Below are 61740 nucleotides of genomic sequence, written 5' to 3' on the forward strand. Positions count from 1 at the left end.
ATGCCTCTCCCTACCTGTGAGTAACACTCACACACACTGAGTGTATCTCCTGTATCCCATTCCTGTGTGACTTACAGTATGTACCTCCATCAGCAGATGCCTCTCCCTACCTGTGGCTTACACTCACACACACTGAGTGTATCTCATGTATCCCATTCCTGTGTGACTTACAGTATGTACCTCCATCAGCAGATGCCTCTCCCTACCTGTGGCTTACACTCACACACTCTGAGTGTCTCTCATCTCATGCATCCCATGATAAACTCCTGCTCAAAACCCTTGAGTGTCTCTCCTGCATCCGATTCCTGTGTGACGTACAGTATGTACCTGTACCTAGTGCCTCACACCCCGAATGCCTCACCCCTGCAGCATCCCACATCTGTGACGTATGTACCCCTACATCCGCAGCTATCTCTCCCTACCTGTTACTTACCCCCTACTCACACTCCCTGGGCGTCCCTGCGGCACTCTCCCCCCTCTACCCCTCTCAGTGACAGGGCGCAGTTGGGGTGTTATTATCTCGCCCCCTCCCAGCTCAGGATAATTCCCTCACGTCCTCCAGCTTCGAAAGATCCAGCAGGGCCAATGGCTAGGAGGCTGCCCCCGGTGCCCGGTCACTGATTGGTCCCCTTCCTCTGCTGATTGCCCTGGAAACCCTAAACAGGGGAGAGGAGGGGAGAGGAGGATGCTCTGGGCGGGCGGGGGAGAGGGGGGAGTACATGTAGCCGGCTGCTGCAGCATGATGTGACAGAGCAGCAGCACCGGGAGCTCCGTGTATCACCAGCAGCAGCAGGTGGAGGGCAAAGGCACAGTCACCGGGGGTGGATAGGGGGTACAGGGGGAATTAGAAGAGGGGGAGGTAGGGGGCGCAGTCACTGGGGAGAGCGGGGGGCAGTGGGGCACAGTCACTGGGGAGGGGGGGCAGGTGGTACAGTTACTATGGACTGTAGAGGGCAGGGATACGGGTTTTGCAGGGTGGCACAGTCAATGGGACGTGCAGGGGGCAGTCATAGGGGGCACAGTCAAGGGTGGGGTGTAGGGACTGGGGGGGCATAGTCACTGGGGGGGGGTGCAGGCCCATGTATAGGGGGCATATTCACTGGCGGTAGCAGATGGCAGAGCAGACTGGCATAGACATGTGGAGGGGCAGGGACAGGGAGCAGTTACTGTGGGTGGGTGTGCAGGGGGCACAGAGATTGGGGCACGGAACATGAGCTGTGACAGGAGGATCTGACAATACTTTATACCCCACAGGAGCAGGAGCGGGGCGGCCGGCACTGAGTGCCCCCAGGCAGGACACACCATGGGTAAGGGGGCGCAGGACGGGGAGGGCTGCAGCGCTGTGTGTGTGAAGCCGGAGCCGCGCTATGACTGGGAGGAGATACAGAAACACAACACGAAGAAGGACAAGTGGCTGGTGATAAACCGCAAGGTGTACAACATCAGCGACTGGGTGCGGAGACACCCCGGGGGCCTGCGGGTCATCAGCCACTATGCCGGGGAGGACGCTTCGGTGAGTGCTGATGGGGAGAGCACATTGGGCCGCACAGATGACACTCACTACACGCTGCACACTCTCTCTCTCTCTCTATCTTGTCATCTATTACAAGAGTTTTGGAACAATGAATTCATATTATGGATATGATTAATAAGGATTAGAACATGTGTCAGTCATTGTGTTTCATACCTATACCACACTATGCATAAATTCGGCATACTAATACAATCTCATCCAGGAGCAGTACAGTGCATGTTTGATAGTGGATGTAGTCTGGAAGCCAACAGTCTAAATGCCGACTGCCGGCTTCCAGACTGCTTTATCTCGACTAGGGATGAGTGACAGACGTCTAAGCGCCCGGCACCCTGATCGAGCGGATGGTGGGCGCCGCAGCGAACAGCCGTGCGCGTGGGGGGGGGGGGGTAGGCTTAGGGCTCCCGGGAGGGACTTAGGGTTAGGCACCCTCCCGGGAGGTTAGGGTTAGGCTAGGGGGAGGGAGGGTTAGGGTTAGGCACCCCCCCGGGGGACTTAGGCTTAGGCAGCGGGGAAGGAGGGGTTAGGTTTAGGCACTTAGAGAGGGGGTTAGGGTTAGGCACAGGGGGGGAAGTTGGGGTTAGGCACCCTAAAGGAGGCTTAGGGGGGGGAGGTTAGGTTAGTAAATACTTACCTTTAGGACGATCAGGATTTCCTCCTTTGTCGGGCAGCCGCTGTCGGGAATTGGGTAATACATATCACACCCTGGGATAGACCACTTTTGTTCTGAATGTGACTGGGATGATACTACTAGCTAATAATAAGATAACAATCCCTTGTATAAATACATACATGAATACATCCGGTACATACAATGTGACTGGGATGATACTACTAGCTAATAATAAGACAACAATCCCTTGTATAAGTACATACATGAATACCTCACATGCATTGTGACTGGGATGATACTACTAGCTAATAATAAGACAACAATCCCTTGTATAAATACATACATGAATACATCCGGTACATACAATGTGACTGGGATGATACTACTAGCTAATAATAAGATAACAATCCCTTGTATAAATACATACATGAACACATCCGGTACATACAATGTGACTGGGATGATACTACTAGCTAATAATAAGACAACAATCCCTTGTATAATACATACATGAATACATCCGGTACATACAATGTGACTGGGATGATACTACTAGCTAATAATAACATAACAATCCCTTGTATAAATACATACATGAATACATCCGGTACATACAATGTGACTGGGATGATACTACTAGCTAATAATAAGACAACAATCCCTTGTATAATACATACATGAATACGTCCGGTACATACAATGTGACTGGGATGATACTACTAGCTAATAATAAGACAACAATCCCTTGTATAATACATACATGAATACGTCCGGTACATACAATGTGACTGGGATGATACTACTAGCTAATAATAAGACAACAATCCCTTGTATAAATACATACATGAATACATCCGGTACATACAATGTGACTGGGATGATACTACTAGCTAATAATAAGATAACAATCCCTTGTATAAATACATACATGAATACATCCGGTACATACAATGTGACTGGGATGATACTACTAGCTAATAATAAGATAACAATCCCTTGTATAAATACATACATGAATACATCCGGTACATACAATGTGACTGGGATGATACTACTAGCTAATAATAAGATAACAATCCCTTGTATAAGTACATACATGAATACATCCGGTACATACAATGTGACTGGGATGATACTACTAGCTAATAATAAGATAACAATCCCTTGTATAAGTACATACATGAATACATCCGGTACATACAATGTGACTGGGATGATACTACTAGCTAATAATAAGACAACAATCCCTTGTATAAATACATACATGAATACATCCGGTACATACAATGTGACTGGGATGATACTACTAGCTAATAATAAGACAACAATCCCTTGTATAAGTACATACATGAATACATCCGGTACATACAATGTGACTGGGATGATACTACTAGCTAATAATAAGATAACAATCCCTTGTATAAGTACATACATGAATACATCCGGTACATACAATGTGACTGGGATGATACTACTAGCTAATAATAAGACAACAATCCCTTGTATAATACATACATGAATACATCCGGTACATACAATGTGACTGGGATGATACTACTAGCTAATAATAAGACAACAATCCCTTGTATAAATACATACATGAATACATCCGGTACATACAATGTGACTGGGATGATACTACTAGCTAATAATAAGATAACAATCCCTTGTATAAGTACATACATGAATACATCCGGTACATACAATGTGACTGGGATGATACTACTAGCTAATAATAAGATAACAATCCCTTGTATAATACATACATGAATACATCCGGTACATACAATGTGACTGGGATGATACTACTAGCTAATAATAAGACAACAATCCCTTGTATAAATACATACATGAATACATCCGGTACATGCAATGTGACTGGGATGATACTACTAGCTAATAATAAGATAACAATACCTTGTATAATACATACATGAATACATCCGGTACATACAATGTGACTGGGATGATACTACTAGCTAATAATAAGATAACAATCCCTTGTATAATACATACATGAATACCTCTCATGCAATGTGACTGGGATGATACTACTAGCTAATAATAAGATAACAATCCCTTGTATAAATACATACATGAATACATCCGGTACATACAATGTGACTGGGATGATACTACTAGCTAATAATAAGATGACAATACCTTGTATAATACATACATGAATACATCCGGTACATACAATGTGACTGGGATGATACTACTAGCCAATAATAAGACAACAATCCCTTGTATAATACATACATGAATACATCCGGTACATGCAATGTGACTGGGATGATACTACTAGCTAATAATAACATAACAATCCCTTGTATAATACATACATGAATACATCCGGTACATACATTGTGACTGGGATGATACTACTAGCTAATAATAAGATAACAATCCCTTGTATAATACATACATGAATACATCCGGTACATACAATGTGACTGGGATGATACTACTAGCTAATAATAAGATAACAATCCCTTGTATAAGTACATACATGAATACATCCGGTACATACAATGTGACTGGGATGATACTACTAGCTAATAATAAGATAACAATCCCTTGTATAATACATACATGAATACATCCGGTACATACAATGTGACTGGGATGATACTACTAGCTAATAACAACATAACAATCCCTTGTATAAATACATACATGAATACATCCGGTACATGCAATGTGACAATACATTTGCAAGGCAAACTTCTGAGTCCTTTGCTTAGTATGGGGGGTAGTGTCTGTCTATGACAGTATCATTGTGTGTAGGAGGAAGTTTTGCTGTGAACATAAAAAAAATCATTGTATGAAAATAACCATTTTTATTCAAAGAATAAAGTCAAGTTTTCCGTTAAAAATCCGAAAAGGCTTTTTTTATATCAATGTGTCACAAACGCACAAAAGATGTTACAAGTAGGTAAATATGCATTTTTCAGTGCACTGCCCATTGCTACATAAACTCCCTGGTCCTTTACACGAATGGGGTCAAATATCATAAGACAGATATGAGTAATGTGTTGGCAAAGCCCCTGGTACTGTACAACACGTGTGGCTCTTTTTCTGCATTTTCTGATTCATAGGTTATAGGCACCACAATATTGCCGATACTAGACATTATATTGCTATATATGGAGATCAAATAAGCCCATAAAATACAGCTGTATGATGATGCATTTTGCAAAATGAAATGTATTTTTGGCACAGAAATTACATGCCCAGGATTATAGTGTTCTGAAGGCAGACCAGTGCTGTGTAATTAGTAATGACTAACCATCATTATGGCTGATTACTGTAAAACATTCGAGTTTGTTGGCATTGGCTTTTAAAATTATTATCAGTAGGGAATTTCCCTGCATGCAGATATAATTCTTCAGGTATTTGTGTCAGTGTACAGTGTACTGCGTATGGGAAAACAGAAATTGCACTATATTCTATATTGGTTATCACACATCAGTGCAGATGTTTTATTAGATAACTACCCTGTATATTTATATTGGTAATTTATTTAATATTTATTTATGTTGAATGTGTACACATTTCTCACAGTTTTTATGTATACAATACATTTGACAGTGTTTATTACAGTATATATTAATATAATAATCCCACTCTAATTATATACCCACACACTGCAACAATGGCATCTAAAATTCCTATGTAATAATATGTATTCCCTTCCTCTCTGTGTACTGTATTTCAGGATAAATACATGTATTAATAATATGCCAGTTTGTACATTCATAAATATACGTGAATCTATAGTGCCACGAGGGGTCTCTGCAGACCTGTACTGCCTGTCTATAGGAGTGGTCTAACAGGGGAGTGCTTTGTACTCTGTCTCATTGAGAACAGGGGCTGCAGAGAGCTGCAATCGAGAGGTTACTTTAGTTCACTGTCGTGCAGGCAACTGGCAGTCAGTATCTGGCGGGAAGAAGATTAGAGGAAAGCTTATAAAACCAATAAAATATTTAAATATAGTACATTGTGTATAATCATATTACATAACTGAATACACCAACCTTAAACAAATAACTTAAATATTATAGTACATTGCAGTGTAATCTTCATTCATGTCCTAAATGAGCAAAAACTACTCTCGAGAACACTCATCTACTGTTTAATTAAATATAGAATCCATCAAATATTTATTCTTCTTTCTTGATTCATCGTCTAATTGGAAATAAAACCAATAATCCCTCCCCAAAAATTACCCACCTGCTCACTGTGACTCAGTGATCAAAGGGTGGATTCAAAAACTGGCGGCATTGGAAATGGTCTTTTACTGCTGGCGGTGAAGGAGTCCTGGTAATAGTCACCTTGGGTCTGTAATTTGCAAGCATGCAGGAAGAATATTGGATTTTTTCCCCTTTTATCTGGATATTTTTGGTTGTTTTTTTCCCCATTTTGATCAAGTAATAAGGAAAGAGTATGAATAATGTGGTGAATGAGGGCTTTGGGCAGCCATTTATTTAATGTTCATTTGAAAATTATGTAAGTGTTTTTTTGTATAATGGGCAGAACACGAGGACCCTTGACCATTATATAGAGACCACTGGGGTGAAAAAGCTGCCAGTCCAGAGGTCCCAAACTTGTTAGTTACCCCAGACCACGTAGCCCAAAGGGGACAGGGAGAGCATCTATTTAATATCTCCACCCCCCTCCATAGGGGAACCAGGCCTCCGTTGACCTACTTGGGGACTGTTCTCACTATAGCAAGGGGATCTGACGCCGCATGTGGTCTCTCTGCTTTGTAACAAAATTGTTAAGGATTTGGCAAACTTCCCATTATTTTAGTTATTATTTATTTTTAGAATGTATTTTTTGCATGATGCTCTGTGTGTGGGAAGTGTTCTGACTGATTAATAGTATAGGATGAGAATAGAATTCCCCCAGCTCAGAGCTGGTTCTTGATGGCTGTGCACGGCAAGGAACGCCGATAAATATGCCCCTCCATGCTTCTATCTTATCAAAATCTAAAAATGAAACATCATTTCTGCTATGCTCTGCAGAATGAGGCACACCAGTTTTCTTCATCTGTACTTCAGTGGAATTGCCTGTGCTCCATCCACATGGCAGAAAGCTAGTCACATTTGTGTAAAATGAGGTGCACAATGGACCAGAAGTTGCATTTGCACTGCGGAGCTGGAAAATTGCTCTTTGTGAATCACCTCCTCTATTGTGCTAGCTGTAAATATTTATCTTTACATGTATACTGCCCTAATGCATGCAATTGTCTACTAACGCAAGGAAAATTGTGATTTCATACTGTATATACAGTACTGTGCAAAAGTGTTAGGTATGTGTATGAAAAAATGCTGCAAAGTAAGAATGCTTTCAAAAACAGAAGTATTAATAATAGTTTATGTTTATCAATTAACAAAATGCAAAGTGAATGAACAGAAGATAAATTTAAATCAAATCAATGGCCCTGATTCAGAGCCGGACGCTCTGACCAGAGCGCTCGCTCTGAATCAGGGCCCACCTCCATTAATATGGAGCGTCCTCCTGGACGCTCGTATAGCTGTGGGTCACCACCCACAGCATATACGAGCGTGCAGGATGATGGTCGCGATGGTCTTGACCATCGCGACCATCGCCACTGCAAGCAACAGCCTGCGGTTGAGGTTTTCAACCGCAAGGCCAGGAGTGATTTTGGCTCTATCAGAGCCAAAATCACACCCACTGACATCACTAGTGATGTCAGTGGGGCCGGCTTCAGACGGTAGGCGTTCCCTTGGGAACGCCTCCGTCTGGCAGGCACGCCCACCAAAGGGGGCATGCTGTCAGTCAACATCGACAGCACGCCCCCTTTGATGAGACACTCCGAGCGAAGGAAAGTCCTTCGCTCGGCGCATCTCGCGCATGCTCACGACGGAGCTCCGTCCGTCGTGCGCATGCGCAGTGCAGACCATCGACCCACTTGCGAGTGGACAGCCGCTCGCGAGTGGGTCTGAATGAGGGTCAATATTTGTTGAGACCACCCTTTGCCTTCGAAACAGCATAAATTCTTCTGGGTACGCTTGCACAAAGTCAGGGATTTTGTTAAATTATAGTCAGGTGAATGATTACCCAATCATACCAAACATGTGATAATGATCATCATTTTCATATGTAGGTTGAAACACAGTCATTAACTGAAACAGAAACAGCTGTGTAGGAGGCTTAAAACTGGGTGAGGAACAGAGCCAAACTCTGCTACAAAGGTGAGGTTATGGAAGACAGTTTCATGTCACAGGCCATACACAATGGCAAGACTGAGCATAGTAACAAGACACAAGGTAATTAAACTGCATCAGCAAAGTCTATCCCAGGCAAAGATTTCAAAGCAGACTGGAGTTTCAAGATGTGCTGTTCAAGGTCCTTTGAAGAAGCACAATGAAACGGGCAACGTTGAGGACCGTAGACGCAGAGGTCGGCCAAGGAAATTTGGTGCATCAGAGGAAAGACACATCATGCTTACTTCCCTTCGAAATTGGAAGATGCCCACCAGTTACATCAGCTCAGAACTGGCAGAAACCAGTGGGACCCAGGTACACCCATCTACTGTTTGGAGGAGTCTGGCCAGAAGTTGTCTTCATGGAAGAATTGTGCCCAAAAAGCCATTCCTTCGAGATGGAAACAAGGCCAAGTGACTCAACTATGCACGAAAGCATAGGAACTGGGGTGTAGAAAAATGTCAGCAGGTGCTCTGGACTGATGAGTCAAAATTTTAAATATTTGGATATGTAACAGAAGGCAGTTTGTTCGCTGGAGAGCGGTACAATAATGATTGTCTGCAGGCAACAGTGAAGCATGGTGGAGGTTCCTTGCAAGTTTGGGGCTGCATTTCAACAAATGGAGTGAGGGATCTGGTCAGGATTATTGGTGTCCTCAATGCTGAGAAATACAGGCAGGTACTTATCCATCATGCAAAACCATCAGGGAGGTGTCTGATTGGTCTCAAATTGATTCTGCCACAGGACAACTACCCCAAACATACAGCCAATGTCATTAAGAATGCTCTTCAGCGTAAAGAAGAACAAGGTCCTCTAAGTGATGATATGGCCTCCACAGAGCTCTGATCTCAACATCTTCGAGTCTGTCTGGGATTACATGAAGAGACAGAAAGATTTGAGCAAGTCTAAATCCACAGAAGATCTGTGGTTAGTTCTCCAAGATGTTTGGAACAACATCTCTGTCGAGTTCCTTCAAAAACTGTGTGCAAGTGTACCTAGAAAAATTGATGCTGTTTTGAAGGCAAAGGGTGGTCACACCAAATATTGATTTGATTTAGATTTCTCTTCTGTTCATTCACAATTTCCCTTGAACTCCCCTGCACTCCCAGACAAATGATATCTTGCATAAACTGTCCAATCTGACAAACAATCTGGCCAACGACCTGAATCTTGTTAACGAGATTGGCAGATCTTGCCTGCTGTAGGCAAGATCTGAAGACAAGATGTACAACCCGCAGGGACGCGCATCGGCATCGTGATCGTGAGTGGACACTCTCAATTTGGACATATTTTACACGATTTTTCATTTCAATGCATCAAAATCGGGCAAATCGTCCAAATATCATCTAGTTTGTACGCACCTTTACTATGCAGCATTTTTTCCACACCTGCCTAAAACTTTTGCACAGTACTATATATATATATATATATATATATATACAACATATACTGTATATATATATATATATATACACACACACACATACATATATATATATATATATATATATATACTGTGTATATATAAACTCAGTCCCCTTAACGAAGTCCAATGCAAGTGATGAAAGGCGTTGGGCGTGGCTAACAGTGTATGATGTATTGACGTCACAAACCGATTCCAGTGAAACTGAATCACGGACTTTGTATAAAGACGCTGTTGATCCGCAAAGATAAACTGATGAGTCTAATCTTGAGTCGCTGTGGCCATTTGATATAGGAACACCAAGTATAGTAATATACATCAATTATAATACAGTTAAATGGAAATCAAATGTTATACATTAATGTACTGTCCTTCCCACATATGTTTAATACCTGCTCTAATATAATGTTTATGTCCCACTCAGGATGCTTTCCAAGCTTTTCATCCAGACCTTTCATTTGTGAGAAAGTTTCTTAAGCCCCTCTGTATTGGTGAGCTGGCGGAGAATGAGCCCAGCCAGGACCGGGAGAAAAACGTAAGACTATTTCCAAATATTACCTTTGGTTGTGTATTATGTCGCAGTATACTGGAAGGCAAGATGACGGAAAGAAGAAACCCTTGGCACATACACACATAGAGAAACATGAGAGCCTATGCTTAAGGGAAATACTTTGAAAGACAAATAACTTCAAAGTTCAGTTTATTATACAATGTTTAAACAGCCATTAACCAAAGTGGGTCTTCAAACACATACTGTATTCATCAATCAATGGTTCATGTAACATCATATCCGATGTATGGCGGTATTAGAAAACAAAATCACTTTTAGTTTAGAAATAGAACATTGAGCTAAAAAAATTTGCTCCTGATTTAACCTTTTGCAATACATCCAGTTTTGACTATCTTGTATCTGTAAGGTACACCTTTTAGTAAGTGTATTATTGTGCGTGCCATACTCCTGGTGTAAGGTTACATGATGCTGCTGACAGGGCTGTAGCTAGGGTAGTGCAACCTGTGCCATGGCACAGGGCACCACAGGGCAGGGGGCGCTGTTTGGGCCTGTCAATTTTCTGTTTATTATCATTCTCACTTGTAGCTTCCTCTTATTGTATCCCCAGCATCTCCTGGTCTCCCCATCTTCTCCCTGGTCCTTACCCATGAGGACATGCCCCTTTTTCGGGTGCTTTATATCCTTATTTGAAAAATTAGGGGGGCGCCAATGCTCTTTCTGGCACAGGGCACCAAAAAGCCTAGTTACGGCTCTGGATGCTGAGTCTGATCGCACGCTGCTCAGACCTCTTTAGTGTCTTTTGCTGTAGTCACGTTTGCGACTTTATGACAATGTTAGTTTCTTCCATTGGTGAACAATCCTGCATCTGAAGGTGGACTGAGATGCCCACTTTGAGCGTCATTAGATTCAATTAGTTTAGTTGCACCATTGAAACTTGCACCATCCCCATGTTAGATTGAGATTCTCCATCAGAGTATGGCTTCCAATGGGAGCAATTAAGCTCCGAGTTCGCAACCAGTTCAGCGACACACCCGTGACACTCCCATAACACGCCCATAAGACAGTTCATTTCCCTATGTCTGAATAGCCACCTCCTAGTCACCCAATACATTGTGTGTCTCAATCACTACTGTGCCTATGAGTACGCACGGTGTAACACATGCGGTATGAGTTTTTAGGATGTTCATGTATGCACAGTTGCAAAATATCACTCAACTACATGAACAGTATGCAGTCGGGAAGCCGGCGGACCTAATCCCGACAGCCGGCTTCCCGACTGCTTTATCCCGGCGAGGGTTAAATGACAGGCATCTAAATCTAGACGCCTGTCATTTTACAGATGCCGGCGGCATCCCGATCAAAGTGATGCCGGGTGCGGACAGACGCGGGGGGGGAGGGTTAGGTTTAGGGCTCCCGGGGGGACTTAGGGTTAGACACCCCCTCCCGGGAGGTTAGGGTTAGGCTAGGGGGAGGGAGGGTTAGGTTTAGGCACCCCCCGGGGGTACTTAGGGTTAGGCACCCCCCGGGGGACTTAGGTTTAGGCGGCGGGGAAGGGGGGGTTACGTTTAGGCACTTAGAGGGGGGATTAGGGTTAGGCACTTGGGGGGGAGGTTAGGGTCAGGCATCCAAAAGGGAGGGTTAGGGGGTTAGAAATAGGTTAGTGAATACTTACCTTCGACGATCGGGATTTCCTCCTCTGCCAGGATGCCGCTGTCGGGATTCAAACCGCCAGGCAGGTGTCCGGCGGTAAATCATACCGATTCCCCATGAAATCAGTAGCGTTCTCGCTAGGCTGTTTTAGCGGGGTGCCACGCCCTGCTATTTTCTAAAGGGAAGAATGCACGCTGCGCTTTTGGTGGCGCCACTAAAACTTCATGCCGGTGAATAGAGAGGGGAGAGCTTGAGGGCAGCCCGGCATGTACGTAGGTGTAGGGCACGCCTCCAAGAGTGATGAAAAGGAGGCACCCTCTACTTGTGACCACGACATCCCCTTTTTGAGCGCGCTAGAGTGCCCTTTATACGGTCTGGCACGCTGCCCCCAGCTGGACCTAGAGTGAACACTGATCGGCTTAACTGTCTGCACTGCATTTATTGTGCATTTTTCTTGTAGTGTTTCAAACCGCCTCTTTTTATATTACACAGTTTGTGTGGATCAAAGGTCACAAAATCGGCAATGCATGTTTATTGAAGCATATAATATTCATTACATGTCATCAGTACAACATGCAGTTAACAACTGAACAGTAATTGGTCCTCACACAGTTATGCTCATATCAGTGTAGTTAGTGTATGATCCAAGAACATTAGGACAAATCAGAGAATAGCCAGACTTTCCATATTACCTAACTGTACTGTTCAAATCCTAATAGGAATATCTTGTTTCTCCACTGGTGCGCAGTGGGCGGACTCAAAGTTGGGAGCAAAGCAATAAAAACAAGTAACTTTGCACCTAGACCAGCCATGCTACATGGAGAGCACAGACATTTATTTATGTATTAATTTTACATGCAGGGCAAATACTGGCTGATTTTGCATGTAGCCCACAAATGCTGGATAGCTTTATTTTTACACTGCATTTTAGATTTGCATTTGGACACGCCCCTCACAAATCTAATTCTCTGCATACTTTGCATCTGCCCCACCCGCAGTGCAGCATGGTTTTGCCAACGTGCACAGTAGCTGGCTCTTTCTGCTTTGCTACCAACTCAGGGCCTGATTCAGAGGTGCACGCAGTGTCAATGTTGCACGCAAGCGGCCAATGTTTTATGTTTATGCAGGCGTCCGTGGCGCACCGTGCATGCGTCTTCATGGTTACCGCCCAGAGCGGATTTGGACGCAGTATCTCTGGATTTCAGTGGGCATTCCTGGGAGGTAACCGGGGTCGATAGGAAGAAATAGATGTGTCGCAGGCGTGTCGCTGACAAGGCGCCATGTTCAGATGGAGAAATTGCACCAACCCTATGGCAGAGGTACTGAGAGGGGGACAGGGGCGGGTGCTGTTTACAAATTGGAGGGTCCCGCCGTATGGTCACACTGAGCTGCTGAGGGGGATATTTATTGTTCCCCTTTGCAGCAGCTCAGCCCCTCCCTCAAGGACCTGATTGGCCAGGAGGTGAGTCACATGTCACATCATCATGTGACATGAGTAAGAGACCGAGAAAAAAAAAAAGGACATGCTGGGTGCCACCAATCAGATACCCAGCTCTGTAGTAGTCAGCTCTCGAAGCCCCCTGCAGCGCTCGAGGTGCTCGCGATGCTGCTTCACTGTGCCACACATAGAGCCGTATTAAGTTTGAGCCAAGCCGCAATACTTTTTCGCGTCCCGGACTTTTAGCCTACTTCGCCTGTTTTGTAGGCGGAAAAGTATCGCGTGCGTGCCCGCTTTACCCCGTATTCAATTTGAAAGTACGTGAAAACGGGACCCGGCGAAACTTGAACAGGCGGAAAGTACTGTCAGATTTGGGGAAATCAGCCTGACATGGGGGTATGGAACCCCCCGATTTGGCTTGCTGAAGGTATTTGGTGTTTTTAAACGGGCTCAATAGCTGCTAAATAGCGTTTCTGTATAAGTGGTGAAGAATAGTATTCAGGAGTATTTTTGCAGAAAATAACTTATCCCGGCAAATTTGGGGTACTTAAAAATGGGGGTTGAAGTTGAAGTTGATAAAATTGTGAAAAATCCACCTGCCGCAAGCACCTGCAATCAAAAACACAATTGGGGCATACTTGGGGACCCCCCTAGAGTCCAGTTTGTTAGTTTTTAACTTTGTACCCCAACATATTTTTATTTTGCCCCACTTTTTCAAAGTCATTTTTTGGGGTGTCCTTAAGTGTTTTTTTTTTAATTTTTTGACACAGTTTACCTTTGGAGGACTGTCTGAAGGCTGCACGGGGGTTCCTGCAACGTTGCACCCCAAAACTCCAATTCTGCACTTTTTTCCGCCTGCTATTCATAGGCAAAGCTTTTTCACCTAGTACATTGCATTGAAGTCTTTCAAATTGAATATGGGGTAAAAGCAAAACAGGGGACAATGACGTAATCAACAAAAAAGTATCGCGGATCCGGACTTTTCGCCTCAAATTGAATACGGGCCATAGCCTCTTTTTCAGTGTTTTTTTTTTTTTCTGGGAGGTAGTGTGGCCAGCCCGGATTTGGCCATACATGGACCCCCCATTCTCGATGGCCATTAGAAGAAGCTTCGATGGTGCTGAGATGGACTAGCACTGAAGCTAGTGGGCATCTCAGTAGAAAGATCATTGGTCACCGTATTATCATAAAGGCGCAGACGCAGCAAAAGACGAATGGAGCTTTGCATTGAAAATTATATGGGGAGTGATGAGCAGACCAACTTCAAAATCAGATTGTTTTTAATTGTGAAATGCCATAATAATATCAGTGGGTCCTTCCAGACCTGCTTCCTCATGAAGAGATAGAGAGAGTACACTATACTGTAGATAGATATTTACCAAGTTTCCAAAAAAGTGATTTCCTTTTGTAATGACGCTTCCTACCAATCTATTCTGCAAATGTTAAAAAGTTTATTTAGAAATAATGAGAAGGACGGAGGAATATTCTGCATACAGATTTGAAGCACACTTTTCCTCGTAACTACCAGTACAGCAAGTAATCGCTCTACTGAGCTTCCGGAGTTCCGTAGCCTTTGAAAATTACGGTGCCTAAGCCTAACCTCCCCCTCCCCGCACCCTAAACCTAACACTCCCTCTCCGGTGCCTAAACCTAACCTCACCCTCCCCGCACCCTAAACCTAACACCCCCTCCCCGGTGACTAAACATAACCTCCCCCTCCCTGCACACTAAACCTAACTCTCCCTCCCCGGTGCCTAAACCTAACCTCCCCCTCTCCGCATCCTAAACCTAACCCTCCCCCCTAGTGCTTATCCCTAACCCTCCCTTCAATGCCTAACCCTAACCCTGCACCCTAAATCTCCCCCTAACACCCAATACTTACCTTCGGGATGCCGGCGATTCGGGATTCTGCTGTCAGGATTTTGGCGCCAGTATTCCGGCCCGCCGGCCTCCCACACGCCGGGATGCTGACTACATCCCCATATTACATATAGCATTGCCCTGATCTGATATTGGAGCGTTACGTACATTAGTTCCAGTTCTGTTGGTTGGCTCATCATGGATAAACAGAGTAAATGGAGGCGCTAGTTGTGCCTGCTATTGTGTAATATAACACCTTCTGAGGAAACTGGGATTCTTCTAGCCCGGAGAAACGTGTCAAGGAACATCCTGTTTGTTCATATCAGACTGCCTTATTTACTGGAGTACCAATCGGGTCCCCCCCCCCCCCCCCCCCGCAGGAAGCTTGCCGCGAGTTCCCGCTGCTGTCCTGAACCACACTACAGAGGACACTTACAGTCAGTTATGGAGCACAGAGCCATCTGGCTCTCAGCCATCTAGCATCCACGTTCCTGCTGACGAGCGGTAGAGCCACTACTCTCCAAAGATCCCACCACAGCATCTTTACTTGTGGGCTTCCGGACATAGGAGAGTGAGACGGTAATTATCATCACACTTGTGCTAGCTATACTCCCGCTAATAAGCGGTAGAGTTTTCACTCCTCTATAACTATTGGATTGTATATTTACGGGACAGTTCATTTGTTTTTGTTTGGCCAGCGGCTCCCTCCGGCAGTCACTCCACTAGTACTGGTGCTGTTACATTTTGAGAATCATCTTCACAATAGGAAGATACATTGTTATTTAATTCATGTCAATATCAAGATTTCATTTATTCTTTTAGAACAGTGTTTCCATATGAAAAGGACATTCACATCCATTATCACTTTGGTTATTAAAGCATCTAGTTAAGGACGGTCTGAACTCTGCACAGAGCCAATGTGCTCGTTTTTTTTATATTGTTGTTATTTATTGCATTATTTATTGATATTAAATATCTGTTTTATTATACATTTTATTGTCTATCTTCACAAACAAACACTCCTACATTCCTCTTTTTTTGCTATATCAGTTTTTAGCAGGTAGCAGATCCTGCTTGTTAGGAGCTGCCAGTTTGGAAGCATTGTACTATTGGCTGTTTGGCGCACCTTATTCTTTCCTTTTTGTGTAATATAATCTTGCTTCTCCATTATTGATGCAAGGTTATTGTACAAGGCCTAATAGCACTCTGGTTCCCTGTATTATTAATAACCTTCTGAAGCTGCCTCACTCCTTGACCTCCGCTGTAACACAATCCTGTACTGCACATGAGTGATAACTGATAATGAGGGAACAAACTTATGTATATCCGTAACAGTGACCAACAATAATATACTCTGTGTCAGCCCTCGTCTAAAAACACTCGTCAATACTATTATTTGAAATATGTACATTGCAAGTTCAATATCCATTAAGAACGTAGTAGAATAGAAGCAGAATATTTAAGATGATTTATTTCTATCCTTAAGTGTACATAGTATATGAGATATAAAATTTATATCCATTATATTGTCTTACTAGCTGGGATACCCGGCGTTGTCCGGGTAGAAGACTGGACCCTGAAGTACACCTGCAGCCTTAATTTATTTACATTGTCATTGCCTATTACCCCATTCTAATGATCCTGAAAAGGACCCCACTGTTTGCTAACATGCATGCAAACTTTGGCATAACTACCGTGGGTGCAAGGGGTATGGCTGCTATGTTACCCGAGCTGCCTCTGTGGTCCACCGCTCCTCTTGCACTCAGTCACGCACACAAGGTGGAGAGGTCCAGTCAGGGCCACTGAGGGTGGCCCAGGTGTCAGTGGTGTTGATTTGGTGCCGGCCTGCCAGCTGATTACAGCTGGCTCACAGGCAGGCATACATGGAGAGACAGCACTGCAGGTCGCGAGGCAATCAGAGCTCGTGGACCGGCAGTTAATCAGCAGTGGTGGCTCCAAATTGGCTGCTGGTCCGCAAGCTCTAATTGACTCGCGACTGGCGCCAGATTAAAAAAATGCCGGCGCTGTCTGTCCATGTCTGCAAGTACACCAGGTGAATTTAGCTGGAAGCTTGGCACCAAATCCATACCTCATGGCTGCTGATGGCACACGGGGGGAGGCGAGAGGCTGCTGGAGGGACACGGGGAGGTGAGTTACTGTGAGTTACTTTTGTAAAAATAATGTGTAAGGGGAACTACTTTTGGATGGAATAATGTATTATGTGGCATAATGTTATGTGGCATAATCTGTAAAGAGAATTATTGTGTGGTGTAATGTGTAAGGGGCATTACTGTGTGGTGTAAGGGGTATTACTGTGTGCCATATTGTATAAGCGGCACTACTCTGTGTGACATAATGTTTATAAGGGGTACTACTGTGTGGCATAACCAGAATGGGCTCTCTGTAGCATAACATGAATGGGCTCAGTGTGGGGGCAAATGTATGTGTCTTTCTTTTACCTCTGGGGGGGTTAAGATCTTGCTATGTGGCACACAAAGTTCTAATTATGCCCTTGCATGCAAACACAGAGGGCTGACTAATATATATAGTTACTTTAAAAAAGACTTAAGGGTCTATATACTACAATCCGCATTTGGAATGTAGAATGTAGTGTGATATTACCGACTGAATTCGCATTGCGAATTCAGCCAATATCACAGGGATTTACTAAAAATCCCCTGCAAGGATAGCTTGCGATAAAGCTCAGTCCCTGCAAATCCCCTCCGCACACTTATCACGGTATTTTCGTAAAAAATACTGTGACAAGTGCCAGAGCATGCGCCGACCGGCCGCTGCTAAGTCCCGCCCCTGTCGCTAAGCCCCGCCCCCGAGAAATCCCCCCCCCCCCCGCGCGACCACCCTACCTTAATTACACTTAGCTCCGGTGATCGGTGCCCCGGTCAGCTGACATCCCATCCTGCACTGGGACCCAGTCAGATGATGAGCGGGTCCCAGTGCAGGATGGGAGACCAGCTGACTGGAGGGAGGACATCACCGGAGCACTAATCTCCGGTCCCTGGACTCTAGTAAGTTTTTTTACTTACTAATTTTTTTTTCTTTTTTTTACAGTGTATCAGCGTGTGGTCTGTTTAGACCAAACAGCTGATCACTGGGGCCTTTTAGAGCAGAGCAGGAGTCCGGTAACCGGGGAAGACCTGGATAACGCCTCCAGGTGGCGTTATTATCACAGAGCTTTCCCGGTATTTTTTCACAATTTATTTTTAGTAACTTTGGCCAGATCACATTTCCCATTACAATTATGGGAAATGCGATCTGCTTACTGAAAATAAGTGATAATTAGGGCTTGGAGTAGAATTTTACGAATTCTACTCCAATTGCCCTTTAGTAACTTTAGGTGAAAACACCCTTTTCCACTTTACTTTTTGTAAAAATAATGTTAATCGATAGAGCCCTCACTCTTGATTTGATATGAATTGCATAAGTAATAAAGTTTGACACTTGCATAGACCATGAGGTTAAAAGGATACTTTGTAGCTTTCACACAGGTTTTTAGGCAGACTGCCAATTTCCACTTGAGCCAACCCCGGGAACCTGTGTAATTTAAGAGTGTCCCTATTTTTAGGGATTGTGTGACCGTGTGTGGTCCTGACGAGGTTCAAACCTAGACAAAAACCTAATCCTGGTCAAACTACACCACCATGCCAAATATGGTGCAGCTGGATCCAAAACTCTGGCACTGCATATAGGACAGACAGGCAGACAGACACACTTTCTGGCTTATTATATAGATAAATGGATAAAACTGCTAAATGAGTGTTTTCGTACAAATGAAAGTACTCTAAAAGTGTGTAATATCTAAGTAATACACCAGTAATGTTAATATATATGGGCCTGATTCAGAGATGTACGCAATGGCGATTTTTACGCAGAACGAGCAATTTTTCTGCTATTGCGCATGCGTCAAAGTCGCACTGTGCACGCGCAGCAGTTCTCTTGCCATTCCGCATGCACAGAGAACCCATTTACAAAGTGAGTGACAGGTAGTCAGCTGTTTGGGGGAAGTAACAGGAAGGTGGTTGCAAAAACCAGGTGTGGATTATGGGCGTGCATAAATTAGCCATTGCAATCTCCTATGCAGCATGAAAGCTCCCTTTGCATCAAGAGAGCCGCTGTATTTGAAGACAGGTCAGACCTGCATGGCTGATTGATGTGCGTCGATGTTACCGATATTTACTCTGGTACGCGACGTCGGACGCAGATGAGAAGGCAGCAGTGGGCGTCCCGATGCTCAGGTAAAATTTGGAACTATTAGCATATTTTCACAGCAGCGGTCACAGTATGTTATCCCATAACCTATAGCAACAAGTGTTCCTTGACTTTTATTACACATCATAGCAGCATTGATCATGAATAATGAGGTTCATTATTGAGGCTGACAGTTATATACTTACATTACTCGATTTTCACTTTATATATTGCAGTGCAGTGTTACTGTACTGATGTACTTTGTTTGTTATAAAGGGGAGAAGTACTGCAGTGTAATAAAACCTAATTAAAAGGATATGAGAAGTCATCAAGGACTTAGGTGTTCATATTCAGGAAAGGATAAACTTCTGGAATGGTCAATCTTAATATTTTAGTAACTCTCTGCCCTCTCCTCCTTACCTGGCACAGACGCAGCAGGTGGACGATTTTCGGAAGCTACGTAAGACAGCAGAAGAAATGGGACTCTTCAAGGCCAGTGCGGTGTTTTTCAGCCTCTATCTATCACACATCATAGTCCTGGAGTTCCTCGCTTGGGCCACCCTCTCCTACCTTGGCAGCGGCTGGGTACCCACCATAATCACCATTCTGTTCCTTGCAATTTCTCAGGTTGTTTAGCTCATCTCGAAAATTATTAAGTAACCTATGAAATTAAGTAACCTAATGAAATTCTAAACTTGATGAACTATAGTGTATTATATTGTCACATACTTAGTATTATACCGTAATTGCAACGTTCAGTACCTGCGGACCAATGTGTTTATGGCAAAAACTATTTTCCCTTCAGGCCCAGGCTGGTTGGCTGCAGCATGACTTTGGACATCTGTCTGTCTTTAAAACATCAAAATGGAACCACATTGGCCATAAGTTCGTTATCGGCCACTTGAAGGTGCTGTCATACTTGGAATAATAGCTGGTGGGGAATGAATAAGTAGCACATTGTTTCAATAACATACTCTGATTCAATAACATACAGTATAAAAGATTGTTACATATTGCCCTTCCTTATATTCCGGCAACCCCTGCTGTATGCTATGTGCTCTAATATGGCTAATTGTAAGATCTCAATATAGTTTTATGCATGTTTGCCTGCTCCGCTCTAAAGAGGTTTAGAAAATCCCTCATAGGTGGAACTTCCCTTTTAAATATAGCATAACCTTTTTTTAGAACAATGATCTATATTTATTGTTCATGAATAAATGTATTATACGATGCCACAGAGCTTAAACATGAATTTCTGGCAAGCAGGGAGTTATGGGGGTGAGAACTACTGTATGCACCTAGACTTGGTCTTGCTGTCCAGCTCATATGGGTCCATCTGCCTGCAGGGAGCATCAGCCAACTGGTGGAACCATCGGCATTTTCAGCACCACGCCAAGCCGAACATCTTCAGCAAAGACCCCGATGTAAACATGGTGCACATTTTTGTGCTGGGGGACACACAGCCTGTGGAGGTATGTGCCATATATAATAATTTATGCAGAATTACCAAGTGCAGAGATTGTGCCTTGAAAAGAATATGATGGTGGCATGCTATTGGATATCAGCTGTAGCTAACCAATCAAGTGCAGCCTTTTTAGCCTTACATCCAATCATGTCTTGCCTTTGTCTGTCTAGAACCTCCCTCTTCTTTCAAATGGCTGTATCACAAAGTGTACATATGTATTAAGTATAATGTTGCTGTTCTTTTAGTCTAACAGTGTGCTCCTCCTTTTTATAGTATGGGAAGAAGAAGTTAAAGTACCTGCCCTATAATCACCAACATCAGTATTTTTTTCTGAGTGAGTACTTAGATTATAATGAGAATCAATGTTTCATTGAAGAGCATGGATGAAACTTCATTAGGGTAATAGTATCCAGTGGTGTCACTAGGTGGGTTGCGGGCTGCACCGGGTGACACCATCCAAGGGGGTGACACCAAAATAGCAGAGCTGGGCCCCACAATGTACATCTTGCAACCACAACCTATACTTACCTCCCCGCCAATGTAATAAATCATTGGAAAAATGGCACGTGCACCATTTTCCTGAACACTTGTGCATGGGCAGTAGAGAATCACTGGGAAAATGGTGCCAGTGTCATTTCCTCTGAGTTCTGCGCATGTACAGTAGTTTCTGGTATGGTGCCAAATTGTTCTCGATGTATGTGCCAGTGAATGAGGGGTGCACGGGGACAGCACACGGGTCCCCTCCATGGCGTCCCTCCCCGCGGTGGCACCCGGTGTGGGGAGGGTTGTAGTGTGTGTGGTGAAGCCGTGCGTCTGTAAAAAAAAAAGGGGGCATGGCCTAGTGGGCAGGGGGTGTGGTTTCACATTAGGGGTGTGGCCTCATGGGCCAAACCCGCATTTTAGTTGCTCCGGTGTGCAGTGCCGGCTCACTCGCTGTGTCAGGACATACTTGCCTACCTTTGTTTTTCTCTCCCTGGGAGAAGCCTGAGGAGGAGAAGCAGGAGAGTGGCGACGGGGGGGAGGGGCCTGACTATCTGCGTCATTAAGCCCTCACGGGAAATTGTAACGATTGGCTCAAATTAAAATAGGGTGTGGGGCCAAATTACGTGATTCATAAAAAATTGCGTCATTAAGCTCCACCCCCTACATGGAGACCCGCGCTCGTCGTGGAAAATCTCCCCATTCTCCCCACTTCAGTAGGAAGTGAGCAGGAATGCGGGAGAAATGCCTACTCTACCGGGGATGCGGGTGGTTACCCAAAAAATCGGGAGCCTCCCGCAACTTCCGGGAGAGTAGGCATGCATGTGTCAGGAGCCGAATGCTGCACGTAATGCTAAAGTGTAGCACTTGGCTCCTATCACTGAAGAGGAGTCAGCACTTTGGTCTCACCCCCCGCACCCCCTTGTGACTGCCCCTGATAATATCGGTAGTGAAGGAAAACAAGAGACAATGGATAAAAAATGTATTGTAATAATAAAAGTGAAAACATAAGCTATAAATTAAATGGTTATGTTGAAATTGACTATGGGTATAATACTCAGCATTGATGCCCTCCACTTTAATGTGTCTTTTGTCTCTTGCAGTTGGACCCCCACTTCTGATCCCTGTATACTTCACAGTCCAGATTATAAAGACAATGATAGTTCGCAAAGACTGGCATGTAAGTAACATATAACTGAGTCACTGTCATGCCACAGCTTCCTGGGGCAAATGCAGGATTTTGACAGGGGGGTTTCCAAACGGTATGTAGTCAGGAAGCCGGCGGTTAAAATGCTGACCGCCGGCTTTCTGACAGTGAAATCCCTGCATGGGACTAATGATAGGCGTCTAAATACTGACGCCTATCATTAGCCCCACGCCGAAATCCCGACGCCCAGCATATCGATCGTAGGTAAGCCGGGCGTCGTGAGCGGATAGCCGTGAGGGGGGAAGGTTTGGTTTAGGGTCTCCCACGGGGACTTAGGGAGGGTTAGGTTTAGGGTGCGGGGAGGGGGGTTAGGTTTAGGCACCCCTGGGCGGAGGTTAGGCACCCCTAAGGTAGGGTTAGGGTTGTGGGGGAGAGGGTTAGGGATAGTCTCTATAATTACCTTGTATATATACACACACATTCATATGTCACACATACACACCTACTGTATGTTACACATACATTACACACACACTTACCTGGCAGGCTGGCACCATGTCATTAGGCTCCTCCCCCTAGCATCAAAATGCCGTGATTTGAGGGTTAATCGGGAGGGGGCGGAGCCAAATGATATTATATTGGCTCTGCCTCGTCCTGATTGACCCGCAAATAGCTGAATTTTGCCGTGAGGGGGGCGGGGCTTAAGAAGATAGTGCTTGCTCTCCAGTCTGTCAGGGGAGTTTCGGGGTACTCAGAACCTCCCCCTGCGTGCGCTAGTGGCTCCTGGTATAATCCAGATGCATAAATGACTGTTTTCTCCTGGCCCCAACCTGGCATATATACTACTGCTCTCTCCTGGCGTAAACCTGGCACATATGATACCCTTGCATAGCTAAATGTATCTGGTAATCTGTCTAGCTCTGCAAGATGTGCAAAATACACCTTTTTTTATGTAGCATTTTAGGAGCAAAATGCTCCCAACTCTTTTTTAGGCCCTTAGCATGCACCAAACAGCATACACTATATGGGAAAGAAACATAAATTGATCTACCTATCTCAGTGGTGTATTTTATTGACATTCATCATGTCAACATTCATAATGTAGCAGGTCGACATTGACCACATTGACATTCATCATATTGGCACTGATGAAATGTCGACAAAATGTCCCTGGTGGTCTAGTGGTAACTTAACTCGTACAGCGGCTCCAGCGTTGTCTTGAGGCGGTGACGTCCTCATCACTTTCGGCTCATCATGCGGCGCTTCCGGCAGTGGGTAAATCCCTCACCCCTAAACCTCCCCTTAGTGTCTAACACTAACCTCCCCTCCTGTAGCCTAACCCTAACCTGTCCCTTCTGTAGCTGACACCTAACCCTCCGCTGCTACAGCCTAACCCTAACCGTGCAGTCCCTGCAGAATTTCCACATTCTGCAGATGCTGAAATTATGAATGTGGACATATTTACTACAATCCATCAAAATTACATTGCAGTTTACATGCATGTGCCCAGGATTAAAGTTAGAAAAGGCTTCTGTTTCTCTTAATTTCCTAATAGTGGCACAAGGCAGGATAATAATTGGTTCTGTCACAATGCTCAGGGATGTGAACATTCCAAGGGCCACTTAATCTCTTAAAATTACTCTGCTTAGGTGGCAGTGGTAGGGCCTACTCAGGGCCGTAACTAGGGTTTTGTGACCAGTGCCTTGGCAGGGGGCACCGCAGGGCAGGGGGCACTGTTTGGGCCTGACAATTTTCCTGTTTATTATCATTCTCACTTGTAGCTTCCTCTTCTTTTATCCCCAGCATCTCCTGGCCTCCCCTATCTCTTCCCTGGCCATTCCCCATGAGGCCATGGCCCTTTTTCAGGTGCTCTATCTTAAGTCCCTATTTAAAAATGGGGGGGGCGCCAATGCTCTCTCTGACACAGGGCACCAAAAAGTCTAGTTACGGCTCTGGGCCTACTCATTTTTTTTTTTTTATAGTACTTTATCATTGTTTTCTGTCTTGCAGGATCTAGCTTGGTCAATGACTTATTACTTTCGTTTTTTCATCACCTTTGTTCCTTTCTTCGGAGTGTTGGGATCCATTGCCATTCTTACTGTTGTCAGGTAGGCAGCCACTAGGATCAGCGCACCCTGCCTGATCCCTGTTCATTTACTTATTACAGTGGTCATTGAAGCATGTGCAGCTCTTTCTAATGCACGGCTACAAAATGTGAATAACGCCAGGAAATTATCTCTGCAGTTAAACGTGCAGAACAATTTGATTTTTCTCTGATTTTCTTTGATCCTTCTGAGCAAGTAAGCTCTGTACAACATGTAATTAATGTACATTAGTGTAGAAGTTAAGAATGAACAGTCTCTGATTAACAATTATTGTGACTTTAAATAAGATGGTAAATAGGATATACTTAGTGTGCTGTGTAAAGCATATCGCTCTGTACAACAAAAATGTAGAGACTTACCATGCACAATAGAAGAGTTTGCCTGTAACCAGTGACAGCACCCGATTTGTAGCAGTGGCACGTGTCACTGTCTATTTGTTACTGCAGCTAAGGAACTCATGAAAAGTCTGAGCTCCCTTGCCAGGAGTCACAAACTGTGTGCCCATGTGGAATCCTCACAAACTGTGTGCCCATGTGGGATCCTCACAAACTGTGTGCCCATGTGGGATCCTCACAAACAGTGTGCCCATGTGGGATCCTCACAAACTGTGTGCCCATGTGGGATCCTTACAAACTGTGTACCCATGTAGGATCTTCACAAACTGTGTACCCATGTGGGATCCTTACAAACTGTGTGCCCATGTGGGATCTTCACAAACTGTGTACCCATGTGGGATCCTCACAAACTGTGTGCCCATGTGGGATCCTCACAAACTGTGTGCCCATGTGGGATCCTCACAAACTGTGTGCCCATGTGGGATCTAGTGAGTTCTCAGGTATTTCAGTAGATAGACACACAGAAAAGTGGACCATGCGTGATGCAATTTAATTTTCCAATAAATGATCAATTTGGCAACTTATTTCCAACCACATTGCAGTGTATGGCCAGGATTCCCACTGAGCTACCGACTTGAATCCCTCCCAACTCACACAATATGTGGTTGACCTGAAATCTAAACAACAGGATCAATGTCATATAACCCTCCTAGTGTGTGACCAGGTATACTCTGATGTGGTGGTAACAAACCAGATCTCACAACCAATCAGATGGAACTCTCTACAGCACTCTCTAGAGCTCTTCTGTCAAACACACGTGATGGAGAAATGTCCTGCTGGGAGTACTATTATACTCTGTGAACATTGTCCCCTGTGCTCTACAGGTTTATTGAGTCTCATTGGTTTGTCTGGGTCACACAGATGAATCACCTCCCAATGGAAATTGACCATGAGAAGTACAAAGACTGGCTTGGCAGTCAGGTAAGTGCCTTCTCATTGCAGCTGACCAAGCACATGCATAGGGGTGTGTGGAGAGAATAATTGGTTTTTAAGATCACTTATAATAGTAGTACATGTGTAATGTTAATAATGTAATAAGTACTGTATATTATATATGTAATATTACACTGCCCATGGTAAATTATATGTATATTTGAAGTCACTGAGTTCTGCAATTATACTAAAGCACAAAGGGCTGTATTACAATTCACAAACACCCAACACCTAATATCCGTAATAATTTACGGTAGCAGGTGCCTTATTCCTAACTTGTAAATCGGTGCTTGAAAAGATCTAAAATTTGTTTCTACAGTTGGCCGCGACATGCAACATTGAGCAATCCTTCTTCAATGACTGGTTCAGTGGACACCTTAACTTTCAGATCGAGCATCAGTGAGTATCACGCAAGTATGATATGTTTGCCGTCACTCCCTCAGGCTAGGGAACGTCTGTAAATAATCAATGATAAGGGCTCAGGCACAATAGTTTCTTATGGTTTTGCCCAATTTCTGTTGAGTTGTCTGCAGTGTCCAGTACCTGGAGAACTAATACCACACTCAAATAGGTATCATACTTTAGATGCCTGTAGTATTTTTTTTTCTTCAGACAATGGTTGAAAGAGGAGCTTATTAGCTTATGGTATAGAAAATGACTCTCTCAATTTCAATAATCCCTGGTTCTTTGCTGGATGTACTGCATGGTGATTGCACTGCTAGAGAAATCACGTTGACAAAAAAAATAGTGATGTCTCCAATCCCTAACATCAATATCAGGTGCAGAGCTGCAGCCACAGAGGCCAAATTCAGATGGAGGCACTGCACCTGCCGTAGGACTGGTGCTAGTGTCGATAGTTCTAGTGTCGATGGTGCGCCGATGGTGCCGTGTCAAGAATTACCGGCGATGCAGAGACTCGGAAAGTGGTCGTTTCAGGGTTTGCTTATTCAGACACAGGCTGATACACCAGGGAAAGGCTGCAACTAGCAATTGCATATTATCGCAGCCCCGACTCCGGCATCAGATGCACCAGTGGATGCAGCAACGGGGTTGGGTATGAAATCCCGGCTGTCGGGATGCCGCTGGTCAGAATACAGATAGTGGCATCCCAACAGCCAGAATCCCGACACACATAGGGAAGACAGGTAAGTGTTTTTCTAACCCCTACCTTAATCCTAACCCTCCCTCCCCAGTGCCTAACCCTACCCTCCCCCCCTAGTGCCTAAACCTAGCCTTGCTCTCCCTGCACCTTAATCCTAACCCTCCCTCCCCGATGCCTAACCCTAACCTCCCCCCTAGTGCCTAAACCACTGGTCGGGGAACAGGGGTAAATTACCCCAAATGGGGTAAAAATGAAATTCCTGGGGGTAATGGACGGACAGCCGGGCATGCATATTAATCATTACATGCCCGGCTGTCTGTCCATTACCCCCAGGAATGGAGGACACTGGCGCCGGGTGTACAAATAGGTGGGCAAAATTATAATTCAGTGGTAACAATGTCAGCGTTTGTTTTCATGACCTTGTTGGTCAATCTATAATTGATTTAAGTAGAAATATTTGCATTGTATAGTGTACACAGTAGGGGGTATATTTACTAAAATTAGTTTTTAGATGTGGAGATGTTGCCCATAGCAACCAATCAGATTGTACTTAACATTTAACTAGCGCCTTCTAGAAGATAATAGCTACAATCTGATTGGTTGCTATGGGCAACATCTCCACTTCTAAAACTCTCACTTTAGTAAATATACCCCTATGAGTACAAATGTAATTTTGGGAAGAACATCCGCTCCCGAGTGCAGAGCAGATATGTATTTTATTAGCAGTGCACAGAATTGTGCTCTCTGAGATGGATACATCCCCTTTGTGAGCCCAGCAATGAGCAATCTATGGGGTTTATTTACTAAGCAGTGTTAGGAGACAAAGTGAAAGGAGATAAGGTACCAGCCAATCAGCTCCTAACTGTCATTTTTCAAACACAGCCTATGACATGTCAGTTAGGAGCTGTTTGGCTGGTACCTTATCTCATTTCACTTTGTCTCCTAACACTGCTTAGTAAATAGATCCCTATGTCTTCTAGATGTAGAGTTCTGAATAAGCATTGTCATATCCCTCCCTCTCACCCTCTAATACCCCTTTTCCACCTAAATTCCGGGCTGACCCGGAGTTGGAACAAAGTTCCTATCCGGATCAGACCCGGAATTTTGCCGGCGCTGACTCGGGATATTCCCGAGTCAGCGCCGCTCCCACCGCAGTCGGGTCTGCATAGACCCGGCTTTTGCGGAGTGAAAGTGGTCGCTTGGAGATGACGTAATCTCCAAGCGCCACTGAAGCCGGATCAATCGGCCGGCTAGCAGCACACTCCAGGTCATCGTGACCCGGAGTGCGCTGTTCTCATAGCAGGGTTTCACGGGCTACGTCCGTGTTAAACCCTGCTAGTTACCTGGGTTGGATTGCTGGGTCACTCGACCCGGCGATCCAACTCTCTCCCCTTTTACACCAGGGAGCTGCCCAGGTTAACCCTTCAAAAACCTGGGTTTTAGCTCCGGTGGGGTTTTAGCTCCGGTGTAAAAGGGGTATTATTGAGCACAAGTCAAAGTAGTTTCTTCATCCAAATAAATATTAAGCACCTGTGGGAAACAAGGAGACAAAGGGTTGATGTCTTAAGAAAGCTAAATTGCCATTTTCATATTACATCGTACCTACCGCTTCCTGTCTGCACCAAATGCCCATACAGCTGTCTATTAAAATGACCAGTTAACGCCACAGACATCAGACCAAGCTAAAATAAACCAGCTGGTGTGGCCCCTGGAGAAAAGAAAAATGTCTGCACCTTAGGGGTCAATCCAATTAAGTGCGAGTTGCGAGTTTGTTTCATGAAACTCGCAGACTTCGCACGAATGCGCACACCCGAGAATTCTACAATCCAATTAAAAATGCCTATTCGCGGTACTCACAGCGGTAGGGGAGGTTGCACATTGTCAGCCAAATGTGATGTGAGAGAAGTGCATAAAAAAGGAGGGTGACCTTTCTGGACCCCAAAAAACTGACAATTTAGTTTGTAGAATCATGCAGAAGGCTATTAGTGGACATAAGAAAAGTACTGGACGTATTTAAATGGTGTTAAATGACTGATTTATGCATTTCGAAAAAAAAACAAATTATATATATATATATGAACTTTTTTCATTTACTTTTATAAGAAAGAAAAATGCAAAAAAAGTAGGAAAAAAAGATGCTTTTTTGGGTACTTTGAGGTGACTTTAAAAACATGTAAAAACATTTTTTAAAAGGCTATTATTTAAAAAAAATATATATATACTCTAATTAAATTTGGGTTGCATAAAGCAACAAAATAGTTTATTTTGCATGTAGTTATTGGACTCATTAAGCTAATTGGAAACTTTCAATTGCCTAAGTAGTCATTAGGGGGGCGTCCAACGGTTTCTGCATTTTAACCTTAAAATAAGGATATTTCCTACCCCCAGCGAGGTGCGAACGGAAATATGCGAGTTTACTCTGACTGGTTCAATGCAAGTTGCTAATTGGATTGCAAAATGAATTCGCAATGCGAATTTGCAGAGAAAACAGCAACTTGCATCTCGTAGCTCGCACCTAATTGGATTAACCCCTTAGTCTACCTATTCACTGCACTTCATGACTCCAGTTGTGACTTTAAAATGTGTTGTCAGGATAGCATGATGTGTACATACGTGTTTTTTCTCTCTTTCCATGTTGTAGTCTCTTCCCCACCATGCCGCGCCACAACTTTTACAAAATCGCTCCGCTTGTGCGCTCTTTGTGCAGCAAGTACAGTGTGACCTACGAGGAGAAGACGCTGTGGAACGCGTTACGGGATATTGTTAGGTCAGAGCCATTTTGTTTAGCTATTACTATTTCCATTTTTGGTCCAGCAAGTTGCCTACACTGTAACTAAATTATCTCCCTGGTGTCCCCTAGCCCAGTGTCATATCCAGTTATGGTAGTCATTTATTTAGAACTTGGGTGGAAATTCTGCAGACATGTTTTTCCCAATGTCAGGTTGCAGCACAAGGCTTCTCATTACAGTGCATTCTGCCTAAGGTGCACCCTGACAGGGCAGCCATTTTCAAGGGTATACAGTTGCTGTAAAATGGATTAGCCCACAATAGACTGCCTCTGCTGTGCAGAACACTAGTTTCTATATGAGGAACCATCAAATAAGAGATTGCATGGTAGAATTAAAGATTAGATAGGGGATAAACACCAAAATAATACAGTGCACAGTGATGTTTCTGTATAATATTTGTTCCCTGCTCGTTATTCCTTTAACCTGTTTCTGAGCTTTTAATAACATCTGTTTTTATCTCTCCAGATCTCTGAAGAAGTCAGGTGAGCTATGGTTAGATGCCTACCTCCACAAGTGACCCGACGCTGGATTACCTATCCAGGAGGATCACTGACTATAAAATAACACAGTTTACACCTATAGTTGTTCTATATTTAGGTTTGTAATAAACTGCCTGAAATTAATGTCAGGGAGCTTTATCTATGATTTTAATACCTTCACTGCCAGGATATTCCATTGCAGTGCAATGCCTTTCTGATCTCCCCAAAATGAATGAGGTTAATGGATGATTTTATCGTATGTTTCAGCCTTAACAATTTAAAAAAAAACCCCTAACATAATACCCCAAGGTATACACAGAAAAAGTGCATTATGGCAACTTCTACAAATTCCTTTTTATTAATGCTACACATTTTATTTTATTCTGCATTTGTTAATATAGAACTATTGTTAAACTGTGTTTTACTGTTCAGTCCCACAATGCATTGCAAGTATTCTTTGCGGTATCTTAGCATCACATCTCCACGGAAGGTTTAATACAGATTAAGGAAAAAATTGAGGAAATTATTGGAGGGTTAGGGGAATGTATAATGAGGGAAGAGACAAGATTATGCTAGGCTGAGGGAGGGAATAATAAGGATTAAACATCTCTAGCAAGAAAACTAAATGAGAGCTAATTGGTGTTATAATAATAACACTGATTGACAGGAAGTGAATGCCAATAAAGATGATTGACAGCAAGTGAGTGTCAATAAAGATGACTGACAGCAGGGATGTCAGGAAAGTTGTATGACAGCTGATGGATCTAAAAGGCAGGGAATGGAGATGTCCTAACATAAGCAAAATAAGAATCTTAACACATTTAGGGCTCTATTTACTAAGCAGTGTTAGGAGACAGAGTGAAAGGAGATAAGTCTGTGATAAGGTGCCAGCCAATCAGCTCCCAACTGTCATTTTTCGAACACAGCCTGTGAGATGGCAGGTGAGAGCTGATTGGCTGGCACCTTATCACTTACTTATCATTTTTCACTCTGTCTCCTAATACTGCTTAGTAAATAGACCCCATAGATGCTTAGAATTTTGAAGATGAATTCATAGACAAAAACAATCTGTTATCCAAGACATGCAATTTATTAAAAAAAAGCTCTTAACAAGCAACTTGTTATTCATTTTCATGCTAGACTTGCTTTTACTTGTGCATATTACCTATAAGCATAAAAGACTATTGTGTCTGGATAATAGTATTGCAGGAAGGATCTTTTTCAATTTGTCCTATTAATGAGTGGATAGTGTCTATTACACGGAAGCACTGGCTGATAATTACACTGCCCGCTCCTGTCTAACCTTTTGTGCCTCTTCATAAAGAAACTAACTAGACAATATCCCCTCTGGATTCTGTTGGTTTCACAACAGAGTACATTTCTATGTTTTCCAGAGGAGGTAAGACTGACAACAATACAACATCCATGTATGTAGAAACTACATACATGTTTCCTAAACGATGCTATTGTTTGAGATCCTAAGAGATCATTGCATACACAGTTGAATTTTCTTTTAAATAAACATTTGGTTAAATAGAATGATGCTTCTTGCCATTCTGTGGTCCACATCCAAGTAATCCCTCCCGTCTTGTGCTAATGTTTGAAAACTAGTCCCTAAATTAAATTATATGGGCATTTTCTAGTTGGGTGACAATTTCCTTTATATATATATATATATATATATATTTGTTAAAACAAACGCTATTTAATAGCTACTCCTTTATCTGTGTGCCGCAAAGTAGGTACAGTTATTCATAGGAGGAGTCCTAGTACTGAGACACTATGTGCCCTTCACCTAGTGAAAGTGTAAAGGTGCCCATCCACTAGCCGATTACACTGTACGATTGCACGATTATGACATCGTATTCGTGCAATCGCTCAGTAATCGGCCGCAAATCATGCACAAATCGTGCAACCAAATGTCGGAAACGACCAGCGATGCGTGCTCCTGCTGGTCGTTTCTGACATCAATCATCGGCCGAACATGCAGGCCAATCTGCCGATAATGACAGATTGGCCATGTTCGGGGATGATTGATGTGCCTACACTGATCGATCAATCGTTCAGTGTAGGCACTGCACCCCCTAGGGGTGCCTACACTGCCTACCTAGGGAAACGACGGTACGATTACAATGTCGTAATCGTACCGTCTTTCCCTGATCTACTAGTGGATGGGCACCTTAAGAATGTCAGCAACACCCAGTGACGATGTGCACTCCTGGGGCAAATGAACAGTAATTTGCCCTTAGTTAAAGGCTTCAGCCTCTCTCAGAGGGTTATTTGCCTTTTTTCATATGGTGCTCTTAAATAGTGATTAAAAGGTTGGACATCATCTTTTGTTTATCTCATGTCTAGTGGGTCATTATTCGGAGTAAAATACACTTAGGGTCCTTTGTATGCGTCCAGCAAACAGTATGAGGGTGTATTATGATGGCTGTGCTACTTATTATTATCTGTGTAGCCATAAGGATATGCTCACAAGCAATTTCTGTTGCACCATAAAGGATTGCAGTTCAGTAGAGATTGGGTGAGCTAACTCTTGCTACTACAATTGTAATTCTCGGTATAACATAAGTGTTACTGATACACTGATTTCCAGACCCGGGGCCTGGGCCAAACATATGTAATGACTGGTTACAATGAAGAAAAACCTGTGTAATGTGATCTGTACTATAGCGTGTGAGTTAAGACTCTGCAAAGTGCTGCTGAACATTACCTGGATGCCAAGCTGTACACATTACCACTTATTACAGTAAGGAATCTCTGATCATTTTTCTGTGCACCTCTTTGAGGTGTGAGAGAAAATGAGGGAAGGTGCACGGTCGCGGAGTGCACAATGGGCACATCACATCAAATTGAATCGCCCCCATACTGTCATAAGTCATACCTTACTTGTATACGGTGCATAGATATCCAACAAAAAGAGAACGTAGAGATATAACAGCACAATTATGACCTGCGTAACATGCAGTTCTGGATACTAAGGGGTAAATTTACTAAAGTGAGAGTTTTTAGAAGTGAGTTTTAAAAGTGATGTTGCTCTTAGCAACCAATCAGATTCTTGCTATTATCTTCTAGAAGGTGCTAGTTAAATGTTAAGTAGAATCTGATTGGTTGCTATGGGCAACATCACTTTTAAAACTCACTTCTAAAAACTCTCACTTTAGTAAATTTACCCACTAAGGGTTGTTTACTAACATTGCTAAAAGATGCAGATCTGCATTAAAACAATATTAGCAACCAATCAGAAATTCAATCTTATATTTGGCTAGTGCAAGTTCACAAATGAAAGCAATCATGTGGTTGGTAGTTCTGATTTTAGTGCAGATTTGAACTTGTGAGTGTTTATTCAACCTCAGATTGTTGAATAAACCTTTAAAAATTCAAACCAAATATATTCTCTGATTTTTTTATGTATGGGGAATTATCTGTCATCTGTTATCGGGATCTATGGAGATTGAGTTTTTTCTGATTTTGTTTTTGAAAAAAAAAAATGTTTCTTCATTTAAGCCACAAATGATCTTGTTATAGTAGCTAACGCTGAACCTTCAAACGTCTAGTGTGAAAAATGAATGTATATTATTCTGTTAGTTCAGGGAAATAAAATCTTGTGTGTGCTGAACACAAGGATGTAGTTATTTGTACGACTGTTCTCTAGTGAACTGAAATATTTGCTGAATTATGAGTATGAAGTAGAAGCTGTAATATATGGGACTGAGTAGAATATAACATTATAAGACAAAATCTAAACGGTCTCTGTGTCATTTTGTTTTCTGTCCTAATTTAATACATTAAACACATAAATAGAAGAATCTTACCTATTGCCCAGTGCTGCAGAGATCCTACAGTACCTTGCGAAGCAAGGTGGGTTGTAATCTTCATTAGTTTGGGGTGAGTGATGAGTGGATCATATTTGCAGGGCCGCATGTCCGCTCACACAGACTTACAAGGGAGTGAATGACACAGACTTGATTGGAGTGCAGTTGTCATACTCGACTGGTGCACTTAGCTGCACATGCAGGCGGATTAGAAATTTAAAGTGGCCCCATATAGAAGGGACCAATCCGTGTGGGATGTAAGGTGAGGGCAGGGAGTTTGGGATGTAAGGTGAGGGCAAGGCATGTGGGATTCAAGGTGAGGGCAGGGAGTGTGGGATGTAAGGTGAGGGCAGGGAGTGTGGGATGTAAGGTGAGGGCAGGGAGTGTGGGATGTAAGGTGAGGGCAGGGAGTGTGGGATGTAAGGTGAGGGCAGGGAGTGTGGGATGTAAGGTGAGGGCAGGGCATGTGGGATGTAAGGTGAGGGCAGGGAGTGTGGGATGTAAGGTGAGGGCAGGGAGTGTGGGATGTAAGGTGAGGGCAGGGCATTTGGGATGTAAGGTGAGGGCTGGGAGTGTGGGATGTAAGGTGAGGGCAGGGAGTGTGGGATGTAAGGTGAGGGCAGGGCGTGTGGGATGTAAGGTGAGGGCAGGGAGTGTGGGATGTAAGGTGAGGGCAGGGAGTGTGGGATGTAAGGTGAGGGCAGGGCGTGTGGGATGTAAGGTGAGGGCAGGGCGTGTGAGATGTAAGGTGAGGGCAGGGAGTGTGGGATGTAAGACGAGGGCAGGGCATGTGGGATGTAAGGTGAAGGCAGGGAGTGTGGGATGTAAGGTGAGGGCAGGGAGTGTGGGATGTAAGGTGAGGGCAGGGAGTGTGGGATGTAAGGTGAGGACAGGGAGTGTGGGATGTAAGGTGAGTGCAGGGCATGTGGGATGTAAGGTGAGGGCAGGGAGTGTGGGATGTAAGGTGAGGGCAGGGCGTGTGGGATGTAAGGTGAGGGCAGGGAGTGTGGGATGTAAGGTGAGGGCAGGGCGTGTGGGATGTAAGGTGGGAGCAGGGCGTGCAGGATGTAAGGTGAGAGCAGGGCGTGTGAGATGTAAGGTGAGGGCAGGGCATGCAGGATGTAAGGTGGGGGCAGGGCATGTGGTATGCAAGGTGAGGGCAGGGAGTGTGGGATGTAAGGTGAGGGCAGGGAGTGTGGGATGTAAGGTGAGGGCAGGGAGTGTGGGATGTAAGGTGAGGGCAGGGCGTGTGGGATGTAAGGTGAGGGCAGGGCATGTGAGATGTAAGGTGAGGGCAGGGCATGCGGGATGTAAGGTGGGGGCAGGGCATGTGGTATGCAAGGTGAGGGCAGGGCATGTGGGATGGAAGGTGAGGGCAGGGCGTGTGGGATGTAAGGTGAATGGCAGGGCATGTGGGAGCAGAGCGTGTGGGATGCAAGGTGGGAGCAGGGCATGTGGGATGTAAGGTGAGGGCAGGGAGTGTGGGATGCAAGGTGGGAGCATGGCATGTGGGATGCAAGGTGAGGGCAGGGCGTGCAGGATGTAAGGTGAGGGCAGGGCATGTGGTATGCAAGGTAAGGGCAGGGCATGTGGGATGGAAGTTGAGGGCAGGGCGTGTGGGATGTAAGGTGAATGGCAGGACATGTGGGAGCGGAGCGTGTGGGATGCAAGGTGGGAGCAGGGCATGTGGGATGTAAGGTGAGGGCAGGGCATGTGAGATGTAAGGTGGGAGCAGGGCATGTGAGATGCAAGGTGAATGGCACGGCATGTGGGATGCAAGGTGGGAGCAGGGCGTGTGGGATGTAAGGTGAGGGCGGCGCATGTACATTGCATCCGGAAAGTATTCAGAGCACTTCACATTTTCCATATTTTGTTATGTTACAGCCTTATTCCAAAATGGAATTCATTTTTGTCCTCAAAATTCTACACACAGTACCCCATAATGACAACATGTAAAAAGTTTATTTGAGATTTTTGCAAATTTAATTAAAACAAAACAAAACAAGAAATCACATGTACATAAGTATTCACAGCCTTTACTCAATACAATGTTGATGCACCTTTGGCAACAATTACAGCCTCAAGTCTTTTTGAATATGTTGGCACACCTATCTTTGGGCAGTTTTTCCCATTCCTCTTTGCAGCACCTCTCAAGCTCCATCAGGTTGGATGGGAAGCGTTGGTGAACAGCCATTTTCAGATCTCTCCAGCGATGTTCAATCGGATTCAAGTCTGGGCTCTGGCTGGGCCGCTCAAGGACATTCACAGAGTTGTCCTGAAGCAACTCCTTTGATATCTTGGCTGCGGGTTTAGGGTCATTGTCTTGCTGAAAGATTAACTGTCGCCCCAGTCTGAGGTCAAGAGCGCTCTGGAGCAGGGTTTCATCCAGAATGTCTCTGTACATTGCTGCATTCATCTTTCCCTCTGTCCTGACTAGTCTCCCAGTTCCTGCCGCTGAAAAACAGCCCCACAGCGTGATGCTGCCACTACCATGTTTCAGTGTAGGGATGGTATTGGCCTGGTGATGAGCGGTGCCTGGTTTCCTCCAAACATAACGCCTGGCATTGACACCAAAGAGTTCAATCTTTGTCTCTCATGGACTGAGAGTCCTTCAGGTGCATTTTGGCAACTCCAGGTGGGCTGCCATGTGCTTTTTACTAAGGAGTGGCTTCTGTCTGGCCACTCTACCATAGAGGTCTGATTGGTGGATTGCTACAGAGATGGTTGTCCTTCTGGCAGGTTCTCTCTCCACAGAGGAATGCTGTAGCTCTGACAGAGTGACCATTGGGTTCTTGGTCACCTCCCTGACTAGTGCCCTTCTCCCACAGTCGCTCAGTTTAACTCTAAGAAGAATCCTGGTGGTTCCGAACTTTTTCCATTTATGGATGATGGAAGCCACTGTGCTCATTGAGACCTTCAAAGCAGCAGATATTTTTCTGTACTCTTCCCCAGATTTGTGCCTTGATATAATCCTGTCTCAGAGGTCTACAGACAATTCCTTGGACTTCATGCTTGGTTTGTGCTCTGACATGCACTGTCAAGTGTGGGACCTTATATAGACAGGTGTATGCCTTTCAAAATCATGTCCAATCAACTGAATTTACCACAGGTAGACTCCAATTAAGCTGTAGGAACATCTCAAGGATGATCAGTGGAAACAGGATGCACCTGAGCTCAATTTTGCGCTTCATTGCAAAGGCCGTGAATACTTATGTACATGTGATTTCTTAGGTTTTTTTAATTAAATTTGCAAAAATCTCAAAAAAACTTTTTGCATGTCATTATTTGGTATTGTGTGTAGAATTTTGAGGACAAAATTTTATTTATTCCATTTTGGAATAAGGCTAGAACATAACAAAATGTGGAAAAAGTGAAGCGCTGTGAATACTTTCCGGATGCACTGTAAAGTGAGAGCAGGACGTGTGGGATGTAAGGTGGGAGCAGGGCGTGCGGGATGTAAGGTGGGAGCAGGGCACGTGGGATGTAAGGTGAGAGCAGGACGTGTGGGATGTAAGGTCGGAGCAGGGCGTGCGGGATGTAAGGTGGGAGCAGGGCATGTGGGATGTAAGGTGAGAGCAGGGCGTGCGGGATGTGATTTGGGGATGTATGAACGGCGCTGAGTTTCATACAAAAAGGAATCCAATTGGATATGCAGCCATGAACAGCAGAGGCTTTTCAACAGAGCTCCTCAAACAGACGATAGAAAAAAAGGGGTAATTTCCGGCGCTTCCGTAGGATCTAAGGATATCTTGGTGCTCCCCTCGTGATAAAGAGAGAAAAAATATATATAGTGTAAATCCGTAAATAATAGCAAATAAAAAATAGCAATGTAAGAATCGCACTCACCCTTTTTTGGTGAGTGTGTAGCGTTGGACCTAATAATCACCATGGTCCTACGGTGGTTGCCGATTGCAACAATGACGTCACAGATGGTTTCACTGGATATCTTCAAACGGTCAGAGGGAGAAAAACAGAGAGAGCACTTCCATGGTGCAGATCAATGTGTTTCAGGAAACCAGATTATAGCCAGGGCATTATTGTGCTCACCTTTTATAATGTATCATATGATCTTTGGACATTTATTTCTTTTAGAAAAAAACTGATGCCCGTCGGTGTCTACCCAATCAGGGTTTTAATACGGTACAAAAGCTCAAAGTAATATTGGAGAAATAGATAATAGAGAATATTGGAGAAATAGCTACGTAATGTTCCATAAAAATTTTTTTTAATTAATTTTATTTCCTCAACAAAAATATTTTCCAGAAAGAGTATTTAAGATGTCTGCTTATATATATATATATATATATATAAAAAAATGGTATTTGCAGATCATACATAACCATTTAAACACATCAAAATAGAATTAGAACATATATGACAATAAAATACTAGAGAAACATATATTTTTTTTAAATAAAAATATTTAGTAATAAAATAATTTCTTAAAAAATAAAAAAAAAAAGTTTGATAAAAATGGGTAATAAAAAATGGAGAGTACCGAATATCAAGCAACGCATTTTGCAGAGCCTCTGCTTCCTCAGGCTGATGGATGTAGGCTAATCTTCCCTTGTGCAGGGCCAGATTAAGAGCCATTGGACCTGGAGTTGAAAAATCTGAAGGGCCTATTGTGAAAAGTGTGGGCATGATCAGCATAATGGAGAGCATAGCTAGTACCTACCTACAGCCATCTACATCCAGATAAACATCAACGGAAAGAAAATGAAGGGTTCACTTGTTGATGATCCTTCTTTGCATCTTCCTGTGTCTAACTGTCCTAGGGATGGCCATCTGAAACTGATGGTTGGCAACCACTGATGTTTCCCATTTGATGGACATACATCTCCATTCAATGCCAGGATTTTGATGGTTGTCCCCATCATATGCTTCTTCCATTGGCTGACACCAAGAAGAATAAAAACAGTCGGTAGCAGATCTCCTTTAACCATAGCTGGTTTGCTCCTAGCAAACTATCCATGGTTAAACCATCAAATGGTCTACTTGCAATGGCTACATGCTATCGCAAGACATGTAGAGATGCAGCGATTATATAAGATGGCCCCCTTTCCCATGGCCATCCCTATCATGCCCTGTAGTCAGCGGAGTAGCGTGGAACCATAGAAACCAGAGTAAGTGCATGTCTTAGCGTGCCCCCCCTTTCTCATACCTAATAATTGAAGTTTAGGACTTTACCTCAGATGTGTCACTTTTAAATCCATTGAAGCACAATGAATGAATGAAGAAAGAAGGAGGGAGGTTATCAAAGAGGAGAGGGGAGGGCAAAGAGTCTATCAGAGAGGGGTGTTGATGATCACAGAGGAGGGAAGGCCGGAGGGGAGGTAATCTGAGCATCTTGAGGGAGCATAAATTGTAGCAACGGATCTCAGAACCGTAATTTATTTAGTATATAGAGCAAACAAACTGAGATAAAACTAACAGACGACCATCATACTGTGCAGTGCCGCATGAATTCCAGAACCCTGCATGGCGCCCTCTGTCCATTTTGGCACCCAGAGCTCATGCTCCACCAAAACCACCCTTGCTACTCCCCTGCCTGCAGTCTGAGGAAGGTGGATACCCCAATGTGTAAGTAGGAGAGGCCACCAGGAGGAGGTAGGGGCCATTCTCTCTAGAAAAATGATGCACAGCCCCAGCAGCAAACAGTATGACAACAAAAAATCTTTATTAAGCAGCCGCTGACAAAATAGGGGCAGGTATGGGTGGCCAAGCATAGGTCGAGTGCAGTAACAGCATGTTGACTGCTTCAGAGATGCTCCTTGAAAGTTCTTCCTCCTTGGTGTTTGGCTCATCTCTAGTCACCAAACATGATAATCCATGCTGAGATTATATTGCCTCCTTCTCAAGACCTTTTATCACGATTCAAACGGAGAGGCTCGTTCACAATGGAGTAGATGTATGAAGCAGTAAAAGAGTGGAGAAGTGGGCCAGTGGAGAAGTTGCCCATGGCAACCAATCAGCTTTGAGGTTGCATTTATCAAGTACATACTATAAAATTATAGGTAGAATCCGATAGGTTGTCATGGGTAACTTCTCCACTGGCACACTTCTCCACGCTTTTCACTGCTGCAGACATCTTGTCTCCTTTGGCAGTCTGTCCTCAGTAGTAGTGAAGTGCTATGTGCTGGTCAATCCAATGTGTTTATTCTGGCACATTTATGAGATCTCCTATTGTGCTGTGATGACCCTTTTCTAACATCTAGGGCAGTGGTTCATAAACTGTGTGCCATGGCACCCTGGGGTGCCTCAGGGCAATTGAAGGGGTGTCTTGGGTTGGTAGTCCAGTACCAAAGAAAATTATTTTTAGTCAATGTGATTGGCAAAACCAGTGCTAATGGCTGCCAATCAACAAATATGTTGACAAAAACAAGCACAGTCCTGTCATCCACATCATAACTGAACCTATGGGTGATATATAAGCACAATTTACTTCATTAAATTTTTGCTGAATTTCTCAATAAGAAACTTTTGGCCAAGGGGTGCCGTAGAAATAATGCTGATTCTCCGTGATTCAAAAAAGTTTAGGAATCAGTATACTAGGCTAAGGACGGACACTTGGAGGGTACATACAAATCTTTTGAATCTATATGGAATTTTTCTTTGTGTATCAGTATGACTGAATAGTGCAGTGAGGAAAATCCAATCTTTTATTGTTGTTATTGTTGTATTGCTAAATACAACGCACACAGGAGATTGTCTTCGTTGAGAGAATTCATCAAAACGTTTCTCTATCAGTGCAAGCAGCGCAAACAGGGCAATTATCCATCCAGGTGATATATCGCATTGCCTGTATCGATAGGAAATCGGACCACGATTGGATCCTAAAGCCATACCTGATCTGGGGTCTGATTCAGAGATGTACGCTTATCTGAACCACTGCATGATTAAAATTCGGTGGCATTTGGGGGGCAGTGGCCATCCCCTACTTCGCCCCCCAAATGCCCTCTACTGGGAGGGATGAGGCTATGGTTTGCATCGGTGGACGCAGATTTCCTTGCCTTGCAAGTGGCCAGGACCCATCCAGGCTGCGGTAAGCTTAATTTTACACAGCCTGGCCAAAGGAGCAACCATCGTTAGAGCGGGTACTACATACCAGGGCCCGAGCCGGTTGGGGGGCTCAGGTCAGCAACTGTTTCTGACAACCTGGGTCTAAAAACCTGGGTTGGATGCGTTCACACTACAGGCGACCCGTGTCGCTCCCGGAAAAAACACTGGTATCAAGCAAGGTGATGGACTGGGACACCGACCTGGGTCATTTCTGTTCACACATAGCCAAAACCCGGGTCGATGCACGTGCACAGGTAAAAACCTGAGGTATTGGTGTATGTGTGAAAGGGGTATAAATGAAGGACAACCAGCAAGGACTTCCACACAGATGTGGCTCATGTATTAAACCAATAACATACCAATAGTGGCAAATTTTACCTCCACTGCCGCTCGTAAAGGACCCCAGTACAACATTGGCAGTGGTTTCTCATCAGAAGCACTTTCTGCTTGTAGCACGCTGTAATGTCAGTTCCAGGGGAGCAGCTTTCTCCACCTGGGGCTGCCAGTCCGGACTGCCGTTAGCAGAAAGTGCTTCCAATGACAAGCACTTCTGCTTCTATCACACCAGAGATACCTGGCTTCTAGGGGCTGCAGCCTACACCGTCTCTAGAAGCAGGGAATCATGCCCATGCACCTTTTTTTTTATCTCCCTGTTAAATATTTTTAGCACATGCACAATGCAATGGAATCTGGTGTCTCCGTTCAGACTGAGGATGAGGAGGAGTCTTCTGCCAGAACCAACCTGGGCTGCAGCCGTGCTCCATTTGAAAGGTAGGATGAGGAGGAGTCTTCTGCCAGAACCAACCTGGGCTACAGCCGTGCTCCATTTGAAAGGTAAGAGCCGCCACTGCATCCCCTCATGGTAAGGGTCCAGGGACTGACTTGGTTGTATATAATAATGGTTATGGTAAGTGAAAGTGGAAACTTGAGTGACTTTACAAGAGGGATGACTGTTTAGGTGCATTGGGCATGAGCTTCAGTGACAAATAGAACAATTTGCTAATGTATTACAAGCAATCTCTAGCAGGGTGCCAGCATGGAGCTCAGAGCGAAGAACATCAACAAAGAGCAACAGCAGGTGGGCCTACTCCAAGACTGGGATATCGATGCATTAATAAAGCCCCAGGCAAAACAGCTAAGCATTGAAAGGTGAATTAACTGCAGATATCAGTCTGTGGTACAAGCAGCCAGTTTCATCAATAACAGTCACAGGGCTCCACAGAGGAGGATGCCAGAGTTGGGTTACAGGTAATAACACCCTGGCAAGGGGTGTTTATGACTTCAGAGGTGCAAAAAGCACAAGCAGTGGAGGAAGGTGATAAAGGGGCCCATTTATCAATGTATATTTGAGGTATTATCCCTGAAAACACTAGTTATTTGGGGTTAACCAAAAATATTTAGTATCCCCCGAATGTATGTAGGAGGGACTACAGCAGGTAGCTACATCCCCCATATGTTTTTATGGGGGATGCGATGCTGCCAAATTTAGCAACATCCGTAATGCGATGCATTACCGATATTTGCCCCCCAGTGGCGTAACTAGGGTATTTGGAGCCCAGGGCAAATTTGAGAAGGGAGCCCCCACCCCGATGTGCGCACGCCAAAGGCGCGCGCTGCAAAAACTGGGCGTGGTCACTTAAAAATGGGGCGTGTCAACATGACACACCCCTTTATTTTCACGCTGAACATTCCTATCCATATGCACCTTAACCCCAGTAGTACCCCTTATACAGTACCCCCAGTATGCAGTTGTGGTCCCTCTTATGCAGGCCCATAGTAGTGCCCCTTATACAGTATCCCCAGTAGTGGTCCCCCTTATACAGCCCCCAATTAGTTCCCCTTACTCAGTACCCCCAGTAGTGGCCCCCCCAAATGCAGTGCCCCATGTAGTGTTCCCCCTTATGCAGTGCCCCCAGTAGCAGTCCCCAAAATGCAGTGCGCCCAGTAGCGGTATCCCCTTATGCAGTGCCCTTTATATAGTGCCCCCAGTAGTAGTCCCCACCCCCCCCTATGCAGTGCCCTTTATATAGTGCCCCCAGCAGTAGTCCCCCCCATGCAGTTTTCCCAGTAGTGGTCCCCCTTATACAGGCACCCAGTAGTGATCCCCCCTATCCAGTGCCCCCTGTAGTGGCCCTTCCTATTATTGCCCACAGTAGTGTCCCCCCAGTGCAGTGCCTCTAGTAGTAGGCCCCTTTTATAATGCCCCCAGTGGTAGTTCCCCCCCCCAAGTAGTAGTCCCCAGCAGAGGTTCCTCCTCTCAATTAAGTGCTCCCAGTAGTAGCCCCCCCCCAGTAGAGGTCCTCCCAATAATGGTGCCCCCAGTAGTAGCCACCCCTCCCCCGTTGTGCCCCCACCCCCGTAGAGGTCCCCCCAGTAGCAGCCACCCCCCTCCCCCGTTATGCCCCCAGTAGTGCAGACAGGTTTAAAAAAATATATATATAAAAATATACTTACCTGAATCCACGCTGCTGCTGCTCCGGTCCGCGACACTGCTCCCGCCGCCACCCGCCAGTCCTCCCGCGCTGGCGCGCTCAGCATTATGGGAGAGACGTCATGATGTCATGACGTCTGTCCCATTACCCACTGCAGGAGCCGGACGGAAGCCCGGCTCTTGCAGTGGGTGCTGCAACAGTCAATGAGAGTCTCATTGGCTGCTGTTTATCACACGCATCGCCGCCAGCGCTGGCGGCGATGCGTGTTATGCACAGCATGAGCCCACCTCCTAGCGCTATTGGGCAAGCGCTCAGGGGGAGGGAACGGGCTCAGCTGTGCAGCACAGGACCGGCGCTGGAAGCCTAGCGCCGGTCCTGTGTAAATTTGTAGCGCTGACCGCACTCACTGCGGTCGGCGCTACACTGGTGGCTAACTAGGGTGGGCCGGACTATTGCAATGCGATCATGGGTGGTAATGTCATGCCCAGATCGCATTGCAATAGCGATCATTAGTGAATGGGGGCCAAGGTCATTTGAATCATCCTTCACCTGTTTCTCAACAACCAGAGTAGTAGCTGTGCAGCATACTTGACAAATTTATTCTTCTCCTCTCCGAGAGGTTAAATGACAGGCGCCGGTATTTCGACGCCTGTCATTAGACCCTTGCTGTGATTAGACAGTCGGGATGCCGACGGTCGGCATTTAGACCGCCAGCATCCCAACTGCATACACCTGCAAACAGAACTAAATGAGTTGCAATATTGTCACTAGCTCGCATCTGTTACTAAATAATAAAACACAGAGACAATACTCTTCTTCGTAGCATTGTTCCTTGTTACTGGTGATCCATCCCCCCAGTCTGGGCAAGCCATCCGCTCTGTGGAAATCTCTCAGGAAAATGGCAAACTCATCAGTCTTCTCCCTCGTCAGATCTGTCTGTGGGAGCACATGGAGCAGCAGATGTAGCCATGGAAACAGGATGCAGTATCAGCCCGGCAATGGTGAGGATGCTAAATATGGCACTATTGCACTATGTGGTTGCTACACCATCAGCGTGAGGGCCAGGCGCCCAGCTATATTTATAGCTCAAACAGTTGAGAGGAGAGAAAGACAGATATTGGTTGAAGCTTGACAATGCAGAACTCTCTAATATTGATTCATATCAATTCAATGCTCCGCAGATGTAATACAATTGCATTACAATAAACATTGCGTTTTGGAATGATATTTGTTTTGAGCTTCTTGACTTGTCCCACTTGTCCACTCTTTAGCAGACTTGATCAGGGCTTGATTAATGTTTGTGGGGCCCCCAATAAAATTGTCAATATGATATGCTGGTGTTGTTATTAAAAAGTATAAAGTATAAATACTCTCAGTACCAGAAATGTGTTAAACACTGAGTAGTGCCCCCAGTTCACGTTATACCACACAGAACCCCCAGTTTACACATGCGAGTCGGTAGAGGGGGGTTCAAGGGGGGTGAGCACGGTGGAGGAGGGTTCAGGAGACGCCTACATTTCTGGGTGGGCGGGTGCGCCAAAATGATTTTCGGGAGAAAGCAAGTATGATGTGGGTTTCTCTACCCCTTGTCGCCTTCTTGTTAATCAGGCACTGGGCTTGATAGATCTCCCCCTATGTTGACCAAGAAGCTGTTGGCAGGTGGATGTGTTGGCATGAGGCTGACATGTTGAGCAAACAACTACTTATGAGACTGAGGCCCTGATTCAGACCCATTCGCTAGGCTGCGTTCGCACGCAGCCGTCAGCAGCCAAAGTATGCAAATCCCGCGATCGGTACCAAGACATTAACACGCCCACTATGTCTTGACGTGTGATTGCGGTATGTATTTAGATGCCCACCAGCCTGTCACAAGACACCCACTTTCCCTTAGTAACATACGTCATCTCCAGGAAGTGTATTAAACAATCTGTAACATCGAGTAACATCGGACCCATACGCAGCACTTGTGGCTGACCATACTCTACCGCAAGCACTGCGAGTGCTGCTGTGTGTAATTCAGCCATGTGACGTATATGTAGATGATGCGTCTTAATTATGCACGACCCTGAAACGGTATTCAGATGCACAGACACGCCTGCGTTTGCAGTGCCACACCCAAGTTACCATACCTCCGACCTAACTGCCCCACATCATTTACACATCCACCTACCTGTCCCGCATCATTTACACATCCACCTACCTGTCCCGCATCATTTACACCTCCACATACATGTCCCTTATTAATTACACCTCCACATACATGTCCCACATCATTCACACCTCCACCTACCTGTCACACATCATTCACACCTCCACCTACCTGTCCCACATCATTCACACCTCCACCTACCTGTCCCACATCATTTACACCTCCACATACCTGTCCCTCATAATTTACACCTCCACATACCTGTCCCACATCATTTACACATCCACCTATCTGCCCCACATCATTTACACATCCACCTACCTGTCCCGCATCATTTACACATCCACCTACCTGTCCCGCATCATTTACACCTCCACATACATGTCCCTTATTAATTACACCTCCACATACATGTCCCACATCATTTACACCTCCACATACCTGTCCTACATCATTTACATCTCCACATACCTGTCCCACATAATTTACACCTCCACCTACCTGTCCCACATCATTTACACCTCCACATACCTGTCCCTCATAATTTACACCTCCACATACCTGTCCCACATCATTTACACATCCACCTATCTGCCCTACATCATTTACACCTCCACATATCTGTCTTAAATCATTTACACCTTTGCATATCCTCGTTACACCTCCGCATACCTGTCCCACATCATTTACACCTCCATATGTCTGTTCTACATCATTTACACCTCCATATACCTGTCCTACATAATTTATACCTCCACATATTTGTCCTACATCATTTATACCTCCACATACCTGTCCTGCATCATTTACACCTCCACATACCTGTCCTACATCATTTACACCTCCACATTCCTGTCCTACATCATTTGCACCTCCACATACCTGTCCTATATCATTTACACCTCCATGTACCTGATCCAAATAATTTACATCTCCACATACCTGTCCTATATCATTTACACCTCCACATACCTGTCCCACATCATTTACACCTCCACATACCTGTCCCACATCATTTACACCTCCTCATACCTGTCCTACATTATTTACACCTCCACATACATGTCCTATATCATTTACACCTCCACATACCTGTCCCACATCATGTACACCTCCACATACCTGTCCTGTATCATTTACACCTCCACATATCTGTCCTACGTCATTTACACCTTCGCATATCCTCATTACACCTCCACATACCTGTCCTACATCATTTACACCTCCACATACCTGTCCTATATCATTTACACCTCCACATATCTGTCCTACGTCATTTACACCTTCGCATATCCTCATTACACCTGCACATACCTGTCCTACATCATTTACACCTCCACATATCTGTCCTACATAATTTACACCTCCACATACCTGTCCCACACCATTTACACCTCCACATACCTGTCCTACATAATTTACACCTCCACATACCTGTCCCACATCATTTACACCTCCACATACCTGTCCCACATCATGTACACCTCCACATACCTGTCCTACATCATTTACACCTCCACAAACCTGTCCTGCATCATTTACACCTCCACATAATTGTCCCACATAATTTACACCTCCACATACCTGTCCTACATTATTTACACCTCCACATACCTGTCCCACATCATTTACATCTCCAAATACCTGTCCTACATCATTTACACCTCCACATACCTGTCCCACATCATTTACACCTCCACATACCTGTCCTGCATCATTTACACCTCCACATACCTCTCCTGCATCATTTACACCTCCACATACCTGTCCTACATCATTTACACCTCCACATACCTGTCCTACATCATTTACACCTCCACATACCTGTCCTACATCATTTACATCTCCACATACCTGTCCTACATCATTTACACCTCCACATACCTGTCCTACATCATTTACACCTCCACATACCTGTCCTACATCATTTACACCTCCACATACCTGTCCTACATCATTTACATCTCCACATACCTGTCCCACATCATTTACACCTCCACATACCTGTCCTACATCATTTACACCTCCACATTCCTGTCCTACATCATTTACACCTCCACATACCTGTCCTACATCATCCTACATCATACATCTCCACATACCTGTCCTACATCATATACACCTCCACATACCTGTCCTACATCATACATCTCCACATACCTGACCCAAATCATTGAACTTTAACACTATAAGATGATCAAACCTCAAATACAAATTGCATGACATCCTGCTACGAGAAACCGATAAAGGGGCTTATTCATCATTCCTTATCGGTATACTATGCATGTGTAAACAATGTTTATTAAGGATCCATTTATTATCAGGGGTCCTACTGTAAGTGGCCACTCTGCATTCAACAAACTCTAAAAACTGTTGTAATTAGCGGTGAAAGTGAAGTATATAGGACTCACCATTATTCGGAGCGGCTTTCCCACAACCCGAGCAAAGCTGAATCACTCCAGTACTTTAATATCCACTGACGCAACTCGCGGCCCTCAAGAATGAATAGGCCCCTATATGATACAGTTATTCTTAGTAAATTATTTATTTATTACCAGTTATTTATATAGCGCACACATATTCCGCAGCACTGTAAATGAATCTAATGTTCTGTATCAGAGCCTCTCACTGATGTCTCTTTTCTTTACTCATTCTATCACGGATGTAACTGTTACACCCTCCATAGTTTTGTATGGACACTTCTATACAGTCACAGCACTTAAAGGGTATAAAACATTTCCCTAGATACAACAGTTCTTAATAAAGCTCACTCGTTTCCTTCAGTATTCTCTGGCCGCCACACAGGCTCTGCATGTTGTAATTTTGGTACCATAGAAGTCGGATGACTTTGGTATACAATTAAGCAAACTTAGGGCAATATTCAATTTGAGATGAAAAATCAGTATTTCATAATTTTCGCCTGTTTTACTTATCTGCATATTGAATTTCAAAGACCTTTCGCCGGTGTGAAAAGTCTTTGTAAAAAAACGGGGATAAGTTTTCACCATGTTATTCATTAAAATTAAAAAAAATTCTTAGTACACCCCATAAAAGGTACTTTAATTTTTTGGGGGGGGGGAAATATATTGGGGAACAAACTTCTAAACTAGAGAAATCGAACATGGGGGGGTTCCCAAGTATGCGGCAGGTGTAGACCCCAAGCTCTATATAGGGGGAGCACTGCATGTTATGGGGCCTATACACCAACAATTAATCGGCCAGATTCTGCGTTTTGCAAATTACTTTTTTTTTTTAATTCCAGCATGTCGGAAATGCTCAATTTGATGATTCCATCCCAAAAATGATTGGAATTGGCAAATCAAGGATTTCCAACACGTTGGATTTTGCTGATCATCAGCAAATTGGGGATCAGGGAATTTGGCAATTCATGTATGGGCCACTTTTGGGAAATATATCAAAGATTTGGAGCGAAAAGTCAGTTATCGTCGATAATTTATTGTCGATGACGTCATTTTCACTAATCCCCATATTCAATTTCAAAGACTTTTCTACAGGTGCGAAAAGTCTTTGTAAAAAAATGGGGATACGTTTTTACCACTGTTTAGGTGGCGAAATAAAGTGCAGAATAGGGGTTATGGTGTGCAGACGTTAAAAATGTAGCCTGCACCCCTTGGAATGTCCCTTAAAAGGTATCTGTGTCAAATTTTTTCTTACAAAGCTCTATATGACCCCCAAAAATAAGAGGTTTTGTTTTGGGGGTGAAAAAAAAAAGTTGGGGAACATACTTAAAAACTAGCGAAATAGAGTCAGGGAAGATGCCCATGTATACGGCAGGTGTTTTCTAGAATGCGGCTGTTTGCGACAGTTAGAATTTAGAAGAATTCTAAAAAATCACTTTAGGGACTTAAAAATATACTTCCACCCATTTTCATGTACCCCAAATTTGATGGGACTAGTTATTTAAAAAAAAAAGTGCTATTCTTCACCACTTCTTCAAAGCCGCATTTATGCACCTGCTGCGGTTGTTTAAAAACTCCAATTACCTTCAGCAGGCCAAATTGGGGGTACCCATAGTGATCCCCCATGTCAGACTATCTTCTAGGGAGTGACAGGCTGATTTCCCCAAAAGTGACAGGACTTTTCGATACTTACCTTTCCGCCGGGTCCCATTTTCGCTGATTCCTAATTGAATACGGGGATAAGCGGGCACGTGCCTGATACTTTATCCCAGGAAAAGACGCCAATTGAATATGGCCCATAGTCCTAACTGGCAGTTCAGATAAATTGAGATCCTAGTAGTGCCCCCTATGTACAAACATTTTTCTATGCTAGGTGATAATGATATTTAATTTAAAGCTGCACTAACAAACTGCAACTTAACTGCGTCTCAAGCTGTTACCAAGTTATTGTGACAAATTGCAGAATATGTCTCAGCATTTTTTTTAAGCAAACCATAATGTTACTGTGTGTTCCAGTCTTGTTATACATGACAATGGTAAATTATGGTAAAGCATATTTAATATTGAGGTATTATTCCTCATTAGCTATTTATTTTTGGAATACCGAAAGGCTTAATCTAGTCTGTTAGACTAGACCAAGAAAATACAGTATGTTCGTAGAATATAAACATGTATTTCCAAATGCTGTAAAGTGTATTCATGTCTACAACAAAGTGTTCTGTGTGTAATGATCACACTAAGGGCCTTATCCGTAGTGCTACGCTGCTGCCACAAATTTACCGTATTTTGCCGTAGTTGTGCCTGTGACTTTATGGTAATGCTAGTGTCAGCTCTTCCCCTGATGTACAAGTGTGAGTCTGTATGTGTAAGGACTGAGGTGCCCACTTTGTGAGTCTTTGGATGCAACAATCCCACTTTGTACGTCTTTAGACACTACCATCGGTTGCAGCATTAAAACTTGCAGCTGCCCCATGCTAGGTGCAGATTCTCGTTCAGAGTATGGCCTCCAATGTAAGCGAGTAAGCATCTGACACACCCCTGACACTCCCATAACACGCTCAGTGCATCTCTGTGAGTCTGAATAGCCACCTGCCATGCCTGGAAGACTAGGCAAGTCTCCTGAAGCTGACTGGCACCCTTAAACTACGAACCCGCCCCCTGTTACTGCCCGCGTCCCCTCGTGATTGCCCACTTATTGAGCAAAAGTGAGCAGCCCGGGGGGCGATAACGCGATTAATATGTACTATTGGCACTGTATAGCCGGGAGATGAGGCTACAATGACACGATCGAGCCACAACGCCCACCCCCCCCCACTGCCGCTCACCTATGGTGATGCCACACCACCCTGCTGTGACATGTCAGCCAGAGGGGTCAGCCACAGAGGGGTCAGCCAGAAAGTCAGTAAGTATGCACTAATTTTTAGGTGACAGTCAGCATCTACAGTATAAAATCCAGTTAAACAAAACTGAGGAGAGGATAATGGTAATTAATCCGGGATGCAGTCAGGAAGCCGATGGTCGAAATGCCGACCGCCGGTTTCCTGACTGTCAAATCCCGGCAGGGTACGAATGACAGGCATCGAAATCCTGACACCTGTCATTATACCTACGCTGGGAGCCCGACGCCAAGCATACCGAATGAAGGTAAGCTGGGTGGCGGACGCGGACAGCCGTCAGGGGGAGGGTTAGGTTCCTGAGTGGGAATTAGGGATTAGGCAACCTGGGTGGGAATTAGGGATTAGGCAACCCCCGAGAGTACCACGCCCTTACATCGCACGTGGTGGAGTCAACAGCGACTGAAACTGGGGGCGTGGCCTAATTACCATTGGCCACACCCCTATGCGACATCATTTTGAGGTGTGCCCACATGGCATGCCTCCAAATAACGTCAGGCTGGGGGGAGACTCACTAGCTGGGCTTCCCCCAGCACTCTCCCATCACTGAATGGATGCCGCTCGCATGTGCACAGCATCCATTCAGACTCCGGAATCTGGCACTGCCGTACAGCTGCGGTGGTGGGGGTCCCCAACTTCCTGATTTGACCACCCGCGGACCACCCCGGCCCAATCGGGATGTTGCGAAGGAGTGCGCCCTCTTTGGGTGACCGCACTAATCGAACACCGCTAGAGCCGGCCCTGTGCCTAACCCTAACCCCCCCTTCTCGCACCCTAAACCTAACCCTCCTGGGAGGGTTACCTAACCCTAACCTCCCCCCCAGTGGTGCCTAACCCTAACCCACCCTTCCCCTATCCTAAACCTAACCCTCCCTGGGGGGGTTCCTAACCCTAAGTACCCCCGGTGGTACCTAATATGAATCCTCCCCCCCACGGCTAACAGCTAACAGGCCCCGCTTAACTTAGTTCGGGTTACGGGCTGTCGGGACTTTGGCGTCTGGCTAAATATAGGTGTCGGGATTTAGACTTTATCACGGACGCAAAACTAATTGAATACCGCCCCAAGTTGGACTTCCAGCGTTGGGATTCTGACGGCCGGAATTCCGGGCGGCAGTAAGTTAACCGCATCCCATACAGGCTATGCAGGCCAGGATGTAAATAAAAATATGCCTATTGGAAGGCTGATCTTGTGCACCCAGTATAAGGAAGGTCCGCACTGCTGCTGATGACTAATAGTAAACCGAGCACACGCTCAGATGCAGTCACTTCTGGAAATGTATATAACTTTGCAAATGGGTGATTATATGCATTTTGTCCATGCACACTTCTTTTGAGCAAGGCACATCTTTACTTCTGAAGGCTAGCAGAACAGAATTAGCAGTATCAGGCTAACAATCAGGCAAGCATTGGCGATCATCTATCAGTAATACACCATGTGGAGTTTGTATATTCTCCCTGTGCTTGCGTGGGTTTCCTCCAGGTACTCCGGTTTCCTCCCACACTCCAAAAATATACTGGTAGGTTAATTGGTTCCCCCCCCAAAAAATTAACCTGTGTATGTGTATGAGCATGTGGTAGGGAATATAGATTGTAAGCTCCACTGTGGCAGGGACTGATGTGAATGGCCAGATATTCTCTGTAAGGCGATAAATAAATAATTACCATGACTGATAATAATAATAATGAGTGTAGGACACTTGGGTTCTCTCTGCAATGAGTCCGTAAAGTACACGAGTCTGTTAAGTACACAAGTATCAAGATCTGTCACTCAAGTGTCCTGGACTACAGACCTAAGTAAGAAGAGTGCTTTTATTAATATCAAGTAATAACCCAGTTCAGCCTATCACATCTACAGCTACACTCTTCTCTGCTCATACCATCTACAACACTGATGTCCCTGGTGGTCTAGGGGGTACGATCCGGCATCTCTCTGCCGAGACCCGGGTTCAATACCCGGTCAGGGAAGCATCTACTCACATGTCCAGAGGTTTCCTCAGCCTGCCAGCTTTGCATGTATACCTCCCACTACTATAACAGACATCTACCCGACCCCCGGGTCCACAAACACAAGCGTGACACATCTCTGGATTCCCGATGGTGCAGTCGGGAATTCGGGGGTTTTGTTTGACTTTCCGGGGCTGTGGGAAACTTTACCATGATTCGCGAGTCTCCTGCAGGATGCAGGAGGGTCAGCAACCATGACTTGTACAATCATACTTTCGATGCAATTCTACTTTCGATTACACTTATGTTTGGAAATTCTGATCAAAGTGGCAATGCGTGCATAAACACCTTTGCAATCTAACTTCCAATGCACAATCCTCATCTACAATGGCCATCTGCTGAAAATATTGTGACTCTGGGCCTGATTCAGAGCCGGACGCAATTAGCGCTCGCTCGTCCAGAAAATAGGGGTGGCTATTCAAATCAACCGTTCGCTCTTTGCGGTCTGTTCTCGCCTCTAGGTCTGAACGAGCGAACCAAACTTGCGGTCGTTTTTTTTAAAAATACGCCCCCTGGCCACTCGCATTATACGTAATGTCTGCTATTTATTAGATTAATCGAGTACATCGACCAGGGTATGAACTGCTCGCTATTCTTGGGGTTGGTTTTTCCTACCACAATTTTGCGAGCAGTTCTGACTATAAAATAACCCAGTGACGTGGTCAATGACGCTGCTGTTTTAATTATGCACACCCATAAAACGCCCGTTTTGACCTTTAAGCACGCCTGCGTTCGGATCTCCACTCCCCGTTTTCAAGCACCTTCCCCCGTTACCACCCACATACGCCTCTTTCTGTCACTCAAATTATCAGGCATTCGCTATTTTGCAAGCACATGAATTTCGGCCGCACTGACTGGTTCGCGCATGCGTATAACGATCCGTACGCATGCGCAGTTGGGCAAACATCGCTCGGAGTGAACGAGCGGCCGCTTACGAGCGGCTCTGAATCAGGCCCTATGTTTACACTGCTGGAGGAGCGTCAGCTGAAGAGTATTTACAATTTGGGGTCTATTCATCATCACTTAATTTCTACAAAAGTAGGTGAACATAATTAAAACAAACCAAGGTGAATATATTCAAATGCCAAGGTAATTCATCATTCTTGTAACGCAGGAGATATCACTGATATCACTGATACCACAGTCAACATGAAATTCAGAAAAAGCTTTTTTTGCTGAACTTGACAGTGATACTGTTTACCATCCTGAGATGTCATACAGCATCCGATACAGCAGAGGGATCTGAAAAGATCCCTCCCTGCTCTGTCCTATTAACGTAGTAAAGCTCCCTCCCGGCATCCCGAGCTCTCCTCCTGGGAGCCAGGAGCACGGGAGATGGCACAGCAGCAGCGGCGGGGAGCTGGCGCTGTGGGGCTGCACGGTCTCAGCAGGAGTCACAGACTCCCGCGGCGGCTGCAGTTCCGCGGCTGTGGCGGGGTCAAAGGACAGGCAGCGGGGTTGGCCGGGGGTAAGCAGGGAGGTGCGTCAAAGCGAGCGGGGGAGGGGGCAGGCGGGGGAGGTGAGCCTGGACTCCTCTGGATTCTTCTCTGCTGCTTCACTGTCTCTTTGCAGACTGTCTTCAAGCTGCGAAGAGACAGTGAAGCAGGAGAAATGTCCCCTGTTTCCGAAAAGCTGTCTCCGCAAAAGGAGCAGCTTTTTGGAAGCAATAATTACCTCCAATTTGCAATCCACACTAATCCAAACTAATATAAAGAGGTTTATGGTAGCTTTTGTGAGGGATAAGGAGGACGCCATTCAGCCCTATGTATCTAAGGGCTTATTCACACAAACATGTTTTCTTTTCATACATGGGATACAGGGACGTATTAAGAAAGAGGTGCCCATGAGCAGTCTCTGTCCGGGGCCCCCTCCTCTCTACCCGGTGGCCGGCAGAGCACTGAGCCAGCGGAAGACTTTGGGCATTAGTATATTCTGGAGCTGTGCCAGAATCTACAGAGGAAATGGCGCGACATCCATTTTCCCCAGGATTTCCCTACTGCGCATGCGCAAAACACCAGAAAAATTCCTGCTGCGCCATTTTGCCAGTGATTTGTACAGTGCTGCTACCACCAATGTGGGACTCTGGAGAGAGAACTATTGAAAAAATGGGTGCAGGGTGTGTGGTGTGGCCCCCCTCCCCTCGTGTGCATCATACACCCTGCACCCATTATATATACACTCTGATAGGATAACGTGTCATGTGATGCATGTACGAAATGTACATAATGTTAGGGCAGCAAAATGACAGAACACAGGCAATTTCAGATATCAGGTAAAATCCTCGTGGCATTCATCCCTGGGGCATTCTGTCCTCTATAATTAGGGACAAGTAACAGTCAGTGCAACCCTTGTACTTTGCCCCTGGTTGTCAGGCAGCAGTAAGATGAGGACAAACCAATGGCCCATCGGTGTGGTGTGATGTGTATTAAAGTCCAAACAGCAAATAGAGTTCCCGTTATCAGCTCGAACTGTCACTCCATCACTGTGCCAAGGGCTACTGTGCCTCCATAACTACTACACAGCAATGTCACTCTGCTGTCCTGCACACACTGCAAGGCACGTATGCACATATCAGCACACTGCTCTCTGTACATACGTACACTGTTGCACATTGCTCTGTTCATTTACACAGTGTTCTGCACACATACATGCTCTGCATTTCTTTAAACACAGCTGTTCTCATTTCAATATGCTCTGCCCATATTTATCGCTCTACGCACCCACATGCTGGGGTAAACTGTGGGCCTGATTCAGCAAGGATCACAAGATTGCACACGCACGCATCTGGCTGCTGCGAAATTATGCAAATGAATGCGATCGCAGCACTATACCAAGACGCCCACCACTGTATAAAGCCGCCCACTTCCCATTACTTACAACCGCAGTACCTTTGCAAGTCTGCGAAAACATCGGCAACATCGAGTAACATCGGACCCATACGCACAGTTGTGGTTGAGCTGACCTCACTCACAAACTGCTAAACTTCCTGTCGGTATCTAGAGCTCAGGCTGCGTATGCCGTCGCAGGGGCTCAATTATGCACGCCCCTGTAACGGCGTTCAAACGCAGTGGCACGCCTGCGTTTCTCCGACCACTCTCCCGTCACCACCCACAAACGGTACTTCTTGTCAATCACTCTGCGATCTCAGTGGAGCGTTCGCACACTGCGGCTTTCGCGCATGTGGGGTGCGTAACAATCGGCCAACTGCGTACGCAATTGCATCTGCAATCCTTGCTGAATCAGGCCCTGTGTGCGGTGCAGCATTGTATATTATACCTGGTTGCATAGAGAAATAAATTTTTTCGGCAGTTTTATGCTCTATCCAAGCTGATACTTTGGCAGGGATGTACTAAAGAAAAATTGCGGTAAAAACCCAGTTTTCGGGGTATTTACCGCATTTCCATATGTATTAAGCCCCGTCCACACTTTTATCAGTGTAGAGGGTAACGCCAGAAAAACCTGGGGTTACCCTATAGAAGCCTATGGGCTTCTTACCGCACCCCGCTCTCGACGCTTTGCAGATGCCTCGCCATCCCCTCGTCGCCCATCGCTGGCCCCCACTCACCTGCTCTCCATGGTCACAGGCCCGCGCTCCTCCTGAGTCCTCCGCCTCCTCCTAATCTTCTTCCGGGTGCAGGGAGGAGGAGGAGGAGGACCCGGGGCTTCCTGCACAGACGACCAGCAGGAAGCTCCAGGCTCTCGGAGTGGGCGAGGTCCCACAGAGACCCCGTCCCTGGCGTTGGCTGCTTCACAAAGGGTAGCTTTTATCACAAGAGTTGTCCTTTGCGATACTAATCGCATATGTTAGTACATATGCGATTAGTAAGGTTGTGGTGACTGGCGGAATGGTCACCGCAACCTTAGTGCATCCCGGCCTTTGGCTGCTATTTGATTTTATTTTTTACTGTGAAACAAATAAGCTTTGTGAGAAAACCTAACCTTGAAAGCCCACTAATGAAGAAAGAAATGAAAATAAAAAAAGGTTTCAATATTTTATAGCAAATTTATTTAACAAAACTGAAAAATATTTAATTTAATTCATTAGAAAAAAAGTGAGTTAATTATTTTCTTAATGAATTTAACCTGTAATTGTCACCTGAGACATAGGCTTCTGCGTGCAAAGTGTAGGGATTTTTACAAGCAAACCTTGCAGTGCGCTGGGTCTGCAAATAGGGTTATGACATTAGGAATCAGCATTAATATTCATGAGTGCCGCAAGATGCTGGGTGAGAAGTTATTTGCTGCAAATAATGACAAACCTAACAGAACCTGGACCGACCTAATGAGATACAGACAGTGAGGGGTATATTTACTAACGTGCAAGTTTTTAGAAGTGGAGATGTTGCCCATAGCAACCAGTCAAATTCTACTTAATATTTATCTAGCACCTTCTAGAAGATAACAGCCGGAATCTGATTGGTTGCTATGGGCAACATCTCAACTTCTATAAACCTGCACTTTAGTAAATATCCCCCTAGGGCTGATTTAGAATGTGGTGCAAATTTTCCCATTTTGCAGAACGTACTTTCCTGGAATGTCCGCAGCACTCCCAATTTTCACGTGATGAGTTCTACCAGTCTCCTTGTAAACTAGAGCACCCTCCTGGATCCTGTCCACTTCCTCAGTGAAGTGGGTGGGGCATGTCCGAAAAATTGTGCTTTGCTGCAAATTGAATCTAAATAGTCCCACCCCCAGTGGGGCCTGTAATGACACAAATCACATCAGCATGCTCATTCCCCCAACCTGCCGTTTGTACCTCCGGCTTCATTGCCCGAATGGGGAGATGAGCAGATTGGGAGCGTAGTGGGGGTGAAGTCTTTGTTACCCTGCAAACGTAGTTATCTAGCACCCAGATCACGTCTCATACTGCACTATAACACAATGTTCAGCCACTCAATTGCTCTTCAGAAGTCAAAATTATTTCTAGGTGCAGTTTAACTAATGTAAAAAAAAACTTTAAACATACAAAAATGTCATATGTAATATAGGCAGCCCCAATGTCTCTCAACCGTATGATAAATGTATAACATAAATAAGTTATCTGAATAGCATTTTGGGGAAAAAAATGATAATTATAAGCGAATGAACGGAATGGTTCTAAAATGTAAGAAATGCTGATTCACACGCCATTGTGTATATTTTTAGATGGATCCACAAATCTAGGAGCAGATTGATTTTCCGAAGTCGCTGATGTAGGCATCTTCCCCACAAAGAATTATTGCAGGTCTGCATTTTTTTACATTCCTACATTACTTTTAATGACACTAGGGATCATTTAGGAAATCATTTAGTAAAAAAAAAACAAATCAGTCTAAAGTGAGCAATATTACTGCATAGGACACATTCTCATGTCACCCTCTCCAACAAGGACCTCCCATTACCCACAAATCACGGGTTCTCTGCGTGATATGGAGGCATTTTGCATGGTCCATATTATCATTGCTATACTTAGAACAAGCTCATAAAACTGTACATTTATGGGGCTGCACTAATTATATTAGTGTAACTGTGGAAGCATTCATGAAAAATTGCATACTACAATAGGTAATGCATAAAATAATATTTATCTATGTACGAGTGTATCTATCTATCTATATATATACTAGCTGATCCTCGTATTTGAGATGTTTATACAGTGGCGGAACTCCCGGAGACAATGGAGTCAGTTGCCGCCGGGCGCCCAGCACTGAAGGGGGCATCTGGCTGAGCTGGCTCCATTGTCTCCAGGGTCCCGACTGTTCCACTTCCACCGCATCATCTACACGCTACACCTATACCGCTAGGCTGCCACCGGCTTTGCTGTAAAAAAAAGAAAGCCAGAGAGAGGAGCCACTGAGCTGAGCGCCAATCAGCATCAGCGGCGCTCCTCCTCCGGCTCCACTACACACTGTGTGCTCTGTGGTCTCGGCGAGCCGCGGACGTCACCACGTATCATGTGACCGCCCCCGACCTCACCCTGTGCCTGCCCCGTGCCCCTTACTCTGAGGAGCCTCCCGACACTGCAGACCGGACTGCGGTGGAGAGTCGGAGACACTGTGGAGAGTGAGGATCTGTGTGGGCAGCGCAGCGGGCTGTGGCACTGTGACTGGGGAGACAGGCAGTAAAAATCACGTAAGTCTGCCTGTCACAGTGTCTCGCAAGCCAAGCCTGATGAGGGGTGGGGTGGGGTGGGGTCGTTGTCTGGCGTTGGACTCGGGGCGGGGGAGGGGGGGTGCTGAGGGAGGGGGGGGATGATATGTTTATAAAGCATATATTTTACCACTCTGCCATTTTGGGGGGGGGGGGGGGAGTATATTTAAAGATCATATATTTAACATTTTTATCACTCTGCCATGTTGAATTATTTAACATGACAGAGTGATAAAACATATGCTCTTTAAATATACTCCCCCTCTAACATTGCAGTGATAATAAAACATATGCTCTATAAATATGTCACCCTCCCCCTTACATGACATAGTGATAAGATATATACTCTTTAAATATATCGCCCCCGCCAGCACCAACCCCGCCCCCGTAGCCCCCCAAATTCATGATGCATTTAAATTTAGAGCAAGATTATAATGTATTTAAAATAAATCAGATACACCTCCACCAGTGCCACACACACACAAAATATATATATATATATATATATATATATATATATATATATACACAGATATATACAGATATATGTATATGGTAGCACTGGAGATATATCTAATTTATCATAAAGATATTATTTGTCAAATAAAAGGTGGGAGCAGTGATTTTGAAAAAAGTAAAGTGAGACATTTATAATCTTTCAGTGCTACATGTGTAATTGGGAAAATCTTGCATCATGTCATAGGGGCATTTTAAATCAGGTTTTAAACTTGTGGGGGGGCACCAACATCTATCTTGCCTCCGGGCAACTGAGATGAAGTTACGCCACTGTGTTTATATACATGTAAAGGTCGACAGGTACAAAAGGTCGACATGTTCAAATGGTCGACACCAATGGTCAACACAAGTAGATGCCAACACATTTTTTTTCTCAACATTTTTAATGTTAGGGTTAGACACTTGGGAGAGAGTTAGGGTTAGGCTGCCGGAGGGGACAGTTAGGGTTAGGCATTAGGGGGAGGATTATGCTATGATTAGGTTTAGTAACTTGGGGGAGGGTTAGCCACTTGGGAGAAGGTTTAGGGTTAGGCTGACGGAGGGGACGGTTAGGGTTAGGCACTAGGGGGAGGGTTAGGCTATGGTTAGGTTTAGTCACTTGGGGGAGGGTTAGGCACTTGGGAGAGGGTTAGGGTTAGGCTGCCGGAGGGGACGGTTAGGCACTAGGGGGAGGGTTATGCTATGGTTAGGTTTAGTCACTTGGGGGAAGGTTAGGCTATAGTTAGGTTTAGTCACTTGGGGGAGGGTTAGTCTATGGTTAGGTTTAGTCACTTGTGGGAGGTTTAGGCTATGGTTAGGCTTAGTCACTTGAGGGAGGGTTAGGCACTAGGGGGAGGCACTCTATTTTCTAGTATTTTAAAAATGTTCCCTCTAACCAGGGGCATTTCCGGAACTGTGCGTCCCATAATAACATTTTGAAGGGACCCCTACCCCAATGACACCTCTCCATAGCAGTTGTTCATTTTATGTCTCATAATAGCGCCTTAGTTAATTTTCTGAACCATAGTAGTGCCCTAGCTCACATTATGTCATTATGTAGAGCTGCCAGTATACATTGTACGACACAGTACCCCCAATTCATATTATGCCACACTATAGTGCCTCCAGTTCATAGTATGCCACATTACAGTGCCCTCAAGTTCAATTTATGCCACATTTCAGTCTCCCCAGTTGATATTATGCTACACTATAGTGCCTCGATATCATATTGTGTCACATTACAGTGCCTTAGTTAATATTATGTAACAATAAAATACCCTCCAGTTCATATTATACCACAGTACAATGAGAAGATCAGATTATGCCACATTACAGTGTCCTCCAGTTCAGTTTATGCCACATTACAGTGTCTAGTTCAAATTATGCCACATTACAGTGATCCCTTACCATTATAACATAAACTACACACCTCTCACTGAAAACTGATTGTCACTCAAATTCAGGCTGGACAACAGGTCAGACTCAATTGCTTAGTAGGTAATCTGAGAAATATGTTTCCAACTATATAACCTGAGTCCGGGGCTCCCTAAGGCAATGGACCTCATAGAAATGACACCCACTGCACTTACCATAGCTACTCCCATGCCTCTACCTCTCTCCCTTCCACAAGGTAATTAATGCAATTAATCCCACAACGCTGAACACAGAGAAACTCATATAGCCATTAGTGTGCATGGAAGAGCGGTATCCATTTTCTTGTAGCACAGATCATCCTTATTCCTCTCCCCACTGTTTCTCCATGGTGGCTGGAAAGTGATGACATCATCACTGTGTTGTGTCCACAAGGCCTGGCCTAGGGATGGACATCAGAAGCTCGCTACTAAATAATGACTAGGCTTCCACCATCAAAACTTTCAATGTGATGGTAACTAACCATTGTTAGTTATTTGATGGAAAATAATTTAATGGAAAAAAAATGCTATGTCTCGCAAATGCACAAAAAAGTTTGCGCAT

General features: G+C 44.7%; 1 protein-coding gene across 1 annotated transcript; it reads left to right on the top strand.

Moving 5' to 3' along the window:
• Positions 1-708: 708 nt before the first annotated feature.
• Positions 709-31226, top strand: LOC148479656 (fatty acid desaturase 2-like). The gene is made up of 13 exons (XM_088454539.1): positions 709-793; positions 1255-1513; positions 10228-10338; positions 19898-20095; positions 20274-20375; positions 20815-20940; positions 21207-21267; positions 22517-22593; positions 24571-24668; positions 25885-25981; positions 26313-26392; positions 29737-29862; positions 30350-31226. Exons 2-13 carry the CDS (start codon positions 1304-1306, stop codon positions 30399-30401), a joined length of 1338 nt encoding a protein of 445 aa, XP_088310665.1. The 5' UTR covers positions 709-793; positions 1255-1303; the 3' UTR covers positions 30402-31226.
• Positions 31227-61740: the final 30514 nt, after the last annotated feature.

Source organism: Taudactylus pleione, unplaced genomic scaffold (assembly GCF_031769625.1).
Source record: "Taudactylus pleione unplaced genomic scaffold, aTauple2 ptg000619l, whole genome shotgun sequence".
NCBI lineage: Eukaryota > Metazoa > Chordata > Amphibia > Anura > Myobatrachidae > Taudactylus > Taudactylus pleione.

Excerpts from the sequence above, each read along its gene's own strand:
- LOC148479656 (XM_088454539.1), top strand. The coding sequence starts at position 1,304 with ATGGGTAAGGGGGCGCAGGACGGGGAGGGCTGCAGCGCTGTGTGTGTG. Across the intron at positions 1,514-10,227 it reads ATGCCGGGGAGGACGCTTCG|GATGCTTTCCAAGCTTTTCA; the intron begins GTGAGTGCTGAT and ends TGTCCCACTCAG. Across the intron at positions 25,982-26,312 it reads AAGACTGGCTTGGCAGTCAG|TTGGCCGCGACATGCAACAT; the intron begins GTAAGTGCCTTC and ends TTGTTTCTACAG.